This window comes from Anabrus simplex, chromosome 4 (assembly GCF_040414725.1).
Source record: "Anabrus simplex isolate iqAnaSimp1 chromosome 4, ASM4041472v1, whole genome shotgun sequence".
Taxonomy (NCBI): domain Eukaryota; kingdom Metazoa; phylum Arthropoda; class Insecta; order Orthoptera; family Tettigoniidae; genus Anabrus; species Anabrus simplex.
This window is the reverse complement of record NC_090268.1, coordinates 370,432,086-370,493,033: the sequence shown is the minus strand read 5'-3', so window position 1 is coordinate 370,493,033 and position 60,948 is coordinate 370,432,086. Positions and strand designations below refer to the sequence as shown.

General features: G+C 42.7%; 3 non-coding genes across 3 annotated transcripts; all 3 read left to right on the top strand.

Moving 5' to 3' along the window:
• The first annotated feature begins 12,049 nt into the window (after positions 1 to 12,049).
• On the top strand, positions 12,050 to 12,122 carry TRNAA-AGC (transfer RNA alanine (anticodon AGC)). The gene has a single exon. It is a non-coding gene; the product is annotated as a tRNA-Ala (tRNA).
• Positions 12,123 to 18,000: 5,878 nt separating this feature from the next.
• Positions 18,001 to 18,073, top strand: TRNAA-AGC (transfer RNA alanine (anticodon AGC)). The gene has a single exon. It is a non-coding gene; the product is annotated as a tRNA-Ala (tRNA).
• A 13,692-nt stretch (positions 18,074 to 31,765) lies between these two features.
• TRNAA-AGC (transfer RNA alanine (anticodon AGC)) lies at positions 31,766 to 31,838 on the top strand. Its single transcript has one exon. It is a non-coding gene; the product is annotated as a tRNA-Ala (tRNA).
• The last annotated feature ends 29,110 nt before the right edge of the window (positions 31,839 to 60,948 follow it).

Here is a 60,948-nt window from a genome sequence, read left to right as displayed (position 1 = left end):
AGAGTCAGTGTCCATCGCCAAACGTCCATCATACCATCACATCGATTTAGTCTGTGGAGTTGTGTGTCAATAGTTGGAATCTCACATTTGTGGCACAAGGGTGACTGGACCAAGTTGTGGCGAAATTTTTTCTCCTCGGTTGGTATGGCATCTTGGATGGCTATGTATGCTGAACTTTTCCAGTCTGTTGGGATCTCTTGTGTTGTGAACTGCTTCCAGATATTTTTTCCAATTTCTGTTGGAGAATTTTTCCATGATCTGTGGGGTAACAAGTTGACGGTTTAAAAGACGACGGTAGATGATTTCCGTGGGTGGAATGCACTGTTGATTCACATGAGGATAGAAAGTTTCAATAGTATGCAGTACTCGTTTAAAGCTTCCAGTTCGAGGTGATGTCCAAAAATGCATATCATTAATATCCCCGAGTCCGTTCTTTGCCAGTAGAATGGACCTCAGAAGCAGAGCCTGGCATTTAGCGGAGACGGCGATGAGGCCTAGGCCCCCTTGATCAACTGGCCTTCTGAGCTGATTTCTTGATATGCGATATATGTATCCTCTCCATAGATAGTAACTAAGTCCAAGTTCCACTCTTTGAGCATGTTTCTCTGAAATGGGGAGGACCAGAGCCGCATACCATATCTTGGACAGAGCGAATGAGTTAATGTGCCATACTTTCTGTATTAGATTAAGATTTCTGCTGAGATCCTTCGTCATTGTGTTCCGGTCAGTGTTGATGACTGCAGTCCAATTCTTTTCGACTGTCTCCTGAAATTTGCCTGTAAATTTCAAACCGAGAATTGTTATTTCTTCTTTGACAGGGATTCCAGCAATTGTGATGTGGTTTGGCCAGGTACCGAGAGGTAACAAGACAGATTTCTGATAATTCACTTTCGCGTTGGCGGCTCTTTCGTACACAGATATTATTCCAATCAGCTGATCCGCTTGGGCTCGGTTCCGTAATAAAAGTGTTACGTCGTTAGCATATGCTCGGACGGTAAACATCTTGTGCGGATTTGGTACATCCTTTAGGAGGTGATGGACAGCTCGAATGAAGGGTTCTATACTTAAGGCGAAGAGGATCATAGATAGAGGACATCCTTGTCGCATTGAATTTCGTATTGGAATAAGTTTGGAGAAATGACCATTGTGGAGAATTCGGGAATGAGCATGAGTGTATAGAGATCTAATGATACTACATGTTGACTGTGGAATACCAAACTTATCGAGAATCGTAAACAAATAACCATTGTGAACTCGATCAAAAGCCTTTTCAAAATCAAGATTAAGCATTGCTGCGTCATTGTGAGGGTAGTGTTCACATAATAATATAGCATCTCTAAGTGCTTGGAGATTAAAAGTGATTTTCTTGTTCGGAATGCCACACGTCTGCCCTAGCTGAATGATGGTTGCCAGAAACGGCCGTAACCTGTTGGCCAGAATTTTCATAAATAATTTGTAGTCTGCATTTAGTAAGGTTATAGGACGATAGTCTGATAAAGTTCGGGGCATTGACACTTTTGAAATAAGAATGATTATGCCTTCGCTGAATCCAGTTGATTCTTCAGAGTTGTTTAATAGAATGTTCATCAATTCTACGAGCGTATGTTTAATGACTGGCCAGTACTTTTTGTAGAAGGTGAAGCTGAGACCGTCTGGGCCAGGAGCTGATCTGTCACTTGCAGTGCGCAGGGCCTTTAGAACTTCCTCCTCGGTGATCTCAAGGGTCAGCTGCTGTTTTCCTTCCTCAGGAAAACGTTGATCTAAGTAGGATAGTATTTTGTTTTGGTCGGGTATCGATATCTCACTTTCACTACATGTTCTCTGGAAGAATTTTTCGGCTTCAGTAATGCAGTCTCTTGTAGTGGTAAGACTCCTACTGTCATCTGTAATTAACGAGTGAATGTATTTATTTTTCACTTTATTCTTTTCGGAGGCAAGGTGGTACAACTGTGCTTTCTCTTCGTGTATGACTGATGTTGCACGGGAGCGAATGATTGCTCCTCGGAGAATAGTTTCCTGTATTGAGTTGATTCGGCGTTTAACAGCGGTCAAATGATTGGATACGTCATTTCCGGCTTGCTGACGGGTGACAAGATCGTGAAGAAGCACGTAATAAGAATGCAGCGTACGGCGTCTGTTGATGGCCTTTTCTACTCCCTTTCGTTTGAAAAAGCTCTGAATAGCTGGCTTAAACTTGTATAGCCAAGATTTGATCGAAAGTTGTCCACCTCTTCGCACTCGAGTTTCCAGATCATTCCACAGGAGTGAAAATTCATTTTGTATATCGTCGTCAGGGAAGGAGCTGTTTATTTTCCAGTAACCCCTTCCCATCTGTGCCGCCGGTCTATGCCCCGCAGTCTTCATCACTACTGCATGATGATCGCTGAATGGTGCAACATTAACAGTTACTGCTCCGATATTATTCTCTGATTCTTTATTTACATAAAAGCGGTCGATACGTGAAGCAGCCGTACCTCGGAAGAAAGTATATTCGACTCCGTTACCATGAAGAACTTCCCACACATCACAAAGCCTAAGTTCGCGATATACTCTCCCTAATGCCAGGGAGGGATGGAATTCACCTGTCTGATCTTTTGCATTTAATACACAGTTGAAATCACCTCCGAGAATAATGTTATCATAATTGTGACGCAGAAAATAAGGCAGTTCCTTCTGAATGAAATCTTTCCGTTCTTGGCGTCTGTGTGTTCCTGAGTGTAGATATATATTAATCATCAGTGTATTATCTTCGGTAAGTATGCATGAAATTCTTCCACTCGGGTGACATTCACTGAGTTTGATATTTATCCCAGCTCTATAGACTATGGCAGTTCCTCTTAAATTTTCTCCGGCATTGATTATATAACTGTATTGAGATCCAAGGAAAGCTAAGTTCGTGACGTTAACCTCTTGCAAGAAAACTACGTCTAAATCATAATCTTTAATAAATTCTTTTAGCAAGACCTGCTTGCTCTGACTTCGGAGGCAGTTCACAGGTCAAATGCTAGGTTGGTACCTAACTTAACGCCACGGCCGCTTCCTTCCCTCTTCCTTCTCTATCCTTTCCAAAATTCCCATCCCCCCCAGCACAAGGAGCCTGTTCAACATAGCAGGTGAGCCCACCTTCTCGAGGTACTGGCCCTCATCCCCAGTTGTATCCCCCACCCAAAGGCCGCTTTAGCCGAGGACGACGACTATTGGCACAACTGGGCAACTAGTCGCCGGCCGTCATCTGAGCCGGCAGCTGCTCTGACGACTCGTAGCTGCTCAGATGCATGATTAGGCCATTGCAGTAAAAGCAACCTATTACCCGTAGGCAACTAGTGCGCGCGCATATGGAACATCACTCGAGCTTGTGCTTTCCACCCACGTATTTCATTAGCTTGTTGGTGTCATGCTGTGGAGGAGTGAATATTTTACTCGTTCATGTGCGTTATCATATTGTGATCGTTCTTTTAATGAACATGGAAACATCAAATAAACTAGCAGAACAAATGAAGGAGATGACAAAACTATTTGAAAAGTCGAATACTGACCTTAGCAAGTGGCTGTGCGATTTGGGTCACGCAGCTATCCGCTTGCATTCGGAACACACTGTCGGCAGCCCTGAAGATGAGTTTCCGAGGTGACCCATTTTCACACCAGGCAAAGGGTACGTCCAAGATGCACGCTGGTTTTCTGAGTCAGACAGTCGGCGCCGAGTCGACATAAGTATGTCCTGTGTTTTTAAGCGGTACTGGCCATAATGCACCTGCGCACTGGTAGTCTTACTCAGATATTTACCGGAATGATTCGTTCATTCTGGTTTCAGACAACCTGCCGCGCAGGCTGTTGATTTTCGTGTTGAGTGTGGTAATTCGCCCAGTTCTTCGTAAGCATGTGTTCAAATTTTAACAAAATAAAACAAAACGTAACCGAACTCATTCTGAAATATTCAAAAATCTGTTTTCGTCGACAAGTAACTGTGCAAAAAGGTGTTTGTACTCCCCGTAAATATATCTTAATTCATTTATTGGATGTATATCACTTCTCATTCGTTTTAACTTTGTTGTAACATTGTCACTTAGCAGCAATAGAGCTGCAGCCTGTTCTCTTGTTAGTTCCATGCTACACTGATCAGTTGTGTTTCATATCTTTTCTTTTGTGGCAGCTCTGTCTGCGCTGACAACCAACTTTCATAATGGTCACATCCCACCTGCCACTCGGAGTCAGACATTCAGCGCCGACTGTCTGACTCAGAAAACCAGCGTGCATCTTGGACGTACCCAAATGTTGGGGCTGTACCTTAATAAAGGCCACGGTCCCTTCCTTCCCACTCATAGCGCATTGTCGCCTTAAGACATATTCGTGTCGGTGCGACGTACAGCAGAGTGAAAAAAAAAAAAAATTAGAAAGAAAGAAAGTTGAATAAATACTGAAGAATATATTTCTGAGGTTGAAAGAAAACTGGCCATTTGAGATTCCAGCATTGAAACTCATGCAACGTAGAAAAACTGAATGAATGTGAACTATAGTTCAGTTTTTCTCAGCGTAGAAATGTATAATATTTATAAAAATTCCGTATTATTTGAACATGTACCATTGTGTCTTTGTCTTCCTATATTAATGAATCGGTCAAGATCGATTTTTATAATGGGATGCCCTTCCTGACGTCAACCTCATCAGGGTAGATAATAATATGAAATAAATGGCATGATATATGCTAGTAGGTAGGGACGGGGTAAAACCAGGTAGTAGCACATAGCATTCTCCTATCGAATAGCATCGAGAGGTCTGCTCAAGGATTTACGTCTCCATTCGACGGGCAAATTACCATCAACAGCGTTCTATGCCCTCACTCCATATGAGCATTTTGGAGAGGATTGGAATTTAATCAAGGCTTTTTTGGGTACACAATTTGTTTTTCTAGTTGCATTACGTCGCACCGACACAGATAGGTCTTATGGCGACGATGGGATAGGAAAGGCCTAGGAGTTGGAAGGAAGCGGCCTTAGCCTTAATTAAGGTACAGCCCCAGCATTTTCGTGGTGTGAAAATGGGAAACCACGTTAAACCATCTTCAGGGTTGCCGACAGTGGGATTCGAACCCACTATCTCCAGAATGCAGGATTACAGCCACGTGCCCCTGACCGCACGGCCAACTCGCCCGGTGGGCACACAATCTAGTAACTAGAATTTGTATAGGCCTACAACCACCTACCGTACCCTGCCAGGCTGAATGGCTCAGATGCTGGAGGCGCTGGCCTTCCGTCGCAAACTTTGCAGGTTCGATCCTAGCTCAGCTGTGTGAGAGAGGGAAGGGGAATCATATCAGCGCACTCTCTAGGCGTCTTCGTGAGTTAATGTAAACACATATCACGCTATTGCCATAACAGTGCGCTCTTACGAAGACTTACTGAGGTAGTAAACTATCTATCTAGAAATGTTTTCATTCCCCGCTCTGAAGGGGTGGGGCGGGCCACTTAGAGGGTAACGCCCTCTCTCTGGCCAAGAGATGCGGTGGGGTTGGGGAGATGTGATGGAAGAAGGAGGTGGGTAAAAGATGTGAAGAAGTAGGAGATGGGAGAGGAATTGTGCCTATGCCTAGGGATTGAAAAATTGCTTTATTTAATTCAGAGGTACATGTGAGACAATAGGTGATTTACGGAAGGGTGTGAGGGAAAAGGTGGAGTGCAAGTGGGAGATATGAAGTTCAGAAGAAAGTGCCGGGGTAAAGGTGCAATGTAAGGAGATGGAGGGTAGCTGTCATATGATTTGAGAGAAGCGATGGAAGACGAAGGAGTTCAAACGTTGGGAGGGATGAGGGGATTAAACCAGTTTGAGGAAGGGGAGGAAAACTGGTGGAGATGGGTAAACAGGAGGAGGGACTGGCCGGGGGCGACGAGACGTATGATCAGAGGGTTGACGACCGGGTGAGGGTGGGATATGAGAGGGTTCCACTCGATAATATTGGCCATGGACACTGGCACCGGTGGTGATGAGCTGGTGGACGGCATCAGATGTAGGCAGTTAGAGCCGCACAATAAATGTAGGGCCATGGGCGTTCCGAATCCGAATAGCACGTCGGACGGGGACGCCCGCTGCACGAAGTTCTTGTAGAACGTCCCTGTCGGAGATTTCAGGTGGGATTCCACCGAGTACACAGCTATACACAGCTGGGGGAGGGGGGGGGGACGGTGAAGATACCTAGGTCGATGATGTCTCGGCGGCGGCTGCTGCGGTGTTGGCTGGCGAAGGTATCGATGGCGAAGCGGCGACAGTTGAGTCCGGCGTGCTTGCAGGGAGTTGCTGAAGGGCAGTGGGCGAAGAAATTGGGATGACGACATAACAGGCGATGGGTGACAAGTGGCAATCGTTGTGACAGGAAGAAAGGATACTAGCTGACGTTGTGGTGGTGGTAATAGTGGTCGTTGTTGGGAAGGAGGGTGTTGATGGCTGAAGCGTCGTCTGGGATGTGAGATCGTGGACAACTGGAACAAGGGTTGGAGTTTCAGAGAGCTGGGTTTGAATGTAGGGAGGGGTTGGCACCACTGCGTAATTCTTACAATGGATCATCGCGCCGGAAGCGAAGAGGCGGTGGAGTGCGTCCTCTCCGCTGAATAACAACAACTGATTCTCCGTTAAAAGTAGAACTGATTGTCACGTGAATACGTGTGTTAACGCATTTCCTTTAAAATCTATCTTTCTTATGCAAGATGTAGCATATTGCAAGTAACCTTTATACTTAACGCTCTTTACACAATGCATTTCCTTTCACTTCCTTATCTTATCTATCTAAATATCATCCTCCTAACAGAGAAAGTTATATCCTTCTCATAGAACTAGTAGCTTATATCTACCCCCTCATCCTCCTCCTCATAGTCTTTGACTTCCTCCTTATCCTCCTCCTCCTCCTCCTCCTAAAACCCATCTCTACTTAGTTGTGCACCTGTGCCAGAGTTGACTCTGTTTCAGGCCTTGTACCATTCTTCAAATTTCGTAACAGAGCTGCGAATCAAACCCATTGTAAATACTTTATGTGTAGTTCTATAATTGCAGGACTAAGCATGTGCCATACTAAGGTCACGCTGTTTCAACATGCAGCGATCACGTCGACAAGGTTTTGCATGTTTAGACTTGTTCGTTATATAGGTCACTCTCTAGTAAACTCAAGACTTTGTGTATGCTATAAGTGAGAATATTTTCTTTAATCTCTAAGATCTGTGAAAGAGAGTAGAGCGCTTTATTCATTTATGACAAGAACATTAATAGTTGATGTACAAGGCAACTTAAAAGAGGTGGCTGTGTTGGATTGTACTGTGTTGTGGGCAGCAAAACTCGTCAGTTTAGTATTTAGCCCCACTATTCCCTTACTGTTTGCAAACAGATGAAGACAAAAAACAGACACACTAATAGAAAAAAAATAGGTCTGCAGTGGGAAGAAAAATGAATACCTTATCGCTTTCTAGCTATGACCATGAACGCTGAATTGTCAAGAGCAGATCTTGTTTTTTAAAGAGTCGCGAAAAGAAGGAATGGTTGCGTGAAATCATCGACATCCTTGAATTAGGCTGTCCATCACTTACAGCTCTTCTCAAGGAACATAGTGGAGAAACAATTAAACAGTCTTAACTCAATGTCTGCATGCTCTTTTTATTGGTTGTGTCGCAGTGGATGTCGGGAGGTTAACAACATATGTAAATTGCCGTGTCGAAATGGCGAGAGTGTGAAAGAAACATTTGTAGAGTAGAGACATCATGTAATTTCTATCTGATACTAAGTGTAACGCAGTTAAAAAGGCAATCGTGAAGATTTGTGCTTGCAAGAAGAAAAAAACACTTTTACTGAAGAAGATTTGACTGCATTACCAAAGGCATTTTAGTCAATGTTGCTGTGAATGCTGTAAAGAAGATCTGCGATAAGGTGCCTCGTAAGTGGACTCAAAATCCTGTTTTGTAAGAGCTTCAGACGTGCAGTTTACATCATGAACAAGTGAGTTTAGCTAAGAGACCTTCAGAGAAGCACTGCCGTACATGTCAACTCATTAATTGTATCACGGACCTACAACTAACGAGTTGTCTTCGCTTATAAACACTTATAATGGTTGCGAAAAGAGTATGCAAGCTGTCGCAGAAAAAGGTGAAGAAACGTGCTGGGAGAAAGGTGAAGAGGCATGCTGGGCATGGACTCATCAATAAGGTAATTGATCTTCTTCCTTTTGAGCTTCATCTTCCTAGTTACCAGTACTCTGGCCCTGGAACTCGACGTGACGTCCGATTGGCACGTGGTGATTCTGGTATTAATATGTTAGATGCTGCCTGCAAAGAGCATGACATTGCTTATCAACAAAACGAACCTGAACTAAGACGTGTAGCTAATGAAAATTTGCTTCGTAAAGCTATGCAGCGTGCGACGTCACCTAATGCTACAGTTGCTAAGAAGATAGCAACACATGCCGTTGCCGGTGCAATGAAAGGTAAATTGTTACTGGGTGGTGACATTAAACAGCGAAGACAGTAGAAATAATCTATGTAAGAAAGGACAGAACAGATTTGACAGAACAGATTTCCTTGAAGATAGAAAAATGTGTATATGCTAAAATAAATACCATTTGTGAAACATAATGCAGGTGGTGTGTGAATTTTAATGTTATTCCTACCACACACCATGTCCTAAATTAACTAGTACCGGGCGAGTTGGCCGTGCGCGTAGAGGCGCGCGGCTGTGAGCTTGCATCCGGGAGATAGTAGGTTCGAATCCCACTATCGGCAGCCCTGAAGATGGTTTTCCGTGGTTTCCCATTTTCACACCAGGCAAATGCTGGGGCTGTACATTAATTAAGGCCACGACCGCTTCTTCCAACTATTAGGCCTTTCCTATCCCATCGTCGCCATAAGACCTATTTGTGTCGGTGCGACGTAAAGCCCCTAGCAAAAAAAAATAACTAGTAGTAATAATGTTTACTTGCAAGATTAAACTTGTCTTATGCAGTGGAAGAAAGGAGAGGTAGATGTTCTAGAATAAAAAATTCAAGTATTAAAGTATTATTAATCCATGAATTGAAGTTGTTATTAAAACCAAGCCATTTGACATACAGTATATTTCCACAACGACAAATAACACGTTCGATTAAATATTGATCAGGATATTTTGTTTTCTGCAGGCCTACGATGTAAAAACCTCCTTCAATAGGTTATCCTGAAAGATCGCGAAGTAAATATATAACTGGATTAGTAAACTTAACACTCCTGATTAGAAAAATTTCTGTGCTCCAATTAGGTGTGTATCCTTTCGCAAAGATAGACTTGTCTATGCTGATGCGAACGAAATTACTATTTAAAGCGATGGCGGCGCGGATTAGCCGTTTTGATTACAAGATGCATAGAATCTAAGCGCGGTGTAATCTTAGTAACAAGACGTGGCTTTGTGCCGGTAGTGCGATGGGGTGTATCGTTGTAGGATGACACGAGTCTAGGTAGCAGTTCAGTCCAACGATAAGAACCTTTACTGTAAATTGTCGCCACATTATTGTTTTGAGCGTACGATGAAAGCGTTCGACAACACTTCTCTTGAGATTGCTGTACGTAGAGTAGTGATGAATACCAAGTAACGTGAGATAAGGAGAAACATTCTTGTTGTAAAACTTGTTACCTTGATCGGCTTGAAGAAGCCTTAGGCAGTGTTTTGTTTGTTCAACAATGTGTTTAAATGCATCTTTGACTTGAGCTGCTGTCTTAGAATGCACAGGTTGTGCAAAAGCAAACTTATAGTACACATGGATGACAGTAATTAGATACTTATACCCCTTATTGCTGGAGACATATGGACCCATTCCTACTAAGTCTGCTTGCCAGAGATCATATTTTCCACGTGTAATAACGCTTCTGGGATAGTAAGTGCGACAAGCTGGTTTACAGTATGTAACTGGTGTGCGATGCTTATCTTTACGGGTGAGGTCTTATCTTGACAAGCCATTACACTATGCAACAAATTTTAAGGTCACAAAACTTTTTTTCGAAAAGTGGTGTTTGGAATCTCCTTGAAAAATAAAGAAACATGTATTTTTTGTTTCCGGAAAATCCAAATCTGTGCGAGTGGGGGAAAGACTGATGAAGGGGTTGAATTATTTTTATGGGCATACTTATATCTCAAAGACTGAAGATGTTACAAATGTGGGAATATGTATTTAGATTCTTCTTTAAAAATAAAGAAACATGTATTTTTGCTTTTTTGTTTTCGCCTCGAGAGAAGACTGTTTATCACATGTACAGTTGTATGTCGCGTGGTAATTTTAGCTCCAAAAGGCAATATCACAAACGTGGTTTACAAAGAGTTTCGGTACAGTTTTGTACAGTACCGAGGAACGATTACTTTTATTAAATTACGAGCGTAGCTGCTGGTTTGGTCTATGTAGGTTTTATACATAGCAGTTCGTATTCAGTTTCGGATAACGGTTATAACATTTTATTTACTGTACTTACAAAAGTACTAGATTTGTTCGTAATGTCAAGTTTAGGCTAGAAGTACGGCTAGTATAGTGCTGCACATAAAAGTAGCATGACTGCCATATTCATGGGTTGCCATTTTGTCTTGTGTCACTAACACGTGCTCAGATGTCGTCCACGCGTTTGTGAAGGTTGGATAGTTTTGTGTTCTTTCTGAGATAATTAGCCTATGAAGAATTTTTTTAACTAGTGCAGTGCTTTGACACAACGATATGACGACAACGTGATGAACCTTTCCTCCTTTCTTAATCACTTAACCGCACAGGATTGGTTTTTTTCTATAAATCAGCGAAGGATCCGATCTCTACCGTCTCAAGGACAGTATCCTGGAGCATGAGATTTTGGGTTGCGGGGATACAACTGGGGAGGAGGAACAGTACCTCTCCCAGGCGGCCTCACCTACTACGTTGAACAGGGGTCTTGTGGGGAAGATTGGAAGAGATACGCAAGGAAGAGAGAAGGAAGTGGCCGTGGTCTTAACTTAGGCACAATTCCGGCATTTGCCTCTACTCAGTTGACCTCCAAAGGCTACGTGAGCCCCGTACCACTTTTCGAAATTTCGTGGCAGAGCCGAAAATCAAACCCGGGCTCCGGGGACGGAAGCTAGTCATACCAACCACTCCAACACAGAGGTGAACGACCTTTATTCGCAACTATATCCATGTTGCGTTCTTCTTCCGCTGTATCTGTTCACCCTCCAGGGCCGGTTTTTCCCTCGGACCCAGCGAGGGATTCCACCTCTACCGCATCAAGGGCAGTGTCCTAGAGCTTCATACTATGGGTCTGGGGATACAAAAGGGGAGGATGACCAGTACCTCGCCCAGGCTGCCTCACCTGATATGCTGAACAGGGCCCTTGCGCGGGGATGGGAAGATTGGAAGCGATAGACAAAGAAGAGGGAAGGAAGCGGCCGTGGCCTAAAGTTAGGTACCATCCCGGCATTTGACTGGAGGAGAAGTGGGAAACCACGGAAAAACACTTCCAGGATGACTGAGGTGGGAATCGAACCCACCTCTACTCAGTGACTTCCAGAGGCTGAGTGGACCCCGTTCCAGCCCTCGTACCAGTCTTCCAATTTCGTGGCAGAGTCCGGAATCGAACCCGCCCTCCGGGGGTGGCAGCTAATCACACTAAGCACTACACCACAGAGGCGTTCCAGAATTGTAAACAGGCGTAGGTCGACCATTTTCCATTAAATTCTCAAGAATAATTTGAGGACAGCTGCTCGTGGCGACGCAATTCGTTTCTGATATCTGCCAGTGCCGCAATTTGCTGTTTACTTCGTGAAACGCACTTCACTGCTCGAATAACAACTGTGTGCTCTCCTGTTAAAGTAGGTGGAAAATGCTAGCATAAGAGATGCCTTCAAATAATATTTTATGTTCAGCCAGACTAACTCTAAAGCGCATGTGGATTCCACTAAAATGTAACCATGACTTCACAGCTGTGCACACACAGCCACACGCTGGTCCAAGACAAGTGAAAGTATTATCATTAAGGTGGAGCACGCATAGAGAAACTGAAGCAGCTCTATGTCACATTTGTTGAACCTTTTTGAAGTGACTGGGGGCGTAGCTCAGATGGTAGAGCGCTCGCTTAGCATGTGAGAGGTACCGGGATCGATACCCGGCGCCTCCAGGAAACTTTATATGTTCGTTATTTGGTCCCGCGTGAATTGTATCCATATGCCTGGCAAAAATTCAAGTCAATCGCAAAAGTAATCTCAATTTGAGAAAACAACTTCGAGTATGGAACACTCTATACTGTGGGTTGACATTTTAACAATATGATAATAAATGAATCGGTCATTTGAATAACAAGTCAGTATTCTATTTCCCGGTCTTTTCTCAATATTACCGGGCGAGTTGGAGGTTTTTCACACCAGGCAAATGCTGGGGCTGTACCTCAATTAAGGCCACGGCCGCTTTCTTCCAACTCCTAGGCCCTTCCTATCTTATCGTCGCCATAAGAACTATCTATGTCGGGGCGACGTAAAGCCCCTAGCAAAAAAAAATAAGTAATAAATAAATAAATAAATAAATAAATAAATAAATAAATAAATAAATAAATAAATCTCAATATCCGGGGTTAACACTTTGTATGGGTTTAGCTCCGTTTCACGGCCGGACGCCATTCCTGGCGACTACCCTACGTGGTTAGCAGTTGCAGAATAGTCTTCGACCTACAAGAAGTGGCTACGGCTCTGCACTCCGACCGACCATCCGAGCAGTGGAGCGGTGGCCGCCTCTGCATGCGGGAGACAGAGAGGGGCTGGTCACCGCCGTCGGCTGTTCTGAGTGTAGTTTTCCGTGATCAATGCCGGGACAGTTCCTAGTAGGGTAAAGTAAGGAAATTTGGTGATAATTTTCGATTATAGCAACATAAAGGGGGAAAATACATGATTTATTTCCTTTAAATTCCATGTACCATATATAACAGAACATTAGCTAAAGGTTTTGATCATGAATGTATTCTTGCAATTACTTCATCTTGAACTCTTTATGATTTTATGCAACTCAATTGAGTTAGGTTATTTGGTGATATATATATATAGGTAATTTGATGATAGTAGCAAGGTAATTTGGTGATAGTTAGTCTAGAACACTTTTTACTTTCAGGAGTTGTATAACTACATTTCACAGAAGTTTTCGTCTTATGATGAGTCTTCACAACACACGTGACACATTCACATGATTATGTCATCAGTATCTTGTGATTGTCCGCCTCTGTGGTGTAGTGGTTAGCGTGATTAGCTGCCACCCCCGGAGGCCCGGGTTCGATTCCCGCTCTGCCACGAAATTTGAAAAGTGGTACGAGGGCTGGAACGGGGTCCACTCAGCCTCGGGAGGTCAACTGAGTAGAGGTGGGTTCTATTCCCACCTCAGCCATCCTGGAAGTGGTTTTCCGTGGTTTCCCACTTCTCCTCCAGGCGAATGCCGGGATGGTACCTAACTTAAGGCCACGGCCGCTTCCTTCCCTCTTCCTTACCTATCCTTTCCAATCTTCCCATCCATCCACAAGGCCCCTGTTCAGCATACCAGGTGAGGCCGCCTGGGCGAGGTACTGGTTATCCTCCCCAGTTGTATCCCCCAACCCGATGTCTGACGCTCCAGGACACTGCCCTTGAGGCGGTAGAGGTGGGATTCCTCTCTGTGTCCGAGGGAAAAACCGAACCTGGAGGGTAAACAGATGATGATGATGATGATGATGATGATCTTGTGATTGACAATCCTCATGCATAGTATGTGTACAAAAGCTGCACTGAATCCACTTTTCCAAAGTTTTGCGTTTTGAATCATTAGAGTACGATTTTTTTTTCCTTCTTTTTTTCTTTTGCATATGACTCATATTCAATCATCATCTAACTTTACACCTAAAGGTCCAGGAATCAGTAAGTCAACATGAGCGCTGTTAGGTCATCTTTCCTACTACTGTCGCTGCTCGGGAGGAGTGTGACACCTCTCGGAAGAGTCTCTTCTGATTTTTGTGATCACGTCTTGCTTCTCTGGGAAGCTGAAGGAAGTGCTCAACACTGGAATTTGAGTCTGCAGATTCACTTATTTCTGAGAAAGATCTCTCAGTTATGAGAGATGAGGCAATAGCTACATAAAAGCTCACATTTTGGTTAAAAGGCACTATTCCAGCTTTCTAAATTCACCTGTTATGTTAGCATGGGAGAAATTTGAAAGAAATGCAGGATCGAACAATGAATGGAAATTAAACTGGTTTGGTTTATCGTTGAGGTGATTTCGCATGTAATCCAAGCTTGGGTAAGATACCTTCTGCAATACCTTTTTCTTCACTGTTTTGGAGCCATCATTTGAGAGACGACCATGGAATGCCTTTGAATTTTGAGGCTCGGTGCACTGTCATTTTACCTTTAGTCACTAATCTAGCCGCCTCTACTAAGTCTGCACTGTTGTACTGCTTGTACACGCACGCACATTAATGGTGTCCCGACATAAACAATCAACACTGCCCCACTCCAGTACTGAAAAAGAGGGGAGAGAGTGAAGGGTTAGTGTTGAAGGCCACTCCAGTACTGAAACGGAGGGGAAGGGAGTGAACAGGTAGTGCTGAATACACAGAGCGTGTATTCCGGCGTTATACTGTAACATTGTAATAAGGTGGCTCCTATCCTATCACAGGTGAATCGAGGCCGTATTATTGGCATCTGGGAGGGTCACATGGTCTCCCAAGCAATGGAACAAGCAATACCATGCAGTCTTAGGACAGTTTGGAGATGGATAGAAATATGGCAAGAACGAGGTGAAGAAGGATTGGTAGACCCGATATAACGCAGCTACAAAATATTCCAAATAGTATAAAATAATTTTCGGTTAAAAACCCCCTTTACCTCATCATCATCATCATCATCATCATCTGTTTACCCTCCAGGGTCGGCTTTTCCCTCGGACACAGCGAGGGATCCCACCTCTACCGCCTCAAGGGCAGTGTCCCGGAGCTTCAGACTCTTGGTCGGGGATACAACTGGGGAGAATGACCAGTACCTCGCCCAGGCGGCCTCACCTGCTATGCTGAACAGGGGCCTTGTGGAGGGATGGGAAGATTGGAAGGGATAGGCAAGGAAGAGGGAAGGAGGCGGCCGTGGCCTTATGTTAGGTACCATCCCGGCATTCGCCTGGAGGAGAAGTGTGAAACCACGGAAAACCACTTCGAGGATGGTTGAGGTGGGAATCGAACCCACCTCTACTCAGTTGACCTCCCGAGGCTGAGTGGACCCCGTTCCAGCCCTCATACCACTTTTCAAATTTCGTGGCAGAGCCGGGAATCGAACCCGGGCCTCCGGGGGTGGCAGCTAATCACGCTAACCACTACACCACAGAGGCGGACCCTTTACCTCTTAATACTGTAATTAACAGAGTAGGCTACTTTTTAATTTTTTATGTTAAAATGCTATTTGTTCGGGGCGTCGACCTATAGAGTTCTTTTGCCCCTACTTGCACAATATATGAACCGGCATGCGATTGGAATTGCGGAAGTGTTGAGTGTTGAATGTGAGAAACGTTAAGGACGACACAAACACGCAGTCCCCAGGCCAGGGATATAATCATTTACAATTAAACCCCCCTGACCCGGCCGGGAATCGAACCCGGGGCGGCCGGACGCGTTGCCCCGTACACCGCGGGGCCGGACGAGTAGGTAACCTAATGCTGTACTTCAATACATCCGCCAATGTGCCCATTTCGATCACAAAGAAGTCTTGTAGCGGGCTGTCTGCATGCAGTCCATGCAGCAATGCGTTAAGCGAGAAGGTGAGTCATTGTGCCTTCGACACTACCCCTTCACTCCCTTCCCCCATGTTTTGTACTGGATTGGCCTTCAACACTACCCCTTCGCTCTCTCCCCTTCTTTTCAGTACTGGAGTGGGGCAGTGTTGATTGTTTATGTCGGGACACCATTAATGTGCACGTCTGTACACTTAAGGATTATCATCTTGTCGAGGCTTTCGTTGTTTCATGTTGGTATCTTTATTCTTTTTGGCATTTTACTGTAAGCTAATTCGCTGACGGTCTATTTTGTGAAAATGATGATGAAATTTGTTAATGTATACTGCCTACAACTATAATATATATAAAATTCTCATTCCTTCAGGCATTTAATGAACCAAGCTGGAAATAGAAAATAACATTATTATGGGTTCCCATCAGCTGAGTAGAAACTGCTTAAATATTTCGGTATTTTCTTAAGGTTTGTCCCGAATATTGTTATGACATTAATCTTTTCTCTCAATGCAAAAAATAACACACTTTCTTAAGAACAGTTCGACACCAATACTAACTAAAACAAACGGTTTATCGCCACAGTTTATTTCACTTGAATAGCACACTGCATTTAATAAGTCTGCACTTGCCAAATCACTACAGCTGAGTGTTACAAAATTTAATACCTCAGTAAGTGAAAGTGAAAGAAACCAAGGATTATACCTGAGCGCGGGACAAAGGAAAAACCCAGGACATCCAGCTGACAACAGACAAGCACAGAAACAGAACAGGTTTTGTGCTGGCATTCGTTTAAAACATTATCACCAAATAACCTTACTTCACCCTATACGCCACTGTCGTCAAACCTCTCGCCTTCACCACAAATCTCCTTCTCCAATACAAATCTTCGGGTCCGAGGGACGGCGTCACCATGTAATAGGCCTTCCTTCTTTTTCAGGGGAGGAAATAAAACATTTAGTAGTAAGCCTAGAAGTAGCCCTACGTGGAGGGATTTATCCACTATTGCGTGTTTCTGTGGTGGTTTGTGTTGTGACGTATTGTATGTTCGATTCCAGGCTCTGCAGCAAAATCTGAGAAGTAGTACGAGGGCTGGAACGGGGTCCACTCAGCTTCGGGAGGTCAACTGAGTACAGGGGACTTCAATTCCCCATTCAACCATCCTCGAAGTGGTTTTCGGCAGTTTCCCCACTTCTCCTCCATGTAAATGCCGGGATGGTACCTAACTTAAAGCTACAGCCGCTTCCTTTCCTCTTCCTTGTACCATACCCCGACAAGGCCCCTATTCAGCATAGCAAGTGAGGCCGCCCCGACTCGAAGTCTGACGCTTCGGGACATTGCCCTTGTAAAGGTAGAGATGGGATCCCTCGCTAAGTCTGAGGGAAAAACCAACCCTGGAGGGTAAATATATTAAGAGAGGAAGAAGGAATATAAAAGCTAATGATTAAAACATTTAGGGTACTTCTTCTACTTCCTCTTCATCTGTTTACCCACCAGCGTTGGATTTTCCCTCGGATTCAGCGAGGGATCCAACCTCTACCGCCTCAAGGGCAGTGTAATGGAGCTTCAGACTCTGGGTCGGGGGATACAACTGGGGAGGATGACCAGTACCTCGGACAGGCGGCCTCACCTTCATTGCGTCCGTGGCCTTAAGTTAGCTACCATCCCGACATTTGCCTGGGGAGAAGTGGGAAACCACGGAAAGACACTGCCAGGATGGCTGAGGCAGGAATCGAACCCACCTCTACTCAGTTGTCCTCCCGAAGCTGAGTAGACCCCGTTCCAGCCCTCGTACCACTTTTCAAATTTCGTGGCCTCCGGGGGTGGCAGCTAATCACACTAACCACTACACCACAGAGGCGGACGAAACGCACTTCACTACTCGGATAAGAACTGTGTACATTCTTGTTAAACTAGGCCGAAGGCCACGGCCGCTTCCTTCGCTCTTCCTTGTCTATGCCTTCCAATCTTCCCATTCCCCCGCAGGCCCCTGTTCAGCATAGCAGATGAGGCCGCCTGGGTGAAGTACTGGTCATCCTCCCCAGTTGTATGCCTCGACAAGATGCCATCAAATCATATTTTATATTCACCCAGACTAACTCTAAAGCGCATGTGGATTCCTCTGAACTGTAACCAGGACTTCACAGCTGTGCACACACAGCCACACGCTGGTCCAAGGCAAGCGAAAGTATTATCATTAAGGTGGAGCATGCATCGAGAAACTGAAACTGAAGCTGCTCTATATCACATTTGTTGAAACAGTGTAAATGTCTGGGGGCGTAGCTCAGATGGTAGAGCGCTCGCTTAGCATGTGAGAGGTACCGGGATCGATACCCGGCGCCTCCAGGAAATTTTAAATGTTCGTTATTGGTCCCGCGTGAATTATATCCATATGCCGAGCAAAATTTCAAGTCAATTGCAAAAGTTATCTCAATTTGAGAAAATAACTTCAATTATGGAACACTCTATACTAAGGGTTGACATTTTAATAATATGATTAATAAATGAATGGGTCATTTGAGTAACAACGTAAGTCAGTATTCTATTTCCCGGTTTTTTCTCAATGTTACCGGGCGAGATGGACGTGCTGTGAGGGGCACGCGGCTGTGAGCTTGCATCCGGGAGATAGTGGGTTCGAATCCCACTGTCGGCAGCCCTGAAGATGGTTTTTCGGGGTTTCCCATTTTCACACCAGGCAAATGCTGGGGCTGTACCTTAATTAAGGCCACGGCCGCTTCCTTCCAACTCCTAGGCCCTTCCTATCTCATCGTCGCCGTAAGAACTATCTGTGTCGGTGCGACGTAAAACCACTAGCAAAAAAAAAAAACCACCTCAAAATCCGGGGTTAACACTTTGTATGGGTTTAGCTCCGTTTCACAGCCGAACGCCATTCCTGACGCCAATCCTATGTGGTTAGCAGTTGCATAATTGGCTTCGACCTACAAGAAGAAGTGGCTACGGCTCTGCACTGCGTCCGACCATCCGAGCAGTGGAGCGGTGGCCGCCACTGCATGCGGGAGACGGAGCGGGGCTGGACACCACCGTTGGCTGTTCTAGCGCAGTTTTCAGTGATCAATGCCAGGACAGTTCCTACTATACGCCACTGTCGGCAAACCTCTCGCCTTCACCACAAATCTCCTTCCCCAATACAAATCTTCGGGTCCGAGGGACGGCGTCACCGTCTAAGAGGCCTTCCTTCCTTTTCAGGCGAGGAAAGAAAACATTTAGTAGTTAGCCTAGAAGTAGCCCTGCGTGGAGGGTTTTATCCACTATTGCGTGTTTCTGTGGTGACGTATTGTGTGTAAATAAGGATGTGTACTATGACGAGCGTCCGCCTCTGTGGTGTAGTGCTTGGTGTGATTAGTTGAGGCCCGCGTTCGATATCCGGCTCTGCCGAGAAATTTGAGAAGTAATACGAGAGCTGGAACGGGGTCCACTCAGCTTCGGGGTTCAACTGAGTACAGGGGGATTCAATTCAGTCCTTAACCATTTTCGAAGTGGTTTTCGGCGGTTTCCCACTTCTCCTCCAGGCAAATGCCGTTATGGTACCTAACTTAAAAGCAACGGCCGCTTCATTCCCTCTTCCTTGACTAGCCCTTCGATCTTCCCATCCTCCCACAAGGCCCTTGTTCAGCATAGCAAGTGAGGCTACCTGGGTGAAGTACTGGTCCTCATCGCTAGTTGTATCCCCGACTCTAAGTCTCACGCTCCAGGATATTGCTACGTTGCCCTTGAGGTGGTAGAGGTGGGATCCCTCGCTAAGTCCGAGGGAAAAACCAATCCTGGGGGTAAACGTATTAAGAAAGAAAGAAAGAAAGAAAGGAAGGAAGAAAGAAAGAGTATAAAAGCCGTTGATTGAAACATTCAGGGTACACTACTGGAAAAATGGGTTGTGTCTTGATTGCGAAAAGTCCAGATTGCGAACAAGGCAAAAACCGTCCAGATTCCGAACAACTAAATACACCCTGTCCAGATTGCGAACAAGAGATTAGTGTTGACGTGATATACATAAAACAGATACCATTTTAAAAACAGTCTCATATGTAATTTTTGTTGTAGTAGTATTAATATTAACAGGTACATTGGGATGTTTTAGATAACCTAACCATATTTTTAAAAAAAATTTCTGATTGAAAATATTTAATAATTAATTTGAGGTAAACTTACCATTTAGAAGGTGATCTTTTTTATTGTATAACATAACTAGAGGGGTAGTTGTTTATGGCGGATTAGTGAGAGTTGTATTATTATTATTATTATTATTATTATTTCTTTTTTGCTAGTGGCTTTACGTCGCTCTGACACAGATACTTCTTACGACGACGATGGGACACGATAGGCCTAGGAGTTGGAAGGAAGCGGCCGTGGCCTTAATTAACGTACAGCCTCAGCATTTGCCTAGTGTGAAAATGGGAAACCACGGAAAACCATCTTCAGGGCTGCCCACAGTGGGATCCGAACCCACTAGATGCAAGCTCACAGCCGCGCGCCCCTAACCGCACGGCCAACTTGCCCGGTATTATTATTATGCCAATGACAGAGGTGAGAGGTTGCATCGACAAGGCATTAGACTTTAGAATATTGATTATTATTATTATTATTATTATTATTATTATTATTATTATTATTATTATTATTATTATTATTATTATTATTACCGTGTTTTAGTGGATCAGAAAAGGTGAAAGAAGGTGCGGGCTGGAATGGGTCTAACCACAAGTCCAAAAGATGAATTAAAATTTCAATAAAGGTTATATTTTCACAAAATACCAAAACTTAACAAGATTTAACAAGGAGTTTTAGACTTCAACCAATAACAACAAGTCAACCAATAACCAACAATAGGGTCCAAGACCAGGAAGGTCAAGATTTAGAAGCAATTTAACATATTTTCACTAGGTGAAATAACAATAAAACAAAAATCAGGTATAAGTATGATTTTCCAAACTCAAACACAAGTTCAGGGATCTTTACACTTTCTGGGCTTCAAGCCCCAGTTTTACATTCCTTGAGCTATTAGCTCCACTTTACCACGGTACACACTTGATCAAAAGGGCAGAAAACCCCTTCACACAAGGAGCACTTGCTCCCACCTAACAGAATCAGGCCTTCTAGAGGCACTTATCAAAATACCAGAAGGAGCCGACCCGCTCTCAATTTTTCAAGCCTATCAAAAGGCCATAAACGGACTTTACTACAAACTGCCCTCAAGGCACACTTACAAAGAAACAGGGGTATCTTGTACCCATTCTACCGGGCCTTAGTGGACCAATACTAGGTTAATAAAAATGGCCCAAAACGCAAAAGGAATGGAGGCGTGAATTAGCACTCCTAAATACACATTTTAAAACCTAAGAGGCATTAGGCCTATAGCACAAGGGCTAATCCCAATCTATGGAGGTGACTTGTATACAAAATAAATTTAACACATTAAGAAGGAAGAGAAAAATGGTTACGAAAACGTAGTCACCTCAAATTCAAAATGAAGGGGAGCTCGAGAGGGTAAAGCACTCTCTATAACCGAATTACAGTTGAAGATAAATGAAGTTTTACAAGACAGGGAATGGTTTACATGTTTTAAGTTATAGGTTACATATTAAAGGGTTCGAACCTGCCCCGCGGGTTAAACTACTGAGCTAGCAAGGAAAAAGAAAGATGTTAAACGGCCATTACCTTGTTGAAGAGCTGCTGCCCGAAGGAAGAGGCGCTTCCCGCCCCCTGCTATACTTCCATACACTAAGCTAGATGTTGTTGAAGTGGCGAAGAGCCGAGAAAATCAGCAGTTTTTAAACCCTCGTGGAAGATTCGAGACCTTTCATGAATAATAAAGACACACCCACCCAACTTTATTGGATAGTTAAGAGTTACACATGGAAATTCGAAGAAGAAACCTCTGATAGGTGGAAAATTAATTACAGAAATTACTGGTTGGCTAAGTTCAAAACAGGCGGAAAGAAAGCTTAATATTGCCAACCCACAAATGAAAGAACAAAATTTAGTAAAGACCAAAACTTATAAATACAAAATTTCTTCAACAAAAGTTCCTTCACTTCGCACCAGGTTGCATGATCACAGTATTTTGGGTAGAGACATCTGTTAGCGAATGTCCACACTTCTTGATCCATAGAAAACAAAACACGTTGAAATCCACACAGTATAGACAACTTTGTAATCCCAAAATTTATAGTAGAGACCTCTTCTGAGAAAACTCATGAATTAATACAGTTCTAAAAGTTCACAGTTTCTCCGGTAGAGGAGGATTTATTGGCGGAAGATTTAAATTTGCGGCGTAGAGGTGTACTGCCCGGTACAATTATTATTAATATTAATATTATTATTCAAAATAATACATAAGCAGTGAAGTTGTCAGCTTATTTAGAAACAAGTGGGTTTTTCTTACATGCTTTTAACTTTTTTTGTGTATTACCCAGTATTCCAATTGTGTGCACCAGAACTTGGTGTACCAGCTGAGGGTTAATTTTTCTGCAGTAGTGCTGATGCTGTTGAGGAAAGTCGTAAATGTAGATTGTAAATCATCATCATCATCATCATCATCTGTTTACCCTCTAGGTTCGGTTTTTCCCTCGGACTTAGCGAGCGATCCCACCTCTACCGCCTCAAGGGCAGCTTCAGACTCTTGGTCGGGGGATACAACTGGGGAGTATGACCAGTACCTCGCCCAGGCGGCCTCACCTGCTATGCTGAACAGGGGCCTTGCGTGGGGATGGGAAGATTGGAAGGGATAGGCAAGGAAGAGGGAAGGAAGCGGCCGTGGCCTTAAGTTAGGTACCATCCCGGCATTCGCCTGGAGGAGAAGCGGGAAACCACGGAAAACCACTTCCAGAATGGCTGAGGTGGGAATCGAACCCACCTCTACTCAGTTGACCTCCCGAGGCTGAGTGGACCCCGTTCCAGCCCTCGTACCACTTTTCAAATTTCGTGGCAGAGCCGGGAATCGAACCCGGGCCTCCGTGGGTGGCAGCTAATCACACTAACCACTACACCACAGAGGCGGACAGATTGTAAATACCGACTGTAAATATATCATTTATGTTATGTGACGGGATTGTTATATGTTAGGTTAATCTAGAATGACAAGGTCTTTATTGCCAGAGCTGGTTTGTAAATAAATTCAAATCTCCCTGGTAATAATTAAAGCGGCTTTCTAAAGAACTTTACAAAACTTTAGGTGCCTCTAGTGACTCATACTGCTGCCACAATCCACCTAGATAAGCAGAGTGACGTATATAAAATAATATATTCTTGCTCATTACATTCTAGCTTAAGCGCCTCTACTTTATGCCTGGCCGCAATCTCGACTCATTAATGTGTGTCAAACCCAAATCATTCCCTTCAGGTACCCACTTGCTCGCAATCTGGACTCAATAATGTGTGTCAAACCCAAATCATCCCCTTCATGTACCCACTTGTTCTCAATCTGGACTGTTCGCAACCAGGACGACACCAAAAATTGTTCCCACAATACCGGAAAATCCCATCAATATATACACGCATCATCGCTCATCACAGTAGGTACTTTAAGGTTTCCTTCGCAGCTGAAAATTACAATGTTCTTTTCTGTTTCATTAACTTTCGAAAATTGTCCCCCTGTTTAATATTTTACCTTTCATTAGATTTAAGGCAATATAAAATCCATCAGTGTTTTATGGAAGAGGTGGCTGAACTAACCTCCAAGCTTTATAAATATATGCTGTTGTTATGAATATAATTATTTTAAGTGGGTTTATATAATATTCTCCAAGATATTTCTGATATATCCTCAGTGTGTGTGTTTTTCAGAGTTTGATAATGCAGCAGGCCCATCTCGGTTCATGATATATGGTATGTGCAATTTTGAGCGACTTTTTATTCCCAGGATGGTAGAGTTCATAGATACCGAACACTGAGAAGTGAAACTGAACAGCATCTATGCTCGAAGGACACCAGAGTTCGGATTATGCAGATAAAATGAAGAAAAACGTGCCTGGAGTAAGTGGCCGAAGCTGTTCAGAGTAATTTTCATGAGTTGGTACTTTTAATATTTTAGAAATTCAAAGCACAGGAAAGGCGTAAGTAAAATTTATGTCATTTTCCATGTCAGGCTGTGGGGAATCGAAAAGGACCGAACAAATATCTATGTGGTTTGAGTCTCGCAGCTGTCAGGTTGCATTCGGCAAATGGAGGTTTCGAATCGCACTCTCAGCTGCTCTGAAGGTGGCTTACTATGGTTTCCCATTTTCACACCAGGCAAATGCTGGGGCTGTACCGTAATTCAGGTCAGGGGTGCCTGCTCTCCCTCCCAGCCTTTTTCTATCCCATGGTCGCCATAAGACTTCAATGTGTGGTACAAAAAAATTGAGAAGGAGAATTGTGGAAGCATGTGGCGTTGAAAGCGAATTAGAGTGGACAGCTGATGGCTGGAGTTAAAAAGGCCTTACATATTTGGGGAAATTTTTTCCTAGTTGGTGAAAAAATACTTACGCTTATTTACTCTTTCTGTTTTTCTTCTGAGCCCCAATTCAATTACCTTGCGGTTCATCGAGAATTTCTGGAATTCCCGATATTTCCACGAAGTGCCAAGTTTTAAGATCCAACGGTACCTAAAAGGTCCTCATTAATTCATGTCTGTTTCTGTTTTATTTTTATTTCATTTCATATTCCAGGGTTGGCTTTCTCCCCCGGACTCAGCGAAAGATCCCACCTCTACCGCCTCAAGAGCAGTGTCCTCGAGCGTGTGACTTTGGAACGAGGATAAAACTAGGAAGGACGATCAGTACCTCGTCCAGGCGGCTTCACTTACTATATTGAACAGAGGCTTTTTCGGAGGGGGGGGGGGAGATGGGAAAATTGTGAGGAATAGGCAAGGAAGAATAAAGGAAGCGACCCTGGCCGTAAGTTAGGTACCATCTCGGCATTTGCCTGGACGAGAAGTGGGAAACCACACAAAACCACTTCGAGGAAGGCTGAGGTGGGAATCGAAGCCCCCTGTACTCGGTTGACCTCCCATGGCTGAGTACACCCCGTTTGGTTTGGTTTTTGGTACCTTGATTAAGGGGGGAGACCCAGCTCAACAAAGGGAAAAGAAGGTTAATATTCATTCGATTGTTAAATATGCTACAATTGTTGTTGACAATTACTGCACATATCCCAGTGTTGGCATGCTTCCTGGCAACCAGGAGCAACTTCAATAATGTCAGATTTTTAATAATGTTAATATTTTAAAATAAAATGTTCAAAATTCCCCGTCTTTTTAACAATACATCACTGTTTCCCTTATAAATTCCAAGTTTATAAGAATTTTCGTACTTTTCCTTTTTTAAAGTGTGTATCAAACCTCCAGCTACAAAATGAACCTCGATCATTAACATAGACTGTGATTTGCATTTTTGTCGGGTTTTTATTTATAGCACCAGACAATATTAATATTTTTGTAAATAAATATGTTGTATAAAATCTAATTTACATCCTATTGATCTGAATGAGGTACAGATTGTAGTACAACACTATGAGAGGAAACTTTGAAAAAAAACATAATTATCCGTGAAACAGTAAGAGAGTTACGAAGGAAACCGTGATATATTGTTAAAAAGGCGGGAAATTTTGAACATTTTATTTTAAAGTGTTATAATTAGAATTTTGACATTATTGAAGTTGCCTCCGATTGCTCTGAAGCATGCCAATACTGGGATATGTGCAGCATTTGTCAACAACGTTTGTAGCATATATATAACAATCGAATGAATATTGGCCTATTTTCCCCGTGTTGAGCTAGGTTTCTCCCCTTAAGGCTACGGCCACTTTCTTCCCACTCCTAGCTCTTTCCTATCCTATCATCGCCATGAGCCCTAGCCTATCTGTGTCTGTGTGACGTAAAAAACGAAGCCATCCGCGAGCAGTCCGTCAGTGTTGAAGTTCCATAGTTAGTCTGGGATGGCTGTGTGTGTACTACCGACGACTGTAAACTTTTTTTTGCTAGGGGATTTACGTCGCACCGACACAGATAGGTCTTATGGCGACGATGGGATAGAAAAGGCCTAGGAGTTGGAAGGAAGCGGCCGTGGCCTTAATTAAGGTACAGCCCCAGCTGTGAAAATGGGAAACCACGGAAAACCATCTTCAGGGCTGCCGATAGTGGGATTCGCACCTACTATCTCCCGGATGCAAGCTCACAGCCGCGCGCCTCTACGCGCACGGCCAACTCGCCCGGTACGACTGTAAACTGTCGTAGAGTCAGTATGCGAACAGCTGTGTTTGTAGAGTCGGAGCAGTGTTAACTGCCGTTGTTGTGAGGAATAGTGTAATACTGGTTAGTATTGTTGATTTGGTGCTGTTGTGTGACCGCTGCTTAGTTTTCAATGTTAAGTAATTCACTATGTGGAGATGCCACGTGAGTATTGTTTTGACTGTGTAAATTATTGGATTCATCTGGATTCGAACCAAGGAACTGTCGTCGTGTGTAGTGTGTGTCACTAGCCCTGTATTCAAACGTACCGTATATGTGTGCAGCTGTTGTGTATAAAGGGGCTGAGAGTGCGAGCTAAACTGAAAGTGAGGGCAGCTGTCAATCAAGATTTTACTGAAGGTAGTCAGTCCAGGTAAGGACGGCTCAGCTGGAGTTCTGCTGAGAGAGACTTGGACATAGGGGAGTGTGGACATTCATGAAGAAAATAGTTGTGTGTGTACTTATTTGGTCATCCTAGGATTAAATTAGTGCGATAAAACAGACAGCATTTTGTTTTATTCGTAACTATATCCATGTTTTGTACCAGAATTTTAAACAGGTATTGGTTGACCATTTTCCATTAAATTCCCTAGAATAATCTGAGGAAAGTCGCAAAAATAGCTGTTCTTGGTCTTGCAAATCGTTTCTGAGATCTCCGGGTGACGAAATTTTGTGTTTGTCTCGTGAAACGCATTTCACTACTGGAATAAGAACTGTTTTAGTGGCGTCGAGTGCTTGAAACCTTTCAGTGTGCACGCAGAGCAGACAGAAGATAAAGTACAATAAAAATATGTGTAAGTTACTCCTCAATCGGTTAATGTGTTAACGGAAACCCAGTTAGCCTATGATATGTTGTCAATAATATTAGAGAATACCAACAGACATGAATACAAATATAAAGCTAACACCTGAAATTTAAAAATAACTTATATACTAGTAATATTGGTGTAAAACAAACCCATTGTATTCTTTGTTGTTGTCTGAGTCATCAGTCCGTAGACTGGTATGATGCAGCTAGCCATATCACCCTGTCCTCTGCTAACCTTTTCATTTCTATGTAACTGCTGCATCATACATCTGCTCTAATCTGCTTGACATATTCATACCTTGGTCTACCCCTACTGTTATTACCGCCTACACTTCCTTCAAAAACCAACTGCACAAGTCCTGGGTGTTTTAAAATGTGTCCTATAATTCTATCTCTTCTTTTGTTCATGTTTAGCCGAATCGATCTTCTCTCACCAATTCGATTCAGTATCGCTTCATTCGTGATTCGTTTCATCCATCTCACTTTCAGGTCCTACTCGTTGGCTGAACGGTCAGCGTACTGGCCTTCCGTTCAGAGGGTCCCGGGTTCGATTCCCGGCCGGGTCGGGGATTTTAACCTTAATTGGTTAATTCCAATGGCACGGGGGCTGGGTGTATGTGTTGTCTTCATCATCATTTCATCCTCATCATGACGCGCAGGTCGCCTACGGGAGTCAACTAGAAAGACCTGCACCTGGCGAGCCGAACCCGTCCTGGGATATCCCGGCACTAAAAGAAGCCATACGACATTTTTTTCTCACTTTCAGCATTTTTCTGTAACACCACTTTTCGAAAACTTTCATTCTCTTTCTTTCTCAGCTAGTTATCGTCCATGTTTCACTTCCATACAACGCCACGCTCCAGACGAAAGTCTTCAAAAACGTCTTGCGAATTCATATATCAATGTTCGAAGTGAGCAAATTTAATTTCTTAAGAAATGCCTTCTTTGCTTGTGCTAGTCTGCATTTTATACCCTTCTTATTTCTGCCATCGTTAGATATTTTACTACCCAAGTAACAATATTCATCTACTTTCTTTTAGACTTTATTTTCTAATCTAATATTTACTGGATCACTTGAATTAATTCGACTGTACTCCATTAATTTGGTTTTGGACTTATTTACTTTCATCTTGTCATCATCATCATCATCTGTTTAACCTCCAGGTTCGGTTTTTCCCTCGAACTTAGCGAGGGATCCCACCTCTACCGCCTCAACGGCAGTGTCCTGGAGCTTCAGACTCTTGGTCGGGGGATACAACTGGGGAGTATGACCAGTACCTCGCCCAGGCGGCCTCACCTGCTATGCTGAACAGGGGCCTTATGGAGGGATGGAGCGATTGGATGGGACAGGCAAGGAAGAGGGAAGGAAGCGGCCGTGGCCGTAAGTTAGGTACCATCCCGGCATTCGCCTGGAGGAGAAGTGGGAAACCACGGAAAACCACTTCTAGGATGGCTTAGGTGGGAATCGAACCCACCTCTACTCAGTTGACCTCCCGAGACTGAGTGGACCCCGTTCCAGCCCTCGTACCACTTTTCAAATTTCGTGGCAGAGCCGGGAATCGAACCCGGGCCTCCGGGGTACTTTCATCTTGTACTCCATACAAATCAGCAATTTCTCCCGATCTTCTGCAGTTTCAGATAAAATAACAATATCATCAGTAAAACTCATTATTTTTATTACCTCCCTTTGTATTGTGATTCCCTCCCCAAATTCCTCTTTGATTTCCTTTACTGACAGTTCTATATAAACATTGAAAAAGAGGGGGGGGGGACAAACTGCAAACTTTCCTCACTCCCTTCTGGATTGCTGCTTCTTTTTCAAAGCCCTTGATTCTTATCACTTAATACTGATTTTTATACACATTGTATATAATTCTTTGTTCTCGGTATCTGATCACTATGACCTTCAGAATATCAAGTAGCTTAGTCCAATCAACATTATCGAATGTCTTTTCAAGATCTACAAACACCATGTATGTGGGCTTGTTCTCCTTAATTCGATCCTCTAAGATCAGATGTAAAATCAGTATTGCTTCACGTGTTCTTACATCTCTTCTGTAGCCAAACTTATCTTCTCCCAACTCAGTTTCAACTTGTCTTTCCATTCTTCTGTAAATAGTACGCGTTAAAATTTTGCAGGCGTGAGATTCTAAACTATTGGTGCGGTAGTTTTCTCACTTGTCGGCACCGGCTTTCTTGGGAATATATATTATAATATTTTGCCGAAAACTGGATGGCATTTCTCCCGTCTCATACATCTTATACACTAAAGGGTATTACCTTGCCATGCTGGTTGCAATCAGTTATTCAGAGGGAATGTCATCACTTCCAGGTGCCTTGTTCCTACTTAGGTTTCTCAAAACTCTGTCAAATTCTGACCTCAAAATTGGGTCCCCATTCCATAACCATCAACAGCCTCTTCTTATTCCAGAACTATATCATCTACGTTTTTACCCTGATACAATTGTTGGATATGTTCCTGCTACCTTCGTGCCTTCTCTTCTTTCGCTAGAAGTGGTTTCCCATCTGAGCTCTTAATATTCACACTTATACTGTAGTTTTATTTTCTCCAAAGGTTTCCTTGATTTTTCTGTATGAAGCATCTATCTTTCCTAGGACCATACACCTTTCAACATCCTTGCACTATCCACTTCATTCTTTAATCGCCTGTATTCATTTTTGACCTCTTCATTTTTTGCATTCTTGTACTTTCGTCGTTATTCAATCAGGTCTAGTATATCCTGGGTTCAGTAATGATTCTTCGGTGATCTTTCCTTTCTTCCTATCATTTCTTCAGCAGCCCTGGATACCTCATTCATTACGACTGTCCGTTCTTCCTCTATTGCGTTTCCTTCAGCCTTTTTATTTAGTTTTCGTGCAACATGTTCCTTGAAACAGTCTCTCACACCCTTTTCCTTCAACTTGTCCAGATCCCAACTCCTTGCATTCCTTCCTTTTTTTTAAATTTCCACAACTTCAGAAGGCATTTCATAACCAGCAAGTTGTGACCAGAATCCATATCTGCTCCTAGGAAAGTTTCGATATCCGACACCTGGTTTATGAATTTCTGCCTAATCATAATGATACCTTGATACCTTCGAGTGTCTCCAGGTCTCGTCCACGTATACAGCCGTCTGTTGTGGTGTTTGAACCAAGTATTAGCAAGGACTAAATTATGATCGGTGTAGAATTCAACCAGCCGACTTTCCCTTTCATTCCTTTTGTCCCAATCTGAATTCTCCTACTGTATTACCGTCTCTTCCTTGGCCTACAAATATATTTCAGCCTTCCATCACAATTAGATTCTCGTCACATTTTACATATTGTATTAAATCTTCTATCTCTTCACACATTCTTTCGATTTCTTCATCACCTGATGAACTAGTCGGGATATAGACCTGCACTATTGTGGCGGTCATTGGTTTGCTGTCTACCTTGATAACAATATTCCGTTCACTATGCTTGTCATAATAGCATAACCCCCCCCCCCGCCCTATTTTCTTATTTACTGTTAAATCAAATTCTACAATTCCCGGGTTTCATTTGGTGTTGATAATTCTCTAGTAACCGGACTAAAAATCCTGCTCTTCTTGCAAACGTACTTCTCTCTACATGTTATAACTGTAGTCTATCCAGCTCCGTTTTCAGATTCTCTAACCCACCAAAACGATTCAAACTTCTGAAATTTCACGCTCCGACTCGCAGAATGTCAGTATTCTTCTTCCTGATGATCGCTCCCTCTCATGTAGTCCCCACCCGGAGATCAGAAGGGGGGGGGGGCTTTATTTTACCTCCGGAATGTTTTACCCGGAAGGAAGCCATCATCAGTACATCATTCATACAGAGAGAGCTGCATGTCCTCGGGAGTTAGTTACAGCTGTAGTTTCCCATTGCATTCAACCTGTAGCAGTATCAACACAGCTAATTCATGCTGTGTATTATTAAAAGGCCATATCAGTCATTCATCTAGACTGCAGCCCTTGTAACTTCTGAAAGGGGTACCCCCACTTTCGATAAACTATTCGTTAGTCTGTTCTCTCCACAGATACCCATCCGATATGTTTGTAGCTGCGGCTCGGGTATCTGCTTCATTGGGACACGCAAGACTCCCCACCGCGCCAACGTTCTATGGTTCGCAGGGGAAGTCAAACTCTTTAAGGAATATAAATTCCCATCCTACTGAAAGGCTGCCAACATATTTGTAGACATTATAATTAATAATTAATATTTAGCTAAAGGCCCCTTCGGTTCATTACGCAACTGATAAGAACAGCTCCATGCCTTTGGTCAATTAACCTCCCCCTGGTTTCAGCGCCGTGCCTTACACAGACTGCACGATACATGCTGCCATCTTTGGGATTTGAGAAGAAGTTCGGGAACAGACGTTGGAGCGGGCCTGCGGCCCGCGATCACACAGGAATTGTGCTCATATAGACCATTCCCACAGCATTGCCCCTGCAAGCACTAGGTAAACAATAAGCCCAACTTTGTAGTTAACAACGGAGTTGTGATCAGCACATGCGGCGCATGATTAAAATGAAAACGGAATGTAAATCGGCACTTACAACTTCGTAAATGCGTTCTCGACATGAACATTTTAATTTTCATCATACAGTACCGTGCAATTTTCATTTATTTGGGAATACCAGGGTGTTCATGTGCTCGTGTGATTCTTAAGATATCGTCGCCATAAGACCTATCTGTGTCAGTGCGACGTAAAGCAAAAAAAGAAAAAAATATCTTAAGACGACACGCCCCTGAACCGTGTACACCCGTGTTGCGGCAGGTCGAAGATGCTAACATAAGAGATGCCATCAAATCATATTTTATATTCACCCAGACTAACTCTAAAGCGCATGTGGATTCCTCTGAACTGTAACCAAGGCTTCACAGCTGTGGACACACAGCCACACGCTGGTCCAATGCAAGTGAAAGTAATAAAAGTGGAGCACACATCGAGAAACTAAAGCAGGTCTATATCACATTTGTTGAAAGGTTGTAAGTGTCTGGGGGCGTAGCTCAGATGGTAGAGCGCTCGCTTAGCATGTGAGAGGTACCGGGATCGATACCCGGCGCCTCCAGAAAATTTTTAAATGTTCGTTATTGGTCCCGCGTGAATTATATCCAAATGCTGGCAACATTTCTAGTCAAATCACAAAAAAATATCTGAATTTGAGAAAGTAATTGTCCGTCTCTGTGGTGTAGTAGTTAGTGTGATAAGCTGCCACGCCCGGAGGCCCGGGTTCCATTCCCGGCTCTGCCACGAAATTTGAAAAATGGTGCGAGGGCTGGAACGGGGTCCACTCAGCCTCGGGAGGTCAACTGAGTAGAGGGGGGTTCGATTCCCTCCTCAGCCATCCGCGAAGTGGTTTTCCGTGGTTTAGTAGTAGTTCACAAGGAGGGTTGGACAAGGTCGTGGACGCATGGCAACCCCAGAGGATGACCAATATCTGACCATCTGTGCGTTGCGGCGTCGTTCAGCAACTGCCAGAGAACTGCAACAAGACCTCAGGAGGGTCACTGGAGTCACGGTGTCTGACCAGCCAGTAAGGAACAAGTGAAGAGAAGTGTCCTTACGACCCAGACGTCCTGTTCGAGTACCCCGCCTTCTGTTTGCCCGTACCCACGTCAACTGGCAACTTCGCCGATGGAGACCTGTGTTGTTCACAGACGAGTCCAGATTTCCCCTGACACAGCGTGATGGACGTCAACGTGTATGGAGACGCCGTGGTGAGCAGTACATGCCAAATGTTGTCCAGGAAGGCAACCGATTCGGACAAGGTTCTGTGATGATGTGGGGTGGCATCAGAATTGATGGGCGTATGGATCTTGTCGCCGTCCGTGGTAATCTTAACGGCTGCGGGGTTCATCGGGAAGTTCCTGCTACAACGGATGTTGGTTGCTGTGTACGGCGTTAGCCCTGAATTCGTACTAATGCACGACAATGCCAGGTCTCGTGTAGCGCGCATCAGCAGAGCTGTCTTGCGAGAACTGGATATTAAAGAGATGGAATGGCCGGCAGTGAGTCCCGGCCTTAAACCCATCTAACATGTGTGGGATAGACTTGACACAAGTGTTCGTGGGCGTCCTGTTCCACCACGGAATCTCCAAGACCTCGAACAGGCTGTCATTGAAGAACTAGACCTGATATCTCAACGTGACCTCCGTCCACTTATACGGATCATGTCCCGTAGGTGCCAAGCTGTGATAAATGCTCGTGGAGGACATACACCATACTGAAGCTGGAGGACTGTTATCACTTTGTTTTCGCCCCTATTTGGACATTTCCATTTGTGTTCTGAAAATGAACGCCAATCCATCGGTGTTCTTTTGTATACTTCAACGGTAAAGAATAGAGGTTTAGTTGGTAATATACCAGAGTGTGAGGTATTGTTTTGTGGAGCATGGCATACGTTCAAAAACATGTTCCCCTAATTTTGTGAACTGTGTATGAAGAGGATAACCTAGGCGGTTCGCGTGGGAAGCATAGATCATCTCAGTTGAATCATCACAGGTGATCCGCTGAGCGGGTTTAAGAGTTAGTGGGTGAGAGTAAAAATATGTATATTCTCATCCACTCATTCCTCTTTCACACTTCGAGTCACTTATCCAAGCATCCTATCACCTCAACACAAAGTAACTAAATACATTAACTGTACATTCTCACTTTGCCATTCTTTAATACCAGCACTCTTTCATCCAACCACATAACTCCACGTCCATTCATCTACCAATCACCCATTTTCACTGCACATCCATATTTCATCACAATCACCCACACTCCATCTCATGCGAAATAACGAAGAATCACAATCAATCAGCTTTGAAACCTCACTGATCGAGTGAGTTGGCCGTGCGGTTAGGGTGGCGTAACTGTGAGCTTGCATTTGGGAGATGGTGGGTTCGAATTCCATTGTCGGCAGCGGTGGTTTCCCGTCATTTCTCATTTTAAAACCAGGCAAATGCTGCGGCTGTACCTTAATTGAGGTCGCTTCCTTCCCAATCCTAGCCTAAATCTTCGGTGTGTTAGTGTGACGTTAAAACACTAGTTGAACACCCACTTTTATTTATCCAAGAAGCTGTACATTTTCTCCTCTAAATGAGCAATTCCTTTTACCCATCACATATTTATTTCACTCTCCTTGAACAAGTCCAAACCTTCTGGCCAGAGAGAGAGAGAGCGTTATCATTTTGGGTGGCTAGCCCAATTCCTTCAGGTTGGGGAATGAAAAATTATTAGCAGTCAGTAGCGTAGCCAGGATCGGTCAATGGGCGGAGGGAGGGGGAGGTTATAGTTACAAAATGATGGTAGATCACAATGAAGGTGCATGCATGACTTTTCATTCCACGAACACTGATACAAGTGAATTACAGATCTGTTGGTTCTACAGTTATGTCTGCGAATGTTTATTTAGTTTGTCAGCTTCTAGCCCTCATACCACTTTTTTCAAATTTCGTAGCAGAGCCGGGAATCGAACCCTGGCGATCGGTGGTAAAAGCTAATCACACTAACCACTACGCAACAGAGGCGGACGACCTTAATATTAGCAGGCAAAATAAATCTAGGAAATAACCCATCTAATAATGTTCTTCAGGATCTGCTCACCTGTTGAGTTAAACAGGAGGCCATAGGCCTTAGGGGATTCACACGGCTAATTTATTTATTTATTTATTTATTTATTTATTTATTTTATAAATACCATCGTTCTTAATGGTTTACCATACCGAAGGAGTTCACTTCCAATGCACATGGAGTGAATATCTGTGATCAGTATAGTGACTCACTCATTACCTATTCATAGTGCAAGTGAAAATCTAGTTAGGTCATTTGTAGAACTCTGACGATGATGACATTTTGAAATATAACTTCTACCTACTGTAGGTCATCTAAAGAATAAGTCCTCTCCGCGAAAATCACGAAGGCCATTGAAGGAGTGGAAAATTAAGGATTTCACTACCTACAATCTCGGCACTACGCCTCGCTGCATTTACCGTCAGGATTTTTTTTCAATTCGCTTTACATCGCACCGATACGCGGCAGTAGCTGTTCTTCAGGATCTGAAGCATTTACTAGGTGTGAAAATGGGAAACAACGGAATACCATCTTTAGGGCTGCCGACAGTGTGGTTCGAACCCACTATTGCCCGAACGCAAGTTCACAGCTGCATGACCGCAGCCACACAGCCAAGTTTCTCGATCCCTTATGAAATTTTTTTATGCTAGTGGTTTTACGTTGCACCGACACAAATAGGTCTTATGGCGACAATGGGATTGGAAAGGCCTAGGAGTTGGAAGGAAGCGGCCGTGGACAGCCCCAGCATTTGCCTAGTGTGAAAGTGGGAAACCACGGAAAACCACTTCAGGGTTGCTGACAGTGGGATTCGAACTCACTATCTTCCGGACGCAAGCTCACAGCCGCGCGCCTCTAACTGCACGACCAACTCGCCCGGTCACTTGTGAATTAATTGGTGCTCCTGGTTGGTGCAGGCTGAGTGAACCTCAGAACTATGAGCCTCAAAATTATATTTCCTGACGGCGAAACGAATCCATGTCTTTACCTCCTTCCTATTTATATCACACATTCGACATTTCCAGTCGACAAGGTTTTCCATTACTAGCTAACACTGTGCATGCAAATTATACATTATTTTGTAATCAACAGCATTGTGTTTTACCGAACTCCAAGTGAATAGATTCCTTTTAAGCACACAGGGATGATGATCAAGATGTCTCAAGCATATTTCATGAAGCAACAAAAACAAGAATAATAACTCTCACACAGGGGTTGTTTAACAGTCATCATTTCAGTGTTTGTGAGCCAAGGTTCAGTCCTTTAGTCCGCCAGGGCTTTTAATTAAGAAGCACAAATTCTAGGACAGGTAATTAAAAAATGGAAATGCATCGGTTAGAAGACAAGACAGGGAAATAAATTAAAATGGAATAAATGTAAACATGACATTTGTATAAGCATCTAAATTAATCTTTTGGGACTGGTGAGTATCTCCAAGAAATCTTAATTTCTATTTTGCTATTTGTTTAACGTCACAAGGTCTCATACAGGTTCTGGATGAGGATTGGACGGACAAGGAATAGGATTGCGAGGATAGTGGCTTTAATTTAGGCGCAACATCGGTATTTGACTTGCGTCGACAGGGAATTTCTCGGTTTTCAAATCCAACAGCCACCACCCGAATACAACATTACAACTGCTTATCACCTGTAAAACGCAGCCAACGGGCAAGGACACAACTTTATTAATTTGCTTTTAAGGACCTAAACAGCAGGTTTATCTGCACCAATTACAAAAACTCACCACACACGTGTGTTTGATAAACGTAAATATTTTAATAATAAATTAAAAGCTAAAAACCAGGGAATAACTGCACAGAAAATATTTTTGCCACACTATACTTATAGAAGAGATAAGTATTCCAGAAAAAATAAAAATGATAACGGCTATGGCTATCATAATCAACAAGAAAAACAAATCTCATCTCTCCGTCTGATCTACTTTCTATCTTGGATGAAAGGCTAATTAACAAGTGCAGGTGGAATTCGATATCTCTGAATGTAATAACAAGTTTTAATATTTCCTAGCTCCATCTGATTCGCCATTGAGATTCTTTGAGTGCCTCCCAGCTCTATTCTTACCAACAAAAATCGATAAACCAATCTTTTCTTGCCTTTAACCAGACCGAAATCAGAGATACGAACAAAATCAAACAGGAATATTTGTTTTATGATCTAAGTTAAGAATAGTACATGCTGTCTCTCGACATGTTTGCTAGAAAGAAGTCATTGTGACAATCTTGTAGCGAGAAGCTGGACTAACTTATGTTTTATTGGTCCCCAGAGGCTCAACTTTGCTCCCAGCAGTATTCCGTATATTTGAGGGAGTTGAAGAATACTTGCAAATTCTGAAGTTTCCGTGACTTTCTATCGGATAACCTTGCTTGTTCGTCTACGAATGGATACGTACAGTCAAGTACCTTACTTTCTGGTGAGATCAGGAGAATAATAATTATATACCCACCCAGTGGCGGCGGTTAGAAACCCGCAGACCCCGCAGCGGGTGGGGTGCGGGATCATGGATTGTGAAGGGCCCATTACTGTTTCTTAATTAAGCAGTTGAAGAGTGATTTTACGTATTGATAAAGCTACAAACAGGATCCACTCAGCCTCGGGAGGTCAACTGAGTAGAGGTGGGTTCGATTCCCACCTCAACCATCCTAGAAGTGGTTTCTCGTGGTTTCCCAGTTAACCTCCATGCAAATGACGGGATCGTATCTAACGTAAGGCCACAGCCGCTTCCTTCTCTCTTCCTTGTCTATCCCTTCCAATCTTCCCATCCCCTCGCCAGGCCCCTGTTCGGCATAGCAGGTGAGGCCGCCTGAGCGAAGTACTGGTCATCCTCCCCGGTTGTATCCCCAACCCAGTGTCTGAAGCTCCAGGACACTGCCCTTGAGGCTGTAGAGGTGGGATCCCTCGCTTAGTCCGAGGGAAAAACCGACCCTTGAGGATAAACAGATGAGGAAGGAAAAGCTACAGCACACAACACAGTATCAGTTTTGTATTACAGAGCGTTATTCCAAACTTAGGCCGTCGTAGTGCAGAGCTTCTTTCGTCAATAGGAATACGGTAGTTATTTCTGAAAGAATGTCGGTTTCCCAACCTGTTCCGATAATAACCATCCCTTGCTGCCACTCACAACAATCAACAAGGCTTTTGAAGTAATTAGCCAGTTGTGAGAATCCACTAGTCAGCGAAGATGCGATAAAAATACATCCTCCTTATCTACACTCTAAATACAGAAATTGCGAGCCTGTTTATAACTCTCGGCAGTCAGTATAGCTAAGTCGGCCTACGATGGATGGTTGAGTTGTGAATAGTAGTAAATTACTTGATTATCGGAACGAGATTATTTCTTAATATTGTGATGGTCCGCGTGTTTTGAGTACTATAATTGGATTATGCATTTCTTGTGTGTGTGTGTGTGTGTGTGTGTGTGTGTGTATTCGTGTATTCGTATCACATAAGTGTATTACTTTAATTCCATCAAATTTTGAAAACTAAATTGTGTAACATTATTATTATTATTATTATTATTATTATTATTATTATTATTATTATTATTATTATTATCGATGTTGCTGCCCATTGTAATAATATACAGCCTTGTACTACGAAATAAACTTGTAACTTTCGTTATCAGGTAACGAGGGGCCCATTTTCAAATATTGTCGGGCAAGGGGGGGGGGGCGAGCTTCTTAGCGCTGCTACTGTGCCCACTTTGCAAAATAGTGCATTTGATGGTTGCGAAATCAACCCGGCGTGGTATATTGAAGTGTGTTTAAATGTGTGAAATAGGATTACAGATACCTATGTTCAAGACAAACTATTGGCATTCCATAGAACATCTTTCAAAAGATCTACAGTTGTTGAAAGGTGCTTGTTGCTGGCCTCGGAATGCAGACTCCCTGATGAGGGAGTGCAGCGTCTAGTGTGGGAAATTGAATGCATATCTCTGTCGGCCTACAGCTGTTAATATTAATAATATTATTAGTTACGTCCGATTAACTACTTTTGACGGTTCTCAGACACACCGAGGTGCCGGATTTTTGTCCCGCAGAGTTCCTTTACGTGCCAGTAAATCTACCGACACGAGGCTGACGTATTTCAGCACCTTCAAATAGCACCGGACTAAGCCAGGAGCGAACCTACCAAGTTGGGGTCAGAAAGCCAGCGCCTTAACCGCCTGAGCCACTCAGCGCGGCTATAACAGGTAAGTGAGGTGTGAGAATTTGAGGAGTGTTGGGAGTAGAAACACTCCACCCCGAGACACAGAAATTAACCATATTTTGGCTAAATTCCTATAACTTCACCAGGAATCAAACAAAGAGCACTACGGCCTTAAGACTCGAATGCTCACCATTCAGCCACTGAGACAGATTAAAAAAATGTCACTGTTGTTATTTTCTTCTCAATGCTGATTTCATTTTTTCGACGGGCACCAGTTTAATAATCCCAAGTTGATGATGTCAAAGTCAACATTGCTGTTTACTTGTGACGTGGATAGTTCTTTCGTTTCTTGAGCCTGTGAGCCAAAATAGGGTTCTCTTCAGGTAGATGTAAATACGCCAATCTTCAAAGTTAGTTTTCCATAGTAGCATAATCATTTGTTCTAAATTCTAGTCAGTGGATATATTTTAATATTTTAATTATCATGTTTTTCGTTCCATCTCGTATCATAAGGGACCGATGGCCTTGATGTAAGGCCCCTTTAAACAACAAGCATCATCATCATCATCATCATCATCATCATCATCGTAGTAGCATGGTCTGTTGTAGATAAGGAAATGTTCTGTTAAAAAAAAGGATGAACTAACATTCAGCCAGTATAATACTACTATTATAACTTTTTGTAGTAAACAAACGCCGAGAGATTCTTGTATTGCCCTTTGATGCCTCCAAACACTTTATGTTTTTGCACATGACATGGGGTGAACAATTATTGCGTCTTGCACATTTAACTGAAACATCGTACTTGCATATTTTAAAAAGCACGTGCTTCAGTGAAATTTCCGTTGGTCCTAGGCTTGAAAACTCTTCCGCATATTGCCTTCGGTAATACTGAAATGAAATGGCGTATGAATTTTAGTGCCGGGAGTGTCCGACGACATGTCTTTTGATTCGACTCCCGTAGGTGACCTGCACGTCGTGATGGGGATGAAATGATGATGAAGACGACGCATACACCCAGCCCCCGTACCAGCGAAATTAACCAATGATGATTAAAATTCCCGACCTCGCCGGTATCCAAAGTTCAGCACGCTGACCATTTAGCCATGGAGCCGAACTCGGTAATACTGATTCACTGCAAATCGTCTTTGTCCACGGTCCCTCGGCTCTTTTTTAGCATCATACTTTATTTCATTCACTGGTTTTCTTCACTTTCTTTCTTTCTTAATCTGTTTACCCTTCAGGGTCGGTTTTTCCCTCGGACTCAGCGAGAGATCCCACCTCTACCGCCTCAAGGCAGTGTCCTGGAGCTTCAGACTTTGAGTCGGGGGATACAACTGGGGAGAATGACCAGTACCTCGCCCAAGCTGCCTCACCTGCTATGCTGAACAGTGTCCTTGTGGAGGGATGGGAAGATTGGAAGGGACAGGCAAGGAAGAAGCAAGGAAGCGACCGTGGCCTTAAGTTAGGTACAGTACCATCCCGGCATTTAACTGGAGGAGAAGTGGGAAACCACGGAAAACCACTTCGAGGATGGCTGAGGTGGGAATCGAACCCACCTCTACTCAATTGACCTCTCGAGACTGAGTGCACCCCGTTCCAGCCCTCATTCCACTTTTCAAATTTCGTGACAGAGCCGAGAATCGAACCCGGGCCTCCGGAGGTGGCAGCTAATCACCCTAACCACTACACCACAGAGGCGTACTTTCTTCACTTTACCGAAATAAATGCCTGCACTACAGAGCATGAATGTGACACAACAGGGGACAACGGAAGCAGTAATAAGTCCATACAACTCACCATTAAACCAGTCTCGCTCCATGGATAAATGGTTAGCGTGTTGGCCTTTGGTCACAGGGGTCGCGGCTTCGATTCCTTGCAGGGTCGGGAATTTTAACCATAATTTGTTAATTCCCCTGGCACGGAGACTGGGTGTATCTGTCGTCTTCATCATCATTTCAACCCCATTACGACGCGCAGGTCGCCTGCGGGTGTCAAACCAAAAGACCTACACCTGGCGAGACGAAAAGAAAATACAAAATGACAGGACACATCTTAAGGCACCCAGGGCTTATTCAGTTGGTTATTGAGGGAAGTGTAAGTGGTAAGAACGGCAGGGGTAGACCAAAGTATGAATATGACGAACAGGTTAGGGTAGATGTAGGATCTTGTAGTTACGTAGAAATGAAAAGATTAGCATAGGATAGGGTGGCGTGGAGGGCTGCATCAAACCAGTCTATGGACTGATGTCCCAAACAGTAACACATATCCTAGGATTCTGTACAGAATCCTTAAGTAGTGAACCAGGTAGTCTACTGGCACGTCACTATTATCCCATTCACGTGGAATTTGATTCGTTTTCGTCGTACCAGAAACCTACCATTCTGCAACGACGCTTTGGAGATCACTTATTTGTTAGTTTCCTGTGCAACTCCGTTCCCGCACCGTTCCTGTTCCTCAGGCCTCACGGGCCCAGAGGCCTACATAATATGGATCATGTTGAAAGAATCACTTTTCCAGACAGATGACCCAGCCACAAAACATTCCTGAATTACGCAAGATGATAACGTCGTATTTTATGTCCTTTGTTCATCAACGTGTTCAATCAATCACTCACCATCACTCATCACTGATCTGCATTTAGGGCAGTCACCCAGGTGGCAGATTCCCTATCTGTTGTTTGCCTAGTTTTTTCTTAAATAATTGCAAAGCATATTGAAAATTATTGAACATCTCCCTTGGTAAATAATTCCAATCCCTAACTCCCCTTCCTATAAACTAATATTTGCCCCTATTTGTCCTCCTGAATTCCAATTTTTTCTTCATATTGTGATCTTTCCTATTTTTACAAACATCTCTCAAATTTTATTTTCTACTAATGTCATTCCATGCCATCTCTCTACTGACAGCTCGGAACATACCATTTCAATAATCATCAGACACGTTAAGATGGCACGTGATGGCAAACATTTTAGCACATACTTTACTAACGCATTTGAAAAACATTCTAGTGCCATTTAGTTTGCCGTACTTAGTACAAGCAAACGTGAAATTTGTTTGAGGATAAATGACATTCATATAAGCATTTTAATTTAGGACACAGGATCTCAGAAACGATATTGTATGTGTAACGTTCTTTCAACTTGTCCAGCTCTCTGTCAAACAAGATTCCTTTCAACCACTTATAGACAGAAGCAATAAAGAAGGCACTTGCTAAGAAATCATGGAAAGGGCTTTGTGGATGTTGAACGGACGGCTGATTGAAATTCCACTTAGCTCACGGTTGATATCTCGTAAAAATGTCGAACGTCCTTTATTGCTTTTAGCTTGGAGAACTTGTGCCGAAGTTATCTTAGTATAAACTTCTTTAGAGTTCTTTGTTCTCTTGAGAGATACATTGGTCCTTAGAGAGGAGAGATTATATATAAAAAATTTAAAAAATCTATGATATTCGCTTGAATGGAAGGCTTGTTTAACAAATAGATCTAGAGAAGGGTGATCAGGTCCAGTAATTAAGAACTGAATATTTAGATTCTACTTCGTCTTGAGTACAGAAATTGCGTGCATAGAGGTAGAGTGGATGCGTCGAGAATTAACCTTCTTTATATAGGATGTGATTTAATAGTAAGAATGCAAAACAGCAAATGTTACCAAGCAGAAACGACTCAATAGAACAAGTTCATCACATAATAATAATAATAATAATAATAATAATAATAATAATAATAATAATAATAATAATAATAATAATAATAATAATAATAATATTTTTTTTTGCTAGGGGCTTTACGTCGCACCGACACAGATAGGTCTTATGGCGACGATGGGATAGGAAAGGCCTAGGAGTTGGAAGGAAGCGGCCGTGGCCTTCATTAAGGTACAGCCCCAGCATTTGCCTGGTGTGAAAATGGGAAACCACGGAAAACCATCTTCAGGGCTGCCGATAGTGGAATTCGAACCTACTATCTCCCGGATGCAAGCTCACAGCCGCGCGCCTCTACACGCACGGCCAACTCGCCCGGTAATAATAATAATAATAATAATAATAATAATAATAATAATAATAATAATAATAATAATAGTAATAATAATTGATACGAACTTTCCGTGGAGCATTGAGGTGTAAGAAGGTGCGAGCATGAATGGGTGTACAGAGAAAAGGTCAAAATATAATTTGAAACTCTAAAATTTGTTTTTTTTTATTTGACTTGACTTAGATGAACCACACCAAATAACAATTGGATAGATAAAGGTTAGCTTGTCAGCTCTAGTAACAGTATAAGAAAACCCTAGAACAATCAGTTACAGAATGAGTTTGAAACTCCCAATTTACAACTTTCAAAAGAGCGTCTTTGTTCCACACAATTAATTCTCTAGAAGACCTCCAAAACTTATCACAGTAAAGTCTCTCGCAGACGCAATATAAATTACTTAAAATATAAACAGTTTTCACTGCCTTATTCGCTCGACAGCCTAAGTTACATTTCAATAGGAAGGTTAAATTTTAACAGAGGCAACAAGTGCCCATTCTACATGGCCTTGGTGAAAATATATCGGCCGTAAACCGGAGGCGAACAATTGCACACCTTTGAAATTCACTTGAAAATTCTTAAAAACCCTATGTGGGCTTATGGTCTGCAGTTACAGAGGCTAAGCCTATACTACAGAGGTGCCTAGATGGAGAAAAAAATTACATTACAAAAGGAAGAGACAAATTTTAAAGTTTACGAAATCATAATCACCCCAATACCAAGTTGAATGGGAATTAAAAGAGGGTTCACACTCTTTATACCCTAAGTTATAATTAAGGTACTTAGACTTGTTTGAAAATTTTCAATTGAAGATTGAATTTTACATTAAGAAATCATTTTGAAACCTTCCCTTCAATTTAGCTTTCTGAAACTACTACATGATTAAAAGATGTCTGCCATTACCTTGAGCTGGTGGGCCTTTCGGAGATGGGCAAGGCTTGCCACCTGCCTCCTCTACGAACACACTCTAAACCTCTTGACTGAAGCAATGGAAACACAACATGGCCCAAAAGTCCCAGCTTTTATAGCAGAGCGGAAGATTTCCGAACTCGCTGGGCCGAAGCCCTGTACACACCCTCGATTCCTCGATTGTGATTGGTTAATTTAATAAATATTCAACATTTCTGATTGGTAGAAAATTTACATGGAGAAGGAAGGGATAGCAGTGTTAGTAACTTAAGAACACGAAAACGAATCTGAAAAAATGACAATTTAGCCGACAGATAAATACTAAGTTTCTCTTGAAAATTAATTGTCCATCCTCTCACCAGAGGGGCACCTAAGTCGTCAAAAGAGACACCTGATGATAAAGATAGAAACTTCTTGTGCCGGGCTGAGTGGCTCAGACGGTTAAAGCGCTGGCCTTCTGACCCCAACTTGGCAGGTTCGACCCTGGCTCAGTCCGGTGGTATTTGAAGGTGCTAAAATACGTCAGCCTTGTGTTGGTAGATTTACTGGCACGTAAAATAACACCTGCGGGACTAAATTCTGGCACCTCAGCGTCTCCGGAAACCGTAAACATAGTTAGTGGAACGTAAAGCAAATAACATTATTATCATTATTGAAACTTACTTTGCTAGACAGTTCACAGTACGTATTGCAGGTGGCCTTCTAAAAGGTCCTCATTTTAAATGCACGGAGATGTACTTCGGGTACAATAATAATAATAATAATAATAATAATAATAATAATAATAATAATAATAATAATAATCTTTCTTCTTTCATAATCCGTTTACCGTCCAAGGTTGGTTTTTCCCTCGAACTCAGCGAGGGATTCCGCCTCTACCACCTCAAGGGCAGTGTCCTGGACAACAGGGGTCTTGTGCAGGATGGAAAGATAGGGAGGAATAGACAAGGAAAAGGTTCAGCCCCAGAATTTTCTTGGTGTGAAAATGGGAAACCACGAAAAACCATATTCAGGGCTGCCGACAGTGGGGTTCGAACCCACTATCTCGCGGATGAAACCTCACAGCTGCGCACCCCTAACCGCATGGCCAACTCGCTCGGTAAGTTAGGTACCATCCCGTAATTTACCTGGAGAAGAAGTCAGACACCATAGGAAACCTCTTCGAGGATGGCTGAGGTCGGAATTGAAACCCCCCTACACTCAGTTGACCTCCCGAGACTGAGCGTACCCCGTTCCAACACTCGTACCACTTCTTTTCAGATTTCAAGGCAGAGCCGGGAATCGAAACCGGTCTCCAGAGGTGGCAGCTAATCACACTAACCACTACACCATTGAGGTCGAATAATAATAATAATAATAATAATAATAATAATAATAATAATAATAATAATAATGGATTAATACGCTTCATCTTGGTATGTTTGATGCTATTGCGTGCTCCAACCAGGGCGACATTATAACATGCAAATTTACTGAGAATTTAGGATTGTGTGTAGGCTCCCATTCAATAAATGCTATGTTTTTTACAGACATGTAAAAGCTAGAATCATCAAAATGCTATCGAGGACAGTGGAAGAAACAGGAGGGGCACCAAAAGAAGGCTTCTAGATGAATTAGAAGAAGATGCATATAATCCCAGCAATGCACTGGGCATACAGTACTGTTGATACTTTCAAGCAGATTTCCCATTGATTTATATTTTACTGAGCGAGTTGGTCGTGTGTGTAGGGGCTCGTAGCTGTGAGCTTGCATTCGGGAGATAGTGGGTTTGAACCCCACTGTCGGCAGCCCTGTAGATGGTTTTCCGTGGTTTCCCATTTTTAATTAAGGCTTCGCCAGCTTCCTTCCCACTCCTAGTACTTTCCTATCCCACCGTCACCACAAACCTATCTATGTCGGTGTGACGTAAAGCCAAATGTATATAATAATAATAATAATAATAATAATAATAATAATAATAATAATAATAATAATAATAATAATAATAATAATAATAATGGATCAATACGGTTCATCTTGGTATGGTTGATGCTATTGCATCCTTCAACCAGGATGTAAAGTAGGACTGTGTGTGAGCTCTCAAACAATAAATGCTATGCTTTTTGCAGACATGTAAATCCTAAAATAATCGAAATGTTATCAAAACTGTGCAAGAAACAGAAGAGACCCAAAATATGGTTTCTGGATGAATTAAAAGAAGATGTAAATAATCCCAGCTACGGACTAGGTATACACTGATGTTGACACTTTGAAGCAGATTTCCCATTAATTTATATTTTTTCCAGGGAAAGGAACTTTGTCTCAAGAACTATTATTAATATAATTATGACATTTTAGGACTCCTTTGTAAGAGTATCCCATATATTCTGAAACTGTACAAACGAGCATGTTGTAAAATTTAAGAAGGGCTTCGGAAAATATTCACATGAAAAATGTGAGCAATTTTGCATTTTTCAGAAATTAATATTTTCCAAAAAGTAGCCTTTCTTTCAATGGTATCCGCTTCAGTACTAAGCTATTTGTTCATAATATGTAAACTTTCCGTATCAAAAAGGTTTATAAGAAAATGTTCTTTAAAACTTATGTATTTTAAAATTGTAAAAGTAGGGCTTCCGCGTACCTTTAATCGGAAGCAATGACAAGCTCAGCCGGTGCTACGAAATGAATAATGTTCTTTCTTTCTTTCTTTCTTTCTTTTTCTTTCTTTCTTTCTTTCTTTCTTTCTTTCTTTCTTTCTTTCTTCGCTATGCTCAACTAAGGAGCGTAATTGCGCCCCCTGTGGGTGGGGGCGATAGCATAACACCCACGGTATCCCCTACCTGTCGTAAGAGGCGACTAAAAGGGGCCTCACGGGCTCTGAACTTTGGAGCGTGGGTTGGCAAACACAGGGCCCTCAGCTGAGTTCTGGCATTGCTTCCACTTACTTGTGCCAGGCTCCTCACTTTCATCAATCCTATTCGACCTCCCTTGGTCAAGTCTTGCTCTTTTCCGACCCCGACCCTGTTAGGTTTGCGAGGGCTACGGAGTCTTTCATTTTCACGCCCTTCGTGGTCCTTGTCTTCCTTTGGTCGATATATTCATTTTTCGAAGTGTCGGACCCCTTCCATTTTTCTCTCTGATTAGTGTTATATAGAGGATGGTTGCCTAGTTGTACATCCTCTTAAAACAATAATCACCACCACCAGGAGCGTAATTGCACTTATTTAGCTGATGTTGTTGCCTTTTTCTTCGCTCAAAATCTCTTCATCTTCTCGCTGTGGCTTTTCTTGAGATTTTTTGACCAGGTTTTGCCTGTGGTAGTGCTTGGATGATGTGCAAATCGGTGATTGTTGACTAATGTTCTGAACTGAGATCTGTCTAACACAATGTCATCTGTGATGCCTATTTCCTGAAGATCTTTTCCAACTTCGAGTAGCCAGTTTATTTTTTTACTTCCATTGATAGGGTAAGGTTCAGAATTCTTTTGGACAATCTCTGGTTACTCATTCTGAGATTATGTCCGTAAAATTTCAAACGACTTTTCCAAAAAAATATGTCTGAGATTTTCTCTGGGTGTTGGTGCAGGTCATGAGATTTTCTTATCATCCAGATTCCGTCTGTAGAGACTCGTCGAAAGATTTTCATTAAGAATTCTCTTTCTTGGAAACGAATAATGCTATTTTAATACAATACAGTTCGGAGAAGAGTTGGCAAGTAAACACATTCATAAAGCTAACAACATAAAGCTAACAAACTCATTAACAATGATAATACGAGACGTCAGCTTTCTTCCTCTCTTTTTTGTGATAATTGAAATAAGAGGCTGGTTTTCTACACTCAACACAATAATCACCACTACTTTCCATAGAACAATGGCTTTATCCACCGTGCCACTGTAGCTGACTGTACCTGTTTTATTGTACTACTGTGTATGCCGCCGGGCGATGCTGCGGGCTTTGGGGGAGGTCGGACACGCAGAAAGCGGATTATTGCCGCTAACAGCCGCTGGGGAGTTAAATACTGCTCAAGTGAAACCTCATTCCCAAGTGTTTATCGAAGTTAATTGAATTTAACTTAAGTAGAGAACCACAGCACTTCCTACAGCCAGGGGGGAAGACAATTTATGGAGCTGGAGTGCTGTGTCTTTATTAGTTCCACCTGCGCACCACGAACCTGCCATACCGCTGAGATTCAAAGAGATGAAACTATGTGCTTCGAGTACATCGACCAGCGTGGGAAGTAGTCAAACTTAATATACTACAATGAAATCATCTAGGTTTGGCATCCGTTGGGTGTTTTATTAGGACGTTATATGGTTCTTTGTTCTGGTACTTTGTAGTAGACAAGAAAGATAAACTGAGGCCTATAAAGAAAGTAAAGTCGGGACCATAATTTACAGTAGAAACGCAAGAAAAAGAAGTTGGGTGAGAATCTATTTAACTGTGTAACTTCAGGATGTCTTTGCTGGTGGGACCTAGAGTTTGGAGTGCACTAAGTTTTCTGGTATGGGCTAGGGCAATTTTGTTACTTTCATTGATCTGTCTCTGTCATAGCCTTGGCTTTGACAATATGGAAGTAACTGAGGTATGAGCGATTCCTTATGCAGCCAGTCCCTGTTATGAATAGTGTGAAAATGTTGCTCATAGGGTTGGTTGGTGCATGAATTTTAATGGGCTAGACAGACTGATATGTAACAGCAACTTCCGGCTCGGTGAGGAAAGCAACGGGAAATTACCTCACTTCTCATTTGCCTAGTACCGAGCTCGATAGATGCAGTCGCTTACGTGTGGCCAATATCCAGTATTCGGGAGATAGTGGGTTCGAACCCCATTGTCGGCAAATCTGAAGATGGCTTTCCATGGTTTCCCATTTTCACACCAGGCAAATGCTGGGGCTGTACCTCAACTAAGGCCACGGCCGCTTCCTAACCACTCCTAGCCCTTTCCTGTCCCATCGTCGCCATAAGAACTATCTGTGTCGGTGCGACGTAAAGCAACTTGCATTTGCATAGTACACCTCTTCAGTGATGCCTAGGCTATCTATGACAGCTGATGGCGGAGCTGTTGAGGATCCAACCAGCCTTAGGGCTGAGGACTGAACATACAACTTTCGGATATCCGCCTCTCTGGTGTATTGGTTAGTGTGATTAGCTGCCATCTCCGGAGGCCCGGGTTCGATTCCCACCTCTGCCAAGAAATTTGAAAAGTGGTACGAGAATTTGAACGAGGTCAACTCAACCTCGGGAAGTCACCTGAGTAGAGGGGGTTCGATTCCCACCTCAGCCATCCTCGAAGTGGTGTTCCGTGGTTTCCCCACTTCTTCTCCAGGCAAATGCCGTTATGGTACATGACTTAATGGCACGGTCACTTTCTTACCTCTTCCTTCCCTATCCCTTCCAATGTTGCTATTCCCCACAAGGACACTATCCAGCAGGGAGAGGTACTGATCCTCATCATCAGTTTTACCCCCGACCAAACGTCTCTCGCTCCAGGACACTGTCCTTGAGTCGTGGGATCCTTCGCTGAGTCCGGGGGAAAAACCAACCCTGGACGGTAAACGGAATAAGAAAGGAAGAAAACTCCCTAATGGTGTTTTGGATCTTTTCAATCAGAAGAACAATGGTAGGCTCTCATAATTACAAGTAAAGTCAAAATTGAAACGCTGATTCGAAATCTGTGGTGGTTGATAGTGTAGAGTGTTGTGTATACATGTGTTAAAATAAACAAAAACATTCAGTCTCCAAGCTAGAGGAATTAACCAGACAAATTTGAAATCCCGAACCCAGTCGGGAATCGAACCAGGGATCCTCTGAACTGAAGGCCACTACGCCGACAATTCGGTCAAGGAGCCGAACAGTGTTGACGCCTGCATGAATCAATAAAATAAAACAAATACTGAACATTGATGGCTGTATAACAGAAACTTTAGTAATGGTTTTTAATCTTATTTTGTTACCATAATTATGATACTTACTGTGGGGGTATTTCACAAATATTGAAATCGTAAGGGAGTGCATTAAAAGAAGTCTGTGAAACACCGCCATACAGAATGCATATGTTCATAGTCGGTGTTTAGGTGGCGATATTTGTTACTACTAGGGCCCGAACTTTTTTGGTTTTAAACTATTATTTCCTCGCTATTTAATTAACAAATTTCTAGACGTATATTCGTTTCACATTTTCTAAAGCAATGCGAATTTCAATGTACCTAATAATACCTATATAAGGGGAAACACCAAAAATTACCTAAATATCAGTTTTGCCTTTTTCAAATGTGAATGTTCCTATTGAAACTTAATGTAAATTTATTTCCACCATTACTATAGGCAGTAGGACGGAGATGTCCACGTTACTACCACGTTCCGTCCCTAACACTGCACACTTGACTTTTCTGGTGGCACCTTCATGCACCTGATAGGTCAGTAGGGGCATAGGAGGAGATCTTCTGTAGTCAGCAGAGTACACCAGATAGAAAGCGTCGTGAATGGTTGCTGCAATACTTCGAAATACATTTTTAAGGCGAAACAATGCCTAAATTAGAAAATGAACTACTACAGATAGAACATGTACTACAGATGGTCGAGTAGTCTTCTGTCAGGTTTGCTCCAAAAAAAGAGTAAGTTTTCCTTAACTGATCTAAAATTCCGATACCATAACATACAGTATACTTACGATTCCTATTTTTTTTATTTTAGGTTAAATACGAACAGAAATCCCACCTTGAACAATAGAAATCTGTAGCTGCACGTATTGCTAGTGCAGCTAAGAGAAATAAGTCTGGCAGCAACAGTAAGCAAACTATTATTTCTTGCACAGTTGGCAATCTTGAAAATAACTTGAACTTTCGCCAAAGCCAGGTGGTAGTGTCTGCAAACGTCCCACCATTAAAATTTAGAAGACATTGCTGGTCGCATGCACGAAGCAAAACTTAAGAAAATTTATTTTAAGCACACAAGAAATCTAAAATGACGTTTTAAACCCCATAAAAATCCGGACCCTAGTTATAACCTCTTTATAAGAATATCCGAGACTTCAGAAATGTCGATTCTTCATAAAGGATGCCTATCTGACTACAAAATGAGGCCAGAAAAAGGAATCAGTGAAGGAGGGTTTGAACTCTCTGAGCTCAGAGGGTATCTACCCTTCATAATTCCACCCACTACAGTACATGAAAGAGTTTTTAGATAGGCGTTCCTCGCTCCTCTTGTAAGGTTCTTGTGTACAGTACACACAGATCTGCAACTGGCACTTGGACCCTAAGGCAGTTCACGATTAAACTCACTGTACAACTACCGCGGCCGCACAGTTCACAGTTTGCGTGTGCGCAACACAGTCGCACAATTCTGAACGTGATACACAGTTCGTACACTCGCGCCGGTCTTCGTTCACTGTCCCTCATCCTTCAGCTGCACTATTCCACATTCGCCGACAGTTCACACACATACATCACTAACATAATTAAGTCGATACTGTCACTGACTGATCCAGTACTGCACAGCTGCACTCAGAACTGAACCTCCTCAATCGCTAGCGGAAATTAACCCAAAGTGAACCACTGAAGTTCGTCCAGCCTCCGTTATATAGGGAGACTGGTTCTTCCATATACTTTGCGAGAATAGAAGACCCTGAAGTCCTCTGGAATAAAAGAGGTCCGGGTTCATCTCCTAGTCTTTTCAGAGAGGCGTGAAATGAAATCATGGATTGGCGGCGGAGGGGGCTGGCCTTGAGCGCCGGTTTGAGCCTCACTAGTTGCTGCAGTGGTGAGTGAGAGGGACTGTTACTTGGCTGAAGCCAAGCTAACTTGCTCTTCTCAAGGCCTTACACTAAAATGGCGAAGAAAATAAATTAGATGTATAATTTCAATTTATAACATTTAGATTTGAGTCCGCCTCTGCGGTGTAGTGGATTCCCGAATCTGACACAAAATTTAAAAGTGCCACGAGGGCTAAAATGGGGTCAACTGAGTAGAGGGGGTTCAATTCCCTCCATAGTCATCTTTGAAGTGGTTTTCCGCGGTTTCCCAATTCTCCTCCAGGAAAATGCCGAGATGGTATCTAACTTACGGCCATGGTCGCCTCCTTCCCCGTTCCTTGCCGATCTCTTCCAATCTTCGAATCCCCCCACAACACACCTGTTCAGCACAGCAGATGAGGTCGCCTGGGCGAGGTACTGGTCCTCTTCTACAGTTTTATCTCTCGATGAAATGTCTCACGACCCATGAGGTAGAAGTGGGATCCCTCGCTGAGTCCGGGCCAAAAACCAACCCTGGAGGGTAAACGCATTAAATAAATAATAAATACTGATTTGAAATTTAAAGAAAAAAGGCTTGACATTAAGGTCCTACTCGAATCGACACCGTGGGTTTCAGGCACCTTGGTCGCTGGGCCATATCCTGTAATGCTGAAGAGAGAGGAACCTAACAATTAAACCGTATAAGTTGCACTGGAAACTTATCTCCCGATTGTCTCGTGAGCAAACACCTGTCTCGTAAAACCCTTTAAATATCTTATTACCGAGAAGTTGTCGCTCGGTATGGGTTGCGTAGCTATCGGCTTGCATTCGGGAGGTTGTCGGTTAGAGCCCTGAAGATGGTTTTCCGTGGTTTCCCAATTTTACACCAGACAAATGCTGGGATTGTACCTTGATTAGGGTCAAAGTCGCTTTTTTCCCACTCCCAGCCCTCTCCTATCCCATCGTTACCATTAGCTTAAAAGTCATTTGGGACTACCTATTTCGATAATATCACTGGAATATATTTACCTCGTTATAGTCCTAAGACCTATCTGTCTCGGTGTGACATAAAGAACATTGTAAAAAACCAACAAAAACCCTCTCTTATTAAAATTAAATTTGCTTATAATATAGGTAGGCTATATCAAAATTAATGAAATTCTCTAGGCTGATAGTATATTAGTATTATCGCATCTGATGGACGAACTGTATGGGAATCTGGCTCCTCGTTTGCATGGAAGTTCTCTCCTGGTGCAACTCCCAACAGCTTTCGTTTCCTGGTGAAGTCCTACATCATACGTTGCACTTCAATAATTAATGGTTTCAAACCACATCGGCGTGTCGTAATTAGATCCTGAAAATGGTTTATTTAACGTGGCAGTAAAACTACTTCCACTACTCTGCCGAAATGCAATCTCGCAACCCTCAGTCGTTCAAGTCTTATCAGTCACTACTGATCTGCATTTATGGCAGATTCCCTGTCTGTTGTTTTGCTAGTCTTTTCTTAAATGATTGCAAAGAAACTGGAAATTTATTGAACATCTCCCTTGGTAAGTTATTCCAATCTCTAACTTCCCTTCCTATAAACGAAAATTTGCCCCAATTTTTCCTCTTGAATTCCAACCTTATCTTCATATTGTGATCTTCCCTACTTTTAAAGACACCACTCAAACTTATTCGTCTACTGATGTCACCCTACGCCATCCCTCCACTGACAGCTAGGAACATACCACTTAGTCGACCAGCTCGTCTCCATCCTCCCAAGCCTTCCCAGCCCATAATTTGCAACATTTTTGTAACGCTTCTCTTTTGTCGGAAATCACTCAGAACAAATCGAGCTGCTTTTCTTTGGATTTTTTTCCAGTTCTTGAATCAAGTAATCCTGGTGAGGATCCCATGCACTGGAACCATACTCTAGTTAGGGTCTTGTGTTGTTTGAGTCATCAGTCTATAGACTGGTTTGATGCAGCTCTCCATGCCAGCCTATCCTGCGCTAAACTTTTAATTTCTGCGTAACTACTGCATCCTACATCTGCTCTAATCTGCTTTTCATATTCATGCCTTGGTATACCCCTACCGTTCTTACCACCTACACTTCCTTCAAAAACTAACTGAACAAGTCCTGGGTGTCTTAAGGTGTGTCCTATCATTCTATCTCTTCTTCTCGTCAAATTCAGCCAAATCGATCTCCTCTCGCCAATTCGATTCAGTATCTCTTCATCTGTGATTCGATCTATTCACCTCACCTTCAACATTCTTCTGTAACACCACATTTCAAAAGCTTCTATTCTCTTTCTTTCTGAGTTAGTTATCGTCCATGTTTCACTTCCATACAATGCCACGCTCCACACGAAAGTTTTCAAAAACATCTTTCTAATTCCTATATCAATGTTTGAAGTGAGCAAATTTCTTTTCTTAAGAAAGCTCTTTCTTGCTTGTGGTAATCTGCATTTTATGTCCTCCTTACTTCTGCTATCGTTAGTTATTTTACTACCCAAGTAACAATATTCATCTACTTCCTTTAAGATTTCATCTCCTAATTCAATATTCCCTGCATCACCTGCCTTCGTTCGACTGCACTCCATTACTTTTGTTTTCGACTTATTTATTTTCATCTTGTACTCCTAACCCAAAACTTCATCCATACCATTTAGCAGCTTCTCGAGATCTTCTGCAGTCTCAGATAAAATAACAATATCATCGGCAAATCTCAAGGTTTTGATTTCCTCTCCGTGGATTGTGATTCCCTTTCCCAATTTCTCTTTGATTTCCTTTACTGCCTGTTCTATGTAAATGTTGAAAAGGAGGGGGGACAACCAGCAGCCTTGCCTCACTCCTTTCTGGATTACTGCTTCTTTTTCAAAGCCCTCGATTCTTATCACTGCAGACTAATTTTTATACAGATTGTAGATAATTCTTCGTTCTACGTATCTGCTCCCAATCACCTTCAGAATCTTAAATAGCTTGGTCCAATCAACTTTATCGAATGCCTTTTCTAGGTCTATGAATGCCATGTACGTGGGCTTGTCCTTCTTGATTCGATCCTCTAATATCAAACGTAAAGCCAGGATTGCTTCACGTGTTCCTGCATTTCTTCGGAAGCCAAACTGATCTTCTCCGATCTCAGCTTCAACTTACTTTTTCCATTCTTCTGTAAACAATACGTGTTAAAATTTTGCAGGCATGAGATACTAAACTAATGGTGCGATAGTTTTAACACCTGTCAGCACCGGCTTTCTTGGGAATAGGTGTAACAACATTCTGCCGAAAATCGGATGGCACTTCTCCTGTCTCATACATTTTACACACTAAATGGAATAACCTTGTCAAGCTGGTTTCTCCTAAGGCAGTCAGTAATTCAGAGGGAATGTCATCAATTCCAGGTGCCTTATTCCTATTTAGGTCGCTCACAGATCTGTCAAACTCTGACCTCAAAATTAGGTCTCCCATTTCATCAGCATCAACAGCCTCTTCTTGTTCCAGAACCAAATTATCTACATCTTCACCTTGATACTACTGTTGGATATGTTCCTGCCATCTTTCTGCTTTATCGTCTTTCCCTAGAAGTGGCTTTCCATGTGAACTCTTAATATTCATACACCTAGATTTCCTTTCTCCAAAGGTTTCCTTGATTTTCCTGTATGCAGTATCTACCTTTCCTAGGACCATACAACCTTCGATATCCTTGCACTTCTCCTTCAGCCAGTCTTCCTTAACTACCTTGCACTTTCTGTCCACTTCATTCTTTAATCGCCTGTATTCTTTTCTGCCCTCTTCATTTCTAGCATTCTTGTATTTTCGTCGTTCATCAATCAGGTCTAGTATCTCCTGAGTTATCCACTGATTCTTAGTTGATCTTTTCTTCCTTAGCATTTCTTCAGCAGCCCTGCTGACTTCATTTTTCATGACTATCCACTCTTCCTCTACTGTGTTTCCTTCAGCCTTTTCATTTAGTCCTTTTGCAACATGTTCCTTAAAACAATCCCTCACACTCTTTTCTTTCAGCTTGTCTAGATCCCGTCTTTTTGCGTTCTTTAGTTTCTTCAATTTCTTCAGCTTCAGATGGCATTTCATGACCAACAAGTTGTGGTCAGAGTCCACGGCTGCTATGGGAATGTTTTGCAATCCAACACCTAGTTTCTGAATCTCTTCCTGATCATAATGAAGTCTATTTGATACCTTCCAGTGTCTCCAGGTCTCGTCCACGTATAAAGCCGTCGTTTGTGGTGTTTGAACCAAGTATTGTCAATGACTAAATTATGATCAGTGCAGAATTCAACCAGCCGACTTCCTCTTTCGTTCCTTTGTCCCAATCCAATTTCTCCTACTGTATTTCCTTCTCTTCCTTGGCCTACCACTGCATTCCAGTCTCCCATCACAATTAGATTCTCGTCACCTTTTACACATGTAACTTTTTTTTTGATGGATACTTATAAATAACATCATGAATAAAAATATATAAATAAAATTACTCAAAAACTTAATAAAATTAATAAGCATAATTAACCGAAATGTCCGTAGTATGGGCGCCAGAGTTCACCATAATGGATCCCTCGAATTTAGATAAGAGCATGATAAACTTTATATCCCAGGGCGTGTACATAATGCTGAGTACTGGTACATCTGCTGCAGGCCTTACCTAACCTCCTGAAAACGACTAATTAGGTAGGAACTGCACCTAGGTTCATCAATAACACTGATTCTAAAATAGCTAACTATATTCTGAACAAATTCCGTGCATGAGCACCTCATCAACATACAACATTATACATATAATACACACATAAAATATTGCTGGAAGACTCCATATTTACAACAACAACAATAATGAAAATCGTGGGAAAACGAAAGTGAGAACTAAGCTACCATTTGTAGATAGTCCGATAAACAATGTACATGTATGAAGATAAATACCCTTCACTGTCTCTATATCAATTCGACTTACCGATTCTCATAATCGGCAGTTATCACATCACACAGATACTGTACCTTGTACTACTGTGTTCACATATTTTAACACTTGTTGTAAAGATATATACACACGTCTGTCGATCCTCAACATAAATTTATGGAAAGTCTGAGATAGCTTTCACCAACATATAATGCTAGGCCGCCACAAGTGCTACCATACTTAATGCGCAAGCACTCTCCACAATCAGTCACTTTCCACGAACATAACAAGACTACGCTCCACGAACGTTTGAAGTCCAGTCCACTGCTGCCGTGTCACTCCAGTACCGTGTATCAGCACCACTTCCTTCCCGTACAGTGTCAGTTGTCGTTCTCTTATACAATGTCACTGGTTGTAGTTATCTTCCTTCTCGTTCCTTTACAATCACCTCTACAATCACCCTTACAATGTTCCTGGTTGCCGCCGTATGATCAACCTTTATAGACATCAACATCCCCCTCCTCTCAGATGATACGTCTGGATTGGTGCTTGCCAGCCAATCATGGGTGGTCCTCTTCTCAAGCCCAAGCCCTGAACTACTTCTTCCTCCCAAGACAATAACAAACTCTGGGGTATATTCCATGAGTCACCAAATTTTCCTAATACAACAACAAGCTCATCTCATCAGGCTGGGATATATACATGACTCATGAATTTCCCGACACAAGTACATCACAACAAACACTGGCGTAGCCATATGACTCATTCAAATTACCAGAGTTATTAAAGCAATGTTTTCCCACTCGTGCAAAACAACTTACTCATACCTACATATGTGGATATCTTCCAGCTTACCAATATAAATGGCAAAATATACAAATGAAATACTGATAATAATAATGATAATAATAATAATAATAATAATAATAATAATAATAATAATAATAATAATAAATCGAATACTGACAATAATATCTAACTTCTACATATAATTCTGGGGTGTGATATATGTACTATCACACATATTGTTTTAAATCTTCTATCTCTTTATATGTTCTTTCGATTTCCTCATCTGCTGAGCTAATAGGCATATAGACCTGCACTATTGTGGTGGGCATTGGTTTGGTATCTATCTTAACGACAATAATTCTTTCACTATGCTGGTCATAGTAGCTTACCCGCTGAGCTATTTTCTTATTCATTATTAAACCAACTCCTGCATTTCCTCTGTTTGATTTTGTGTTGATAATTCGGTAGTCGCCTGACCAGAAATCCTGTTCTTCCTGCCAACGTACTTCACTTATACCAACTACATCTAACTTTAGTCTATCCATCTCCCTTTTCAGATTCTCTAATCTACCACAACGATTCAAACTTCTAACATTCCACGCTTCGACTCGCAGAATGTCAGTATCCATCTTCCTGATGATCGCCCCCTCTCGTGTAGTTCCCACGGGGAGATCCGAATGGGGGACTAGTTTACTTCCGGAATATTTTACCCGGGAGGAAGCCATCATCAGTACATCATTCATACAGAGAGAGCTGCATGTCCTCGGGAGTTAGTTACGGCTGTAGTTTCCCGTTGCTTTCAGCCGTGTAGCAGTATCAACACAGCTAAGCCATGTTGAGTATTATTACAAGGCCATATCAGTCAATCATCCAGACTGCCACCCTTGCAACTTCCGAAAGGCTGCTACCCCCCTTTTGATGCACCATTCCTTAGTCTGGTCTCTCAACAGATACCCATCCTATATGGTTGCACCTGCGGCTCGGCTATCTGCTTCATTGGGACACGCAAGACTCCCCACCGCGGCAAGGTCACATGGTTCACAGGGGAGGGTTCTTACCAGAGACTTATATGCCCTCTCCTTTACATCCTTACTACAACCCTTAAATACTCTCATAACCATGTGCAGAGATCTGTACCCTTTATTTAGAATCATATTTATGTGATTACCTCAATGAAGATCTTTCCTTAAAGTAAGACCAAAGGGAACTTTCACCCCAAGAACGCAGTTTACCACGTATCTTAACTTCCTAGTGTCCGCCGGCTGCCTGTATCCCATGATTTGTTGACTAGCCCGCCCGCCCTGTCGTGGATAGTAAGTCAGTTGATCTCTCGATCGCGGAGGAAGGTGAAATATGACATTGAGTGGTAGCGACTACAGGAAGTGGGCATGGTTAATTCAGGATGCAAATTGCTCGGCTCTGGAACAGCGATCAGTGTTTAATATTCATCACGTATTGTGTTCACTCACATTGTCGGCAGTAATAATACATAATGCGCCGTTATTACGTGAACGTACCACACTGCATTAATAACTCCCAACTGCTGATGGGCTGACGGGCTGCCTTTCGATAATGGAGCATTCCCATATTCGAGGGATAGCACAGCCACATAAATAAGTGCTGCATTCTGGCGTGCATCAGACTGCGTGGCGTCACCTCAATCCTGGGTCGAATCTCAGTAAAATCACTGTAATGATCAATTACCTTAAACCTATAATGCAGTGGTGGTGGTTACTGACCAAATTAAGCTGTGTTACAAAAAATATTTACATTAATACCTTGGAGTAAAATTAAATTTCCATTCGTATCCCTTACAGGACTAATTTAAAAAAATCAGGTGAATATAAAAAACATGAATACCGGGACCTTTTTATGTGTTTAACTCTTTAAAAGGTAATCTTTATACAATTTTCTATTATGAATCAGTCAGTAATTTCTTTTTCATCGTGTCGGGGGAACACATAGCTTGTATTCGGGAGAGAGTAGGTTCGAGGCCCCTGTCGGCAGTTCTGAATATGGTTCTCCGTGGTTTCCCATTTTCACACCAGGCAAGTGCTCGTTCTGTGTCTTAATTAAGGCCACGGCCGCTCCCTTCCCACTCCTAACCTTCCTAACCCTTTCCTATCCCATTGTTACCATAAGAACTATCTGTGTTGGTGTGACGTAAAGCATAATGTTAAAAAAAAACTTTAGGGAAGACTTATTGGTATGGAGTCCTAGGTTCCTTTGAATTGTCCCATAGAAAAATGACGTCTTCCTTCTACCATCCTTCACTTTCCTGTCTGAGCCTACGGCACAATTCTTTGTTTTCTTGTCCTCCTGGCCATCAGTGCTGTGTGGCTTCCCGATGAGACGAAATAAACTCACTTTAAAATCACTACGACATGACACCTCGTAAATATCGTAGCTGTGCCTGCCATGGCTAGTAGTCACTATCTGCAGCATTGAGAAAATCCACAGCCTGTTTTCCAGTCATTTGACCTGGTCAGGGATGGAATGAATGAAGCCCCCATCTAGCGGCGAGGATGCGAATTGTGCGGGCTGCCGAAGCCTGTCACACTCTTCTGGGGAAATGATTAATGAATGCCAGATGAAATGAAATGATATCGGAGTGTGTTGCTGGAATGAAATATGACAGGGAAAACCGGAGTACCCGGAAAATATCCTGTCCCGCCTCCGCTTTGTTCAGCACAAATCTCACATGGAGTGACCGGGATTTGAAGCACGGAACCCAGCAGTGAGAAGCCGGTGCGCTGCGGCCTGAGCCACGGAGACTATTTGCAGCATTATATAAACGTTATACTACAGATGATGTATATAATTGGACAAAAAAACCGAAAACCAAACCCCATGGCGCAAAAGGCCCCGAAGGGCCTTGCCCTACAAAGTGACCACTGCTCAGCAAGAAAGCCTCAAGATTACGAGGTGTCGTGTGGTCGGCATGACGAATCCTTTCGGCCGTTATTCTTGGCTTTCTAGACCGAGCCGCCATCTCACCGTCCGTTGGCTTCTGAGTTGTAATCACACAGGCTGAGTAGACCTGGAATCAGCCATCAGATCCAGGTAAAGTCCCTGACCTGGCCGGAAATCGAACTCGGTACTTCCGGATAAGATGCAGGCACGCTACCCCTACACCAAGAGGCTAGCATTTCAATAGACAACACTTCTAAATTGATACAAATGAAGTAGAGATTTGACGCTTTACAGAGGAATATTTCTGCTATGTACAAGATAAAAAGTGTCCGCCATTTTTTTAAGTAAGTTCGGACCAGAGAAACTCAAAGGGTTCATATCCATTTTGATAATTTCACCTTTTTTTCATATGTTCAGTCTTAACTTTCTAAATCCTACTTTAATTATTTCCTTTATCCTGTGATGTATTTGCGGATTGTATTGTATTCTATTCATAACTGTCTACCTCTGTTGATCAGTGGTAGAGTGTCGGTCTTCAGAGTCCAATATCATGGGTTCATATCCGGCAGAGGTAATCAAATATTCTGAAAGAGGGCTATAAATGCATTTAGCACTGCATGCCGTACGATCGGAATATAAGAGATCTCTGGTGATACATTTGGTGTTTATCCGACAAAATAAAAAGTAAAAATTCGTTCATTCAGACTTCCAATTCCTCTGCCAACTGGTAGAGTGAAAAATAGGGGCGAAAATGCCTGCACAGGGTAGCTGAGGTCGTAGGATTCTTCTTCTTCTTTCTTCGTTACGCCCATGCAAGGAGTGCGTTTGGACTTGTTCGGTAACCTGATGGTTTTCGCCTTGTCCTCCCAAAATCTCCTCATGAATGCACTGTGTTGTATCTTGCATTCTGTAAACCACTTCCTACCAGTATTCTTTTTAGATTTATCCATGAATTTGTGCTTGGCTACTATTGTGCTGAAAGATCGACCATCTTCCATGATGTCGCCCGTGGTGTTGAATTCTTGGAGGTCGGCCTTAGTTTCTTCTAGCCAGTTTATTTTGACCTTCTTTGAGTTGATTACTTTAAATAATCTTTTGGTGAGTCTGTCGCTGTCCATTCTATAGATATGGCCATAGAATTTCAGGCGTCTCTTGCGTGCGGCATCCGTGAACCTGTGGCGTTGGCGGTGATGATTATTGTTTTAAGAGG